We start from the raw sequence: 60,949 nt of genomic DNA, 5'->3' as shown, positions 1-60,949 counted from the left end.
ACGGATTTTCTGCAGACGAATTTGGCCGCAATAACGTTACGTAACATTTTTGCCTTACCCAAGGATATTATTATATTTATAAAATAAAACTATGAAAACGGATTATATCGCGTATATTGAATTTATAATACATCCCGACGTTTCATTTTATACTCATCGAGGCAATTTTAACAATCCCAAATCATCTACATCTCAGACCAGCTCCATGTCTTCATAATATGGCATTGTCATCCGATTTACATAATTAAGTAAGTACTTATGCAAAATTTCAGCTTAATCGGAAATCGGGACGTGGGTCAAATTTAGCTTCCAAAATTTGACCCAACACTAACATACTAACAGGGCAAATTAAACAAAAGCTTGTATTACTAACAAATGTCAGTCCAAAAATTTACAACGTGTCTGCTCCTTTTTACGAAATGTAGCTTCAGTAACCCGTTTCAACCTGGACAAAAATTATTTCATTACTATGTATAAATATATTATACGTTCGGCTGTCCTCTGCAGGACGCATTTCTCAACTAATTTCTCGGCAACTTGGGGACCGTACTTTTTTCTTATTACTAAGCTGTGGCTTGGTGTAAGAGTAATCTGGTTACGGCAGGCAAAGGCACGGGCACAGTTTATCGTGTTAACCCTTGCCCTGCAATGGCCAAAACGGCCGTATCTGCACAAGCTTCCTGCCCACTTACGGCGTTTTTGTTTAGAACGTGGTACCGTTTAAGCAGAGTGCCTGTGAAAGGGCTCTTTATATAATAAGTTTATGTGCTAGTTGGTGGACCTGCTTTGGGTAATTTTATTATATTTTCATGAACTCCTGGTTATATTTGGAAAGAATAAAATTTAAATCTTGATATGTTTATTAATATTTATTTACCCGAAAAAGGAGTTGTGACTCCAAAGAAGGAAAAATTATGTGTTATTTTTTTAATCATGATTGCACTTCAGAAAACTTTTCGAGAGACATTCAGAGGGGGCGTAAAGCCAAAAACTTAGAAGGAACCAAAAGATATGGCCGTTACGCGGGTGTTCACCTTTTATCTCAATTATTATGCAAACATACTTCTACTTATGTAAAATTTTGTTCGTCTGATCCCACTACTAATTGCTACCTATATAACTAGCTATTTTATCAAAAAAACCGGCCAAGTGCGAGTCGGACTCGCGCACGAAGGGTTCCGTACCATTACGGAAAAAAACAGCAAAAAAATCACGTTTGTTGTATGGGAGCCCCATTTAAATATTTATATTATTCTGTTTTTAGTATTTGTTGTTAAAGCGGCAACAGAAATACATCATCTGTGAAAATTTCAGCTGTCTAGCTATCACGGTTCATGAGATACAGCCTGGTGACAGACGGACAGACGGACGGACAGACGGACGGACAGACGGACAGCGGAGTCTTAGTAATAGGGTCCCGTTTTTACCCTTTGGGTACGGAACCCTAAAAACAACTGTGCTCTTGGTAATACTTCTTTGTCTTATATAATTTCAACCGTAATAACTCGATGGTGTATTAACGCCACAATTCACATTGTTTCCTAAATTAAATTTATCCGTATTAAGAGGCCGTAGTCGATTTTGGAGCAAAAATGTAAAATTGATAGATTTAGTCGTTGAAATTATACACGTTTTGTTACGTAATATCTAAATAACAAGTATTGATTTCTATTAGCACGTCTTCTCATCTTGCCTTTTAATAATGAGGTCGCGAGCGTGCGTCACCGGTAATGCATGAAGAGAAGGGGCAGTTTTTAAAAATTCATCAAAAAATCATGGTGGTAAATTATACAAATTGATGTATAAGTATAGTTTCAACAAATGTTGTAGATTGTTTAAGTATCAAAATTACGTTGAAATTAAGTCGATTTTCAGAAAAATTGTCACTTGTTTTGAAGTAATTTCTGGAGAAAATTGATTTCGTCTAACTTTCATTTAAACTACTTCAAAGTCATAATAATAAAAATGTAGTCTGATAAACGTCAAGTACAGGATATGTGAAATACAAAATTACCATGTTTAGCAGTCCAAACTTTACGAAATTTACAAATAAGAGCGACAAAATCAGTGCTTTACGCGCATTTACCTAAACGTCCATCAGAAAAGCAAACATTACTAATTTAGTGAGTCTGTTTTCTAAAAACTGATCTGATAAAAGGTAAGATAAGAAGACGTGCTAATAGAAACCAGTACTTGTTATTTCAATTAGGTAACAAAAGGTGTAAAATTTCACGGACTAAATCTATCAATTTTACATTTTTGCGACTAAAATCGACACCGGCCTCTTAAATGAGCCTTCCGCCTTCTAAATGGGTTTACTTTGTTAAAAGATATTTCTAGGTTAAGATGAATGGGGACGATCGCTTCTCCCTGCAAACGTAGTCCCCATTTTCCTCCCTGGATACTAACATTATAGAAAAAAAATTATGCAATTTGATCTATATTAACCATTTTTATCATTTTTCTTGGATATCACGGGTCTATAAATCCCGGTCTTTTGATAGGCTTGCGTGGGGATATAGATCCAACACGTAGAGGCCCCTTGGAGAGCTTTAATGTCATGTAGAACGCCTGCTGGAACCCGTTCACAGGCGCAACAATAGACACCCATGAACCGGTCGCAGCAGGCATTGGGACTATTGCAGAAAAAGTGAACAGTATACTGGTCTATGGATTGAAGTTTGGGTGGACAATGAGACTGGGCTATTGTAAAGAACTCCGGACACCTGCCATAACAATGTTAATACACGTTATCGAGGCAGGTGGTGACTCGCCGCTGACTAGATGGGCCCCTGAAACTGCCGTCGTGAAGACGACCAGGAGCAACACCGGTGTGAGCGGCTCAGGGGTGTCGAGAGGTGTGCGCCGCTTTCTACCCAGTGGCTGTTAGCAGCCACTGTGCCAACTCGCGTCTTATGCATCTTTCACTTCCACCCCTGGAGCATATAGCTCTTACGACTCCCCTCTGGACGGCCAATGAAGGCAAGCCAGAGCTGAGAGTCCTGCGGGTCCCCTTGGGGTCCACTCCGACCGACGAAGACACGCCGGAGACGGAGACCCTGACCGACTCTCTGGAGCACTTGGGTCCGTAGGGTCGTCACTCCCCAACAGCTCGCCACAAGCTGCCCTGCGGGCATTTTTCTCATTATTATGAGAGTTAGGACGAAAAACAAATTCCATACTAATTTTTAAATGCTCCTAACTTTAAAATAATTAAAAATTCGAAAAAAATCAAACGAAGGGGTATAGGTGTGGTTATGATTATTTATTTATTTACTTATCTACTTATATCGACCGGGATATTGACCGTGATTACCTTTTGTGTTATTTTTGAGCTCCCGATATATCGACGCAGTTACATCTTGTTCACGGATAACAAGGGTAAGATATTCACGGTCAATATCCCAGTCGATATAAGTATATTTTTAATAATGTTGATATCCAGAGAGGGAAATTGGGAATACGTTTATAAAGAAAGGAGACTTCGCGCGGCCGTCCACTTTGATCTTAAGAGGATACATCCCGGCCGCACGAAATCGCCTTTTCATACAAACGTAGTGCTAATATTCCTCTCTGCTAACAATCCATTATTAAAAATATTGACACAGTTTGTTGTATTGGCCCTATGTTTGATTTTTTCGAATGTTTAATTATTATAGAGTTAAGCGCATTTTGTGTATGACAACTGTTTTTCGCTCCTAATTTTTACACAAATAAAAAAATTTAAAAAAGTCAAACATACGGGCATAGCTATCGTTAATATACATCAAAATATGTTAAAACATTTTCCATAATGTTAATATTCAGAGAGGAAAATGGGCACTACGTTTGTATGGAGAAGCGGCCGAAGTGTAATATGCTCTTAAGAGTGAGCTTCGTAAATGAAAGCTGCCATAACAGAAGGTTTTCAGTCTTCAGTGCCATTTTAACCAAGAATAGGTATCTCTGCAACATTGTTTAATTATACTGCGTTAAGATACATTAAATTTATACAGGCTGGCAAACGATCATAGGGTTCAATGCAAAAAATGAATTTATGTCTAAAATTTAAGATATTCGGGCCAATTCGAACAATGTTCTAGATATCAACTAGATATCCACTAGATATTAAACAGAAACGATAACGAGATATTTAAGAAAGTCATGTCAAATTTGACATTTCCGCTATTCCTCTGTTCAATACTCCTCGATTTAGATCCCGTGCTCCTAAGACTTTCGCCCTTCAGGTCTACAGAAATAATACCTCTTTTTACAATCCAATCGTCAGAATGTGTCGCCAGTATAATGAATTGGTATTTAAACACAAAGATATTGACATTTTCGACTCACGGCAGGCAGTATTTGGGAGGCAGGTTCTTGGGGTTCTCGGCCATCATCACACTTCTCAATAATAGTACGCAATTTGACATGTAATTATTAAGTATTTACGAAATGTTGTAATTTGTAATTTAGTATAATTTTGAGTAGTTTTAGGATACTTTTTTATAGTTTTAGGATAGTTTTTGCTCCTTATATTTCTTTCTTGCTGTGCATGCTTGCTTTGGATGGCATTCTTATGCAATACCTACCACTCATGTACTTTGTAACTATGTTTAGTGTGCCTTTTAAATAAAAAAAAATAAAAATAAAAATAAATTTCGAATGTCCTCTTAAACGATCTTGAGGGACCAATTTGTAAACCTCAAATGCCGCTCTTATGTAAAAAGCCCAGTACCTACACCATTTTCACGATAGACCTAAACAAATAGGCAAAAAGCTAGGCATTTTCATAACAGAAATAGCCCTATAAGTCAGACGCTAGTAAAATAATAACCCCATTTTTAGCGTTCAGTAACGGTCTGACGCAAATGGTCTCGCCGGAAGATCAGCACTGACTTTAGTTAGTATATGCTGAGGCGGGACCATTTCGTGGTAAACTATATACTTTGTTTTTGGTATGAAATGTAGTTTGCCATTAATAAATTTAAATTAAATTAAATTAAATTTCTTTATTTGACAGACAACATATGGTCCATAAATTTGTTAGTTATAGCTTATACCTTATGTTAGTAACACAACAACAGTAACCTAATAAAATATTTATATAATAAATTATAAACAAAAACGACTTGGTCCGCTGACCCATTGCCCATAACAAAGGACAATCTAGCTAATTAGCTATCATGTTTAGAATGCTGTTGCTACTCCCGCGCACTCTGTCAAGCAGTGAGGCCGTTTTCTTTCGCCACCGACACGGCATCGAAACCGTCTGTGCGCGCCTCGGCGAACATGGACGATACGCTGCAGAAACGCGGCAGTCTCAACAGCATTCTAAAAGCATTATTGTATTGAATGCGCAAGGCATTGTAAGCTCGCTGAGTATATCTAACCCACAGACTTGACGTGTACAGTGATGTACAGTAAGCTTTGAAGAGTGTGGTTTTGACTTCATCTGTACACCGAGCAAATCTGCGGGCTAGCATGTTCGTTCTAACTGACAATGCCCTGCGCTCCCTCTCCATATCTAAATCGTCCTTCAGGTCATCGGTCAGCAAATGTATTTGAATTGTGTCACTATAAATGAAATTATTCTTATTCTTAACGTAGTCAACTAGGAACCCATAATAGTTTCGCCATATACCTACTATATGTCTGTCTGTCGTAGCTCGCTGATGAAATTTTAGCCGAAATTTGGTACGGATTTCGATCAACGGGTTTCAAATTAGTTTTTATATTACCATAAAAACTAAAATAAATGGTACCACTTAAAGCGTCCACATACGTCATTTAGGTCTTTCAAAAAGAATAGGAGTATGTACCTACCTATACCGGTGCGATTTTTTTTTAATACTAAAAAATATTTTTGAACCGTGGCTCTAATATATGGGTTTAAATAAAGACTTTAAATAGCAACAAACTTGTAAAAATTTCTGTTTTTTTATTCCGTAGACTAAAATGACATTTCATATGGTACTAAGAAATGTCATGTCTTACACATGAAACGTCATTTCAGTCTACGGAATAAAAAAACAGAATTATAAGTGCTGTGAAAATAGTAAACCTACCTTTTGCTTCTTGATCTTGACCGAGCGAAAGCGAAAGTCTCCGTTTTAGCTAGGGTCAAGATTATTTTGTATGTCCGGATGTTCTTTCTACAGCTAGGCCGAATTTCTCAACCATTTCTCTTGAAATTTCGGTTCAATAATTATTGAGCGCCATGAGATTGGGGAGGTCTACAGCTCACAGAGCCACTATATATATTTAAAAAAAACCGACCAAGTGCAAGTCGGACTCGCGCACCGAGGGTTCCGTACTTTTTAGTATTTGTGGATATAGCGGCAACGGAAATACATCATCCGTGAAAATTTCAACTGTCTGACTATCACGGTTCATTAGATACAGCCTGGTGACAGACACACAGACGGACAGACGGACAGCGGAGTCTTAGTAATAGGGTCCCGTTTTTACCCTAAGGGTACGGAATCCTAAAAAAAAAACCCTTTTAAGTGCCTATTGTGATAGACGGATAACTACAGACCCTACGCCTTACATTGAGCATAGCCCGACATGCTCTCGGCCGGTTTATTATCCACAAAATCTGTGGCAGATCGGAATCGGTGACTATTTTATTCCACCTTTAACCTTTACTGTTATGGGGCCTATTAAGGATATCGTTTGGGACATAAACCTATATAGGAGAAGGTTGTTAAACTTAATGGCTTTGTACCTTTTGATGGCTTTACCTGTACATAGGTATACTTATGCCTGATACTATACTATAACTATACTAATCTATCTATCTAATACTATAGAATAAAATACATACATAGGTATCAAATACATGCATCATATGTATGGGTCTCTATTGTTTGACATAGTTATTAAAAGTCATAATGATTGTCATATTATCATTAGTCATAATTTGGTTTTTCTCAGAAACGCGTAACTTTTCAGGATTGCCATAAAACAAACCTAACCTAACCTATCTATAGAATAACCCGAGGAAAATCCTGAAAAGTTAACGGTTTCAGAATTATGACTAATAATAATATGACAATCATTACATTATGACTTTCAATAATTGTGTCAAACAAAGGGACCCCCATATGTATCCTTGGTACAATGGGTCAAGGGCCTTTTAGATTTAGAAGTATGACTGTATATACTGCTATTATACGATATATTGGTGTTTCAACCACCATTACTCGGCTGTTATACGATTACAGGCTGAGTAAGCCAATTCTTATACGACTGTTTTGCTAGTTGGGATAGTAAACCTTAAGGCAAATCATTGAGGGCAGTATATGTCATGAAATAAGACTAGTCTTTACTGTACCTATAGTATCTTTTCTGTCCTCAAAAGTAAAAAAATTTGGTGATACAAATACCCATATTACTTTTAATTTTAATACTCCCAAAAACTTCGTCCGGACTTATTTTGGACTAGCTAAATCACAACCAGAAATGAGGCTCTAAGTCAATGATATTATATAACTATCGATTGGTTATAGTCATACATAGGGAGCACAAAAAATACTTCCATATTTATTTCAATACCTACGAAGAAATCTGTTATTTTTGATTAAATTTCGCATTCCATTCATCTTCGTCATACTCGTCGTTAACCTTTGGTACCTATGCTTAGGAGCAGGGGCCCATTTGTGGAACGATGTTAGTCTAATATGCGATAACATTTTTATCCGGAACTAAAGTCCCGGAAACGTACGAAGTAAATAATATTGTTATAAATACGGTAAAAAACAATGCATTCCTCGTTTTTGTTCAATACAAGCAATAGGTGTAAAATAAAATAACCAATTTGTTTCTGCAACTTTCCATATATATTTCTTAAATCTAAATACACACATAATATAATAATAATAATAATAATAATAACCCCGCAGGGCAGCTTGTGGCGAGCTGTTGGGGAGTAACGACCCCACGGACCCGAGTGCTCCCGAGAGTCGGTCAGGGTCTCCGTCTCCGGCGTGTCTTCGTCGGTCGGAGTGGACCCCAAGGGGACCCGCAGGACTCTCAGCTCTGGCTTGCCTTCATTGGCTGTCCAGAGAGGAGTCGCTAGAGCTATATGCTCCAGGGGTGGAAGTGAAAGATGCATAAGACGCGAGTGGGCACAGTGGCTGTTAACAGCCACTGGGTAGAAAGCGGCGCACACCTCTCGACACCCCTGAGCCGCTCACACCGGTGTTGCTCCTGGTCGTCTTCACGACGGCAGTTTCAGGGGCCCATCTAGTCAGCGGCGAGTCACCGCCTGCCTCGATAACGTGTATAGACATTGTTATGGCAGGTGTCCGGACCTCTCAGCAATAGCCCAATCTTTTGACCAGCCAAACTTCAAGACCATAACCGGCACTCTTTTCCACTGTGTTTATAATAGCCCCTACGCCTGTTGGGACCGATTTACGGGTATCTATTTGTACCCGTGAATGGGTTCTAGCAGGTGTATTACATAACAGCAAACTTCTCCAAAGGGCCTCTACGTGTTGGATCTGTATCCCCACGCACGCCTATCAAATGACCGGGATGTACATACCCGTGACTTTATATGAGATACAAATAATAATAATAATAAAGCTTTATTTAATTCCACACAAGAATATACTGGTAGTAAGAAACTATACATTTAAAATATTAAGAAATAAAATAATAAAAACAAAAATTAAACAGGAATTAAATCACAAATGTGTGGACCCCTTCTGGGTAAAAGCCTCCCCCAAAGTGTTCCATGTGTCTCTGTCTGTGGCTGTATCGAGCCACTTTTGCCCTGCTGTCGCTACTATCTCGTCCGCCCACCTGGCGCGCGGACGGGCTCTGGCTCGCGTGCCCCGTGGTCCAGACCATTTTATTGCTCTGATGGTCCATCTGTCGTCGTTGTATCTGGCCACGTGACCTGCCCACGTCCACTTTCGTTTTAGTGAGAAAGTTAGAGCGTCCGTAATATTAGTTTTTTTACGGATAATCGTATTTTTCACTCTGTCCCTTAATTTTATTCCCAGGCAGCTTCTCTCCATCTTTCTTTGAGTTGTTTGAATTTTTTTTCTTGTTTTGAGATCAAGCGTCCATGTTTGGCATCCGTATGTGAGGCATGGTAGTATGTCTGAGTCCATAATAATTTTCTTATATGTCATCGGGAGTTGTGATTTAAATATTTCCTTATGAGCCCAGTATTTCCTCCAGCTGATTGCTATTCGCCGCTCTACTTCTTCAGCATTTCTTTCCTTGTTGAATGATATCATTTTACCTAGGTAGATGTATTTTTCGACGAACTCGAGGGGGACGTTGTTTATCAAAATTGGGGTAGTGTGGTGGTTTGTCATCAGTTTCGTTTTGTCGAAGTTCATTTCCAAACCAACTTTAATACTGGCTAGATGCAACTCATTTATCATTTTATTTAATTGTAGCGCGTTTTCAGCGAACAGTATGATGTCATCGGCAAACCTTAGATGACTTAAGGATTTACCGCTGATGTTTATGCCTTGCTTCTCCCAGGGTAAGTTTTCCATAATGTGCTGTAAGACAGCTATGAATAATTTTGGTGAGATCGGGTCTCCCTGTCTCACGCCTCTTTTTATATCGAATTTTGTTCCTGTTCTATCTAATTTCACTCTACTCGAACTGTTTGCATATATGTTTTTTAAAATATTAATGTATTTTTCGTTTATGTTTTGTGATTCCAGGGCCTGCCAAATGCTGGTATGCGATATAGAGTCAAAGGCTTTTTTGTAGTCGATGAATGCTACATAGAGCGGTCTGCGAAATTCTAGGTATTTTTCTATCACCTTATCGACAACTTGTATGTGATCCATCGTACTGAAGCCACTTCGAAACCCAGCTTGCTCGATCGGCTGGTGTGCGTCAATGACTGGTGATATTCTATCTAACAGGCTCGATGCAAACAGTTTGTATAGGCAGGGCATGAGGCTTATTGGACGATAGTTGCCGATGTCCAACGGGTCACCTTTTTTATACAGTAATATTATTTCCGACTCTGTCCATGATTTCGGAACAGACTCTTCGCACAATATTTTGTTCCATAATATCTTGATAGGCGTTAGTAACAGTGTCTTTGCATATTTGATACACTCATTGGTAACCCCGTCCGGTCCCGGACTTTTTTCTGGTTTAAGTCTCTTTATTTGCGATAAGATTTCGGGCTCTGTGAACTCTTGAATTGGTAAGGTATGTTCGTGATGGTAAATAATACGTGTTTGCTGAGATGAATCTGCTTGACTGTACAGTTTTGTGTAAAAATCTGTAGCTGTATTTATAATTTCTAGTCGAGACTTACATTTAGGGCTGGAGCCTGATTGCAGTGACGGAATCCATTTTTTTGAAGTATTCAATTCTTTATATGCCTTTTTTGCCGATCTTGATTTATCTAGATGTCTTCGTATGGTGTTCATTCTGTACTCGCTGTAGCATTTTTTAATTTCTTTATTTGTCGTTTTATAGAGATTCTTCAACCTTTCTTTTTCAATCTTATTTAGCTTGGGTTTGTTTTGTAAATTGGTTCTTTCCTTCATGAGATCCAAGACTTCCTGTGACAAAACCTTTCTTTTTTCTTTTATTTTCGTATTTTTTAAACTCAGAGATATAGAATGCATTATCTTTTTGCAGTATTCATCAGTTGTGTGACTTTCAGGTGTCGCAGTGAGGTCTGGCACGTAATTGTTCAGGTTTTCGAGGTATTTCTCCCGTTCGTTTGACGACTTCAGCATTGACGGTTTATTAGAAAAATTGCTCCTGCTTTTTTTCGTTGTTTTCAGGTTAATTGTAGCTCTTAGCATTCTATGGTCGGATCCAAAGGGGACTGAGGAGAGTACTTTGTAGTTTGAGAATAAGTTGGGTGTTGTGGTCAGGATGTAGTCAATCTCGTTCTTAGTATTTTTGTCAGGAGACATCCATGTCCATCTATTATTATTTTTTAATTTGAACATTGTGTTTATAATTTTTAGGTTATACTCAAATGCATATTGAATGAGCCGTTCGCCGCGAATGCTCCTGTGCCCGTAGCCGTGTTGGCCCGTTACTGGATGTTCATGTTTCTTAGGAGTTCCGATCTGTGCGTTGAAATCTCCCATGGAGATCAAGTGTTTCGTTGAGGTTGGGACCGAGTCGTGAGCTTTTGCCAAGTCTTCATAAAAAATATCTATGTCTTCTTGTGAAGAACTTTCCGTTGGCGCGTAGGCCTGAATTATTGCAAACGGTATATTTTCTATTTCAATTTCAAGTATGCAGACTCTCTCTGATACTCCGGTAAATGTTTTTATATTATTTTTATATTTTTTCTTTACTAAAAAACCCACGCCATATAGACCTTTGGTTTGGCCTATGTGGTAGAATATGTAATCCTCGTCCTCGATGATATTCTCTCCCAGGCGGCGGACTTCGCTCAGTCCTACTATGTCGTGGTTCAGGTTTTCTAGAGCTGCTTTTAGTTCAGTTAGTTTTTCAGCTGATGATAATGATCTAACGTTGAAAGTACATATATTTAGGGTATTTTTCTTTGGGGGGTTTTGGTCGTAACCTTCCGCGGTGACCAGCCGTGTTGGAAGTTTGGTAGAGAGGGGCCGTATTTCTAGTTGCTATAAATCATTGTTGTTGTTAGAGTTAGATGGCGTGGGGGTGCGCGACCAATATGATGTCAGAGTGCTGTTGGCGCCGGTTTTGTTCTTTTTGTTTATCTGTGTGACCTTTTCGTTGCCGGCTGGCGCGTTCGAGGTCTCTGGGGAAGATGATAGGTTACGTTTATTATTTTTGTGTTGTCCGAAATTTCCACCCGCGTGCTCGTTTTTCTTATTGTTCAGGATCACGATTCTATCGTATTTTATCACTGCGTTTTTTCCGTCGTCTCTTAATTTTTTAATCTCTTCCGATAAAAGTTTGCGTTTTTCCATAATTTCAGGGGAAAAGTCCTCCTTGATATAAATCGAAGTGTTTTCAAGGGTTTTTTTGTTTTTCAATAATTGTATTTTTTTACCAAGCGTGGTAAGGGTTAGAGCAATTGGCCGGACCTTATTATCTTCTTTCTTACCCCGCCTAGATACCGCCTCAATCTCTGATCTCGTTAAGTGTATTTTCATAGTCTCGTTGACTATACTTAGAATATTATTTTCGAGTCTTTCGTAATTTGATTCAGTTTCGGCAACACCAAAAAGCAAAATGTTTTTCTTCCTTAATTCTTTTTCGAGAAAATGCATTTTTTTATCCTGCTTTTCCATTTTTTCCTCTAATTGTGTTTGTTTTTCTTCTAAACCTTCAAATTTCTCGTCTAATTTCTTCAGAATCGTATTTGTGATCCTATTTTCCATATCTTTGTTGTCGGTTTTCATCTGGGACATATCCTCTTGAATTTTCTCAAACATTTTTTTGATTTCCTCCATCTTTAGGTGTTAGCGCCCTCTGTGGTTGTACTGGTGAACTATTTAATGTTGTGCTGGATATTGGCATGAACTATCGATCAAGTGCGGGTGTAGCCTAAGTAGTTTTTGACAAATATCATAGATGGCAGCACTCGGTTTTTGATAATAGTGCCCTCTAGCGAGATTGTTATGTACTTATTAAAGGCCGGTACGAACTGATCAAATAAATTTAATTATTTGGTTACAAAAAAACACCTGCTAACGCTTTAAGTCTATAAGTTCACTTCGTTTATGTTCGAATTCACTGTTATTGGTTCACTCACAAGATTCATTCGTTGCTTAAACACGGTACTCGACTGAAGCTCTCTATTATATCACGATTGTATAAAATACTATTGTTCTCTGTAATATGTCTCGCGACGTACAATGATTGTTTTATACAATTAATGTAAATTTTATTTATCATCTTTTCAATAAAGCTTATAACATTAAAAAATAATAATAATGATTATGTATATTTCTTAAATCTAAGTATATGTCGTCAGAATCAGGATCATATTCGCAACTAATATTTAATTGACAATATGTGTGTATTTAGATTTAAGAAATATATATGGAAAGTTGCAGAAACAAATTGGTTATTTTATTTTACGCCTATTGCTTGTATTGAACAAAAACAAGGAATGCATTGTTTTTTACCGTATTTATAACAATATTATTTACTTCGTACGTTTCCGGGACTTTAGTTCCGGAAAAAAATGTTATCGCAAGGCAGTCTCCACTTTATGACTTTGTTCTACCAAGTTTAGGTATTTATACTCTGCCTATTCCGATCACTGGTTATGACAACCCATACGATTTGACGGTTCGTGGACTAATAATTAGTCTAATACCGTTCGTGAAATGGGCCCCAGATCTGCTCAATATATATTCAACTTAAACATGAAGTAGTCTAGATTGCTATTTAAATAGCAATTTTTTGACAGGAGCATACGAAAGGTTAAACATGAGCTTGTCTCTTTCCCCTTCGGCGAGCGAGTACTTAGTACGTGCACATTTTTCTCGCTTCCCAGATGCGACTAAAGGCAACAATTTGTCACAAGGTAAGCGATATGTCATAACATATCTTTTTCATGTGGCTTCATTCCAGTGGGACTATTTGGCCAGTATCAAGGTCTTAGGAGCTTTAAATACTAAAATTGTATGGTTGGTACGAGACAGTGTCATCATCATCATCATCATGTCAGCCGATAGACGTCCACTGCTGGACATAGGCCTCCCCCAAGCCTCACCACTCCGACCGATCCTGTGCCGCTCGCAACCACCGAATTCCCGCGACCTTCACCAGGTCGTCGTTCCATCTCGTTGGAGGCCTACCGGCGGCGAGACAGTGTACGATGATTTTATTAGCTCTTGTAAAGCGATAGCTGAACTTTACAAGAAGCACGTGGACTACCGGCCGTTGACTCCAAAACGGTGGTTAAATGCGCTTCAAGATTAATTTTCCATTCACTGCACACTACCGCATTAGTTTACTGTATAATAAGCTATCAATATTACACTTTAAACAATATTAATGAGCAAAAAACAAAGAAATAAATCACGAGGCTCGAGGCTAACTCAATCTAGGCTAATCAAGATGGCGCTCGAAACCAGAAACCCCCATAACATATCTTGAGTTATAATCAATCATTGCTCTAAGTACCTTAATTTTCTGGTACTTAGTTTTTTTTTTGTTTTCTGTCTACCTTGTCTGTGTCTGTACCCAAGCAAAATAAAGTCTTATATTTGATTTTAGATTTTTTTTCCTCCACAGCCACAGAACAATCGATCAAAACAACGGAAACCTGCGTTAGACAGTGATAAGGGTACTTTCATTATACCCAGCCTGCAACTTTATTTATCCTTTAAAATTGTTAAATATCAAACGGCACCGTCAACGCCATCCAGCTGAGAATAAGCCAAAGGCCATCTATCCGAGAATAATTTTTTCTTGATTTCCGAGGCACTTTTTTTCCTTTTTTTTCTTCGTTTTTTCATTCATCTTATACGGAGTTATATAGGTCTTTGTTAAGGATCAAGATCGTTTAAACGTCTTGCAGACGGTCAGGCGATATCAAAAACGTGATGACCAATAGCATGGCACATAAAAATGTGTCAGTCCATTGTCTTTGTGACGGTCGGCATTTGCAAACTAAGATAAGGAATCCAAAATGCATCCTAATTGGTTATCTTTATGGGGAGGCGAGGCTTAGCCTAAACAATAACAACTAATAAACTGTCCTTACTACCTCATTACCTGATTTTACCCTTTTCATTATTAACATAAAGAATCCTAAATGCATCGTAATTGGTTATGGGAGGCGGAGCGAAGTTTAGCTCGCTCGTAGGATCGAGGTAAAAAATTTCTAAAGTGGTTCACCGGCAATGTCCCAGATTGTTACCTAAGAGTGCGAGCGAAGTGCACAATAACTAACTGACATCATTCAGATATCATTCTTATATCAGTGTAGGAGTGACCAAATTTGTTACCGGATCGCGTGGGCAGCTATGAATCTACTCTACTAGCCCGGCTTACGGCCCGATTCGATCCGAACAATGCTTCAATCAATCTTTGGGTATTATGGCTCCATCGTGGCTCCATCGATATTGTTGATGATTCCGCCAACGTCAAGATTTAGGCACGTGCTTTACGAAGACAATTGGCCAGTGGAATATCCACGACGCAGTAGTTGAGAATCAAATGTAGATCCGTATCTAGGTATACTATAGGTATACTTATATATTATTAAAAATATAACTACTACTAATACAGGCTATTGTTTTTAAAACAATGCTTCTAAAAAGTCAGTTCAGTTCAGTTCTTGGTTCTTGTGCCATCTGTCAATTGGGACAATTTTGCCAGCATCGAGGTTATGGGAGCAGAATTTCAGTATCAGAACTTGATCCAGTCCGTGTAGATGCTTGATTGGTTGAAGAATCTAAACTACTATAGGAATAAAAATAGAAAAAACCGGCCAAGTGCGAGTCGGACTCGCGCACCCAGGGTTCCGTACTTTTTAGTATTTGTTGTTATAGCGGCAACAGAAATACATCATCTGTGAAAATTTCAACTGTCTAGCTATCACGGTTCATGAGATACAGCCTGGTGACAGACGGACAGACGGACAGCGGAGTCTTAGTAATAGGGTTCCATTTTTACCCCTTGGGTACGGAAACCTAAAAAGGGACGACCAGAAAAACCAATAGGAACTATAGAAAGTAATGAGCCAACTGCCAGGATCAGGGTTTTTTTAAAGGAACATTGCAGGAAAGTTTGGGTAAGTAAACAAACAGGTAAAAACTTTTGTTCTAAAAAGTCACAGCGATACGATAGCGATCTGTCAGTGTCAAAAGTGACGTCTTTGGTTGAAGAAAGTTGTCAGGACGCCAAATGTCAACACTACCCAAGTACCCATCTGCAACGGGTGCAGTAGGTTCAGCTAGCAGTTTTATAAATCGTAGCGCTTGTTTAGAATCACAATACGGTCGCTAATAATTTAATTATACAGAAATACAGACTTTATTGGTAAATATAAACAGTACATTTTACACGTCATAAACACTATTGAGTACTTAATTATAACTTTATCATTAGATATAAGTATATAACAAACAAGTAACATTATTAGTAGGTAGGTAGGTACTATATATAACCTGTTTTCGAACGGTGCTGGGTCAATTATATACTTACCGGCGCACTCGTAAAGTCAGCAATACGATAGTATGCCTGATCTATAAGAAATTATTTAAGTCACATCTAACAATCTTACACTTCTCACAATTAGCAATCTTGAAGCCTTTCTATAGTAACTTCATCAATTCAAACCCGATTTCTTGACTCGCTCGATAGAAAAAAATCACGAACATAGATCTAAAAGGCACCATAAAAATTAGTAACTTTTTTGCACAAAAGCTAAAAATGCGAAAATTGCTTCTAAAAATGCGTAATATTATTTTTAATCAAACTCAACAATTCCTTTTTTTGTTATAACTAACAAAAAAATAAAATTCAAAACCATGATATCTGCGAACCCGGGCCCGCACGCTCAGTGACAGTGTGAGAAGACCCTGAACCCACGGGGCCTTAAGAGTGAAGAGGTCAAGACAGAGCAGTTACTTTCGCGATTACTATTATAGTAGGTATCCGATATAGAACTTTCACATTTGTAATATTAGTAGGATTAAGTAGCAAACTCGCAAGATCAACAGCTTACCACATAATCAACTGTAAGTACCAACATAGGTACGCCTGATTAAAGTTAGCAGTAGATCAATAACGCAACTTTGATGGAATCCACACCGCTAGATGAGCAAAGTTGCCAACTTTGGTGACCTTTAGCTGTCGTACGGGAAATATTAATCAATCAATCAATATATTTTATTTCAGACCATGTCCATAGGGTTAGTGTACATTCCCTTAAGCCTGTTAGTTTTTAAACCTATACTAACTTATAAACTAAGCCTCTGGATCCCATATGTACATTGTCCCAATGTTTCCAGAAGGCTAAAGCAGGCGACTCTAACACTAGGCGCACTGTATCCATCTATTACGGAGTTATATCTATCTTTGATTAGATGTAGCATTTGGGGAGAAATAGGAACAAGATACACAAATTCAATCCCAATTAAATTGTAACAATAAAAATATAAGTAAATACCCAAAATAAAATCGCAAAAGTTTAGTTTTGCGCCATCTGTGAACAGATTTCGGTACTTTTTCACTGCCCACGTTGCTGGATGTGGAATAGGTACATATGGGCCCAAAACTGCAAGTTCTCACTTGTTTGCATAGATGTCGCTTTTATTAGTTATGTTATAGAGTTAGCAAATAAAAATGTACATACAAATTTTGTATTGCTGTAGGTGTAGGACTGTAGGTACGTATTTTGTAAATCTGTGCCTTATCGCATTTGTACCACAAGTACAAACTACAGCTGTGTTGCGTTGCTACAGAGCAACGCAGAATAAAAGTTCATAAATATCTACGCATGTCTACCCATGGATCTTGGAAGGTGCATGATATTTTTTGATACCTATGAACAATAAAGGTCAGGTTTGGAAAAATAAGAAGGTAATTTTAGTACCTGATATTTATTTATTTTTATAACAAGCCTCTTACAATAGTCACAGCTAAATAATGTTCATAATTGTATTACATGTTTAATCAAAGGCATTTCTCAACCATTTCTGTCTTATAATAACAAGTCAACTACCCACATCTGCTAGTCAATCTCAAAATTGAATACTAAGCTTCAACTTACACTTTGATTATTTACAGTAATACACATTGGAGTTAATTATGTATATGTGACGTTTTCAACCAAAAGGTACCACATTGTCACTTGTCGATAAGGTTGATTTCGAATTGAAGCTATATGGAAATAGCGCCTTATTGACAACCGACAATTACCCTTTTGGTTGAAAATGGCACATATAATAGCAATACAAAAAAATCACCTAAAATGAAATATGGCTTAAAGTATGCAAGTCACATATTTTAGAGTTGAGCCTATAAAATAACAATTTCCGAAGTTTTAATCTGAATGATCTGCCAATGGGCTAAACTTTTACTTTATAGATCAATCATACAACAATACATTCCTGGCACTTGACAATATAATGTGAACTGTGCCACAAGTTCAAAAAACAACAATATTATGTAACATTTAATCACTAAAATGTACAAGAATACAAGCTAATATCACAGCGAATTAAGGTACTATTGATGTTCTATCTTATCCTCGCTAAACTGAGACGATATCCAAGTCAACGCCCATTTTAAATTCGTCAGCATATATTTCAAAGCTTTCGTCCAATGTTCTTCCGAGTTAAACTGTATTTTGATAGAATAAGCATGAGGCGGGGATGCTGTGTCCTCAATCTTTCCCTTGTCTATTCTGTACGGAAGACAAAAGCCCGTATTTCCCTTTTCAACTTGTTCCTTAAATTGCTGCAGGCAATCCAAAAAAGCAACCATTGCGGCATCAAATTTTGTGTCCCATAGAAACCGGAAGCCGCCAGAACCGTATAACGGTAAAACCTTTTGATCTTCTAATACTTCTATATAGGAATGATTCCCAAATGGCACAAGACGGTATCGTTGAAAGCAGAAATTTATTTTCTTCGCTAAGGATGAGAGTAGTAACACAGTTTGGCCCCAAGCTGCATTAATTTCTGACCAGTCAACTGGAGCAGTAGGTAATCGTCCAAGTCTAAAGTTATTTATAATGCCAAATTGCCCTGAATCCGAAATGTGGAATGTTGCTTTAAAAATATTCGTCTTTTTAAGCTTCTCCAGCTGAGTTTGAGTATACGCTAACTGACATTCGTAAAACTTCATCTGATCTTCGGTAATCATCAAATCTTTGCGATATCTCGTATATTCCCTCCAATAGACATCCTGCTCTTTTTCCAATCTCTCTTTCTCCTTCTCTTGAATCTCAATTTCATCTTTCATAGCCTTTTCTTCTTTTTGCAAAGACGATAGTTCTTTTAAAAGCCTGTCTTGTTCCTGCTTCATGTCTTCAAGTTCTTTCTCAAGTCCTTCCAAGTTTAAATCTTCCTTATCATTCTCTAGCTTTTTTAAATAGTCGTTATAGTCTTTCCATTCCGCTTCAGTTGATCTCAACTGGTTGTCCATAAGTTCTAGAAGCGTGTCTGTACATTCATCACACAAAGGATGGTCCACATCAGAGTTGTTCGATAAACAGTCAAATAGAGTCGCTTTTACGTGCAACTGGTGGCCCACTGAGGTAGTTTCCCAACCATCTGATATCACCATAAACCCATTCGCTCCATTCCCTGACTCGGACATACGAAATGGGGGCACGTAATGTTCCAAGCTCGATGATTGCATATCCAAATCAGCCTCATTATTGCGACGAATCTGCAGCGTCAAATCTGCAATAGTATGCTCCCCCAAGTTGTTCAAAGACTCATCTAACTTTAAAGGCTGAAGACATCGCTGGCAGGAAAAATTCACGAAAGATTTCGAATCGCTCATCTTTGACTTACTTCCACAATTGCGTCATTTAATCAAAATGTCCACTGATGATAAATTAAACTATTAATTATTGTAATAATTTCTTAAATCGTTTTGTTAGTGATAGTTCTTTATATTATAACTAGAATTGATTTTCCAAACAAAGAAAATTAGCACAGCAAATCTGCAATTTATTATGACATTTCTAGGTAATGACGCAAGAGTGACAGTCTGACAGTTGACACATATGACATATGTAGGCTTGTTTGAGACAACGATAATACTGCTGTGTGTACTATCTCGCAAACAAGTAAAATATCCATATTGCTTACCGGGCCTAATTTTTTTTAGGGTTCCGTACCCAAAGGGTAAAACAAAGAGTAAAGTAAGTATAGTGTAAAAAACGAGACCCTATTACTAAGACTCCACTGTCCGTCTGTCTGTCTGTCACCAGGCTGTAGCCTGTATCTCATGAACCGTGATAGCTACACAGTTGAAATTTTCACAGATGATGTATTTATGTTTGCCGCTATAACAACAAATACTAAAAAGTACGGAACCCTCGGTGGGCGAGTCCGAATCTTCTTTCTAAGAATGGAGTTAAATAGAGACTTTCACTGTGTGAGTATATAATAATAAAGATTGCAGGTAATAAAACGAGTAGAATAAGAATCCTTATGTATGATATCAGTAGTTATATAATATAGGTATGTAATATCATTGAGAAAAGAAATAAAAAGTTTTACTGTAAAATACAATATGATTCTAATACAATAAGTAGAAGTTGGCGAGTAATTTTGAGTTTTGAGTGCCATTAAAATGTAAGTTTTGTATTTCATAAATCAAACAAATGATAATTCTTTAAGAACTTTATTTCACTTGTAGACTAGAATACATGTAATCATTTGAAACATATACAGCACCTTAAAGTTCACACAAATTATTAGCTTACACGTAAGTGGCCTATTTCCACATTTTCCGTGGCTAATAAATTAAATCAAATATGGCAATAAAAAAAACGAAAAAAAATGTAGGTACAGTTGGTGTCCTAACATAAGTGTCCACTTTTTTAAGCAGCTAGTATGGCAAAATGGGTACTCAAGTTGGGGCTCTTAACTGAAACACACCATCGCACCGCACCAAGCTCATTGTGCGATGGTGTGTTACTGTTTTTACGTCCGACAAGAAATTATTTATATTAAAAAGTGGCAATCCTGTATTAGTGTCGTCTCGTTATTTGAAAGGGAAAACACTACAGTATTGTCACTTTTTAATTTCTACAATTTCTTGTCGGACTATACTGTATGTACTAATGTGAAAGCAATCTTCCACGCGTATTTTTTTGACTTTCTGCCGTTGATATCAACAGCTTGCCGTCTTAAAAATAAGGATGATAGGCCATCAACTAAAAACGTGTCGCGCACGGATAAAACGGTCTATCATACAAAATCATTATCATTACCTACTGTATTAGACCAGTCAGAATTTGTCTGAGATAAATAAAAAATAAAAATTGGTAAGAAATAAATAAATAAAGTGAAGACCACGAAAGTCAGACCATAGAGATTCTTCCGCGAAATTTCAATTTTCGCGGTAGACCCTCAAGTATTGCCAATCTCTTATGGCAGAATTGTTGCAAAAGTGACCGCATTCAGCTTTAAATAATAGTTCCTAATCTCTCCTGTGGCGCTAGTTAGGCTCTGGGACATGAGTATAACATGAACCAACAAATAACCCGACCAAATTACGTAGGTTGTTTTTGGTAGTATTTCGGTGTATGGTGGCGCCGCCTAATTACTGTTTTTTGATGGACACTTTTCATACATAGAGATTTGGCTCATTTATATAGTCTCCATGCCCTCAAGCTAACCCTGTTTGACACGCTCAGAGGTCTATGACATCGACATAACTAAAAGCCATAACAGACAGGCGCACCGCACCGCGACCTTGGTGCGGTCAGATTATTTCTTTCTCGCTCTCACTTATAGCTGCGTCCTTAACGGACGTACGGCGGACCACCTTCCATACGATCGGACAGACCGGACCAAAGTCGCGGTTCGGTACGCCGTCTGTTACAGATTTAATGTTGCAGTTTCTACATTTACTTCACATTCTCAAACAATTCCAATTTAAATGTTCTAGTCACATAATAAGTATAATATAATATAATTGTAGCAGTAAATAGTATGTCAGAAAATATGAAAACTTACAAGCTAACACTGGAAGGTACTAAATGAGGTAAAACATGAGAAATAGTAGGATATAACTCTCTAATAATTAAATCAGTTCTATTACTTAAATGAGTTAACAAAATAAAATCTTTTTACTTAAAACTAGTTTAAAATATTTACAACAATGCATTGTTTTTGCATTTTTACAAAGATTAGATACAAAGATGTGGAAAACATGGCAATTTTCGTTTTAGCCCCCTCCTGCACACTCGTGAGCGAATCGCGGCGCGAAGGCGCAAACTTGAGTGTGAAGTCTAGTTCGCTGATCAGTGAAATCGACTCCACACTCGCGTTCGCGGCTTCCCTCGTAGTCTGGAGCGGGCTATAGATTGAGGCTACGTTTGAAGGCTTCTACAAACATTGCAACTAATTACATGCGATTTTAGATAGGTATACCCTGGCAAGCCAAATTGGCCGCCTTTTTCTACTGACAAAGCTGGCTTGCCAGAGTATAAATAAGTGGGTAATCGCCGGCTAAGTAGGAGCAAAGAAATCAATCAATGGATCAAATGCCGCAAGTATGCAATTATTGCAAATCGTATGCGATTATCGGTGACGTTTGTAGTTCGTAGAGGACATTAGTCTTTCAGTAATCAATTTATATATTTTAAATTTGAATCAGTATGTACACACGTACTGAACGATCAAACCCGCTGTCGGGAAAATGGATTTTTGAAATTAGAACTATTCGTCACGCACCAGGCCCGATCTGGTACTAGCATCTCTCTTAAACGGAAGGACAGGGTGTTTTAAATACCATACGATTGTCCACTTATGCCCCATTGCTAAGATAATGGGTAGGTTCTTGTAGCTGATGGTAGTAGGAGTTGGGGAGCAGGGCAGGGGCCAGGCCGCCTTGAGGGCCGGCGTACTGTGCTGGTACTAGCATCTCTCTGAAATAAAACAATAATTTGATATAATGGCAAATCATAAGACTTCTACAAATATTTATTCTGGTTTTGTTTGGTCATGACCACTGGTTCTAGAGTTAGACCAGGGGTGCGAAACTCCTCGCTTCGGGAAAACTCGGCTCCGTTCGGCTCAGCATTGCTCCGAGCAATTATTAAAATCGGACGCCTGCCTAATAAATCGGTAATAAAATGCAATTGCATTTCCGGCAGCCCTCCCTCTCTCGCCCTTCACAAGATGGGCCCACACAAAAAGCGACTAGTATTATTGTTACATTTTTTTTTACAATGGTACCAATAATAATTAAACGTATATCGCTTAAAATTTTACTGTTTGGCTACTTAATTAGCGTATCGAACCTCTAAAGGGTACATGACCCCAAAACGTTGAAATAAATAAAAGCGCTCAACGAAACGGCACGTCTCGAACATAAAATTCCGGTAGGTAACATAAATTATACACAATACCCGAAAAAAAAACATTCGAGATTCAAAAGTGACCAATGAGGGCCAAGGTGTTTTTACCAGCCAGTCTGGTTTTAATTCTACTTTTAAGGTTCCGTAAAGTCTGACCAGGAAAGGAATAATAATGATCACGCGCCATGTTGCGGAATTTCACTGGAACTAATATTTTCATACTATAGCTATACTTAAATATCACCCTATACATGAAAATATCAGCACCCGGGTCGGTTGCACCAACTGTTTGTGATCGAGTTCGCTAAATTTTATTGTATGGAAAGTTTCATAGTAAACCGCCGCGGCGCGCCGGTTGACGTTGATCAGTCTGTTAAGTGCGGATGGTGCAACTGGCACTTACTCTGACAAGACAACTTTACGGCATTACGATCTCCTTGCTTAGTCGGTAGCGGTAGTAGGATCCTGCCTTACGAAGCTGTAGGTCGCGGGTTCGAATCTCAGTAAGAGCATTTATTTGTTCGTTTACCACGAATATTTGTTTCTGTATTATGGACTAGTATGGATGTTATTTATGTATCTAAGTAGGTATTTATCTACATTAGTATGTACAGTCAGCAAAGCTATTAGCTTGGCATCCCTGCATACACATTTATCAAATTTAAAACTTATTAATAATACGTGTTAAAATACCTCCCACATATAACTAACTATATTATTTATTAAGTAACTGTTATTTTCTAAAAAGCTTGTGACTAAGCTTATACAGAATGGAAAAAATTAATGGGCCCTGGAGGGAAAGTGCCTTAAAACCTTAAGTTAGCTCATTTTACTTAAGGGAAACATTATTTTATTTTTAAAAAGAAACAAAACTGGATTGTTTTTTTTTTCTTTTTTTCTTAAATTTCGCTTATCTAAAAATATTCTTGAATACTAAATATTCGATTTTATGGATATTTTGTACGATAGACGAGTGTAAGACCTAATGTTTCTTGGGGAAATGTTATCACTAACATTAATTGCAATGTGTAAATTAGAATTAATAGAATAGAAAAACTGTACTATTGTGTGCCCTTACAGGGTGTCATGAACTGGCTATATAAAATGTAACACCTTATTATGTACATGACAATGCAATATTGAATAAATAAATGACTAAACTGTATCGACTAGTAGAATAAAATAAGGTGTTTATTTTTTTATTTTTTTGTCGGTTTGATTCTTGGGCGAGACAAGCGAATTACAAAAATCTTTATTAATTATAGGTCTTTAACACTACAACGCTACAATTAATACTTTAATTTACAACCGCTGAGACATTGCTAAAGAACGTTTTTCAAATATCTATATATATAAACGTAAAAGTCCTGACTGACTGACTGACTCACTTAAATCAACGCCCAGCCCAAACCGTTGGACCTAGAGAGCTGATTTTTTCACAATAGGTAGTTTTTATAACGTTAGTATCCACTAAGAAGGGGTTTTTCAAAATTTATCCCCTAAGGGGATGAAATGAGGGTCCAACGTTTGTATGGGGTTCAAGTTTTATTTTAAGCTATGAATTCGAACCTTGGGTATAAGATATATTATTAAAAAACAAGAAAAGTACTTTCAGCGTTAATTCATCCACTATGGTGGTGAAAAAGGGGTTGAAAGTTTGTATGGAGATCAAAAATTTTATCAAATGAAATATATAACCACCAACATACAAATCCACGCGTACGAAGTCGCGGGCAACAGCTATTTTTTTATATTTCTCAAAATAAATGCTACCGGTCTTTTCAAAAGCACATGTGGTCAACCAAACCCAAAGTGTCTCCTTGATAAATGAGTCGCTGTTTGAAACAATGGGCATTATGGACATTAACTAGAAAAAAGATCGCTGGGGGCGGGAAAGTAATTTGTTAGTTGAATTCCGTGTAGTTTAAACCATGTTTATTTTAAACATGTGTTGGTTAATGAGGATCACATTAGCGTACACTAGATATTTCTTGTATTTGAGCATTATCGATTTTATTTGACTCAACTGTCCAAAAACAAGGTTCTTTAAAATAGTTAGTTCAGTTTTAATACAAACTGTATTGGGGTTCAGTTTCCGTTATTAGTTTACAGCAAATTTTGTAAGGGTAAGGTTCTTAATTGTCGGTATACCTATTAAGGACTGAATTTAAAAAAAAAACTGTTGTAAAGGTAGACCTACAGTTGATTCAGAATCAGTAAGATCAGAATTTACGCTTGAAATAAATCGCTACTACCATAGAGATGCAATGCAATGATAATTCGTCCTTTCACAAACTGAAAATGTACCTTTTGCTTGACAAACTCACATACCATCGGACTAAACGATGTTTCAGAGACCACCTGGCCTCCTAAATAATTCTTCTAGGTACCTAGTAGGTACCTACCTAAGTTTAAGTACTCAAGTCCATAAAAATAGTAGACTAAACATTAACAATATAGCTCGACTTCAAGCCCAGCGCCATCATACAAAAACAAACATTAGGTAGGTACAGCCAAGTGTAATAATATGGGTACAATATAACTTACTCAAAAATATGTCTCATATTTTTAATTCGCTGACATAAGAGCTAAAACCAACCCTAAATTACGCACTGTCCAACTATATTTACCACTACATTTTTGCAAATATTTTTTTATTTTATTTATTTATTTATATATTCTAATTTACAACTTAATTACTAAACATTTATATTCTCGCCAAACTGTTACGTTTGATGGCGAGATGCGCTCAGTTTTTATACACTTAACCTATTAAACTAGTAAATATATCATATATTACATCTTATCTTATCTTATTCTATGGAACATATTTTTGAGTATGATGTGTGCACCCATATTTTTACACTTGACATAGTACATAGCTACTCGTAGGGTAAACTCGCATTATTTGGTGACACGCCTAATTCGGTAATACAAGTTTTGAAGCATGACACCGAGAAAAGCTAGTGAATTAGGGTATTTTAAATAGGCCTCACGGCAATAAGCCGCCGAAGCCGTGAAGCCGTGAGGTCCCATTTAAAAGGCCCTGATTCACTTGCTTTCCTGGGTGTCATGCTTTAAAACTTGTATCACCGAATTAGGCGTGTCAGAGTTTACCCTACAAATTTATTCGTCAAAAACTTCGCCTTATCGATATTTCAAATTAAAATAATCAAAACAAAATACTGCACGCCCAAACAATCAACGAGACAATGAAACATGCACTTTAACCCAAGGGAATAAATTTCAAATTATCTTGTAGCAAACCCAACGAAGTATTTCATAAACATAGACGTCTTTTGAAAACAATAAGAGCCTAATATAAGACCGGAACTCATTCAATTTTTAACTTAAAGCACTATAGTGATAAGATTGAATTTAGAATGATATTGGGTTAAACCTGTAGCATCTTTGTTTTTTTTTAAATGTTGAAGTGACCTCTATGTGGACCGACAAAGGATAACAAGGGAGCTTTCAAAGGAAGTCATAAATTAGACTTTATTTGTTTTTAAATTCTGCTTCAGGCAAATAATAGTTGGGGGCCGTATAGTACCTAGTAGTAGATACTAACTTATTTTATTCCAAAGTATTAGCAATACAAAAAAAAAGTTACTGTTATTAACAGAAAGAGTTTGGGTAGATAACTGGGCGTTTTATAAAACCTGATTCCTTCCAATCTGGACATTCTTGGGCTCATTCTACTCAGAATCGACAGCATTCTCCATTCTGCCATTAAAAAAAGATGTCCTAACATATCAATTTCATTACGTTACGTTTTTGTGCGATTTTTTTCACTTGTTTTTGCGTGACGTAGTGGAATGTACAATTTTCATACAAATTTTTGGGACATTTTTTTTATCATGAGGATTGAATATGCTAGTGATTCTGAGTTGAAAGAACACAAAAACACCAGGATCTGTGAGAATCAGGTTTTCAATATTTATTTTAGAAAACGCCCAACTACCTTTTAAGCCTACCTTTTTTTTTGCTTTTATTATTATTTGATTATTATTTTGTGTCGTCTTGTATTTGTATTGTGGGCTAAAAATACACGATATTTTATTTTATTTTATTTTTATTTTTTTAAGGACGGAAATAGGTTTTCATTTTGGAAATTTGCCTTTTGGGGGAAAAGAACAAATAGGAAAGGAGCGGAGTCGCGGCACAGATAAAATAAACTCGTTTAAAACAGCGACGAAACATAATTTAGAGACTCGCGGCACAATGGGGTTAGCAACTGTCAAAGGTTTGCATAGATGGCGCCATCTTAGCTTGCCCCTTTTTCTATGAGATTAGGCGAAGGGCTGGCATCGAGGGCATCAAATTCCATTAAAAATTTTTTTTGATTATTCTAGGGATTGACCGGGCAAGCTATGATGGCGCCATCTGCTAAATACTTCAACGGCCAACCCCAATCCCGTAAAGTCAATTTTGAGCAAGACTTCTATATATCTAGTTACTCTAGTTTATTGGGGCAATAAGAATATAATAGGATAGAGCGGTACTGTCATAAAAAAAATTGTAGCCACAGTAAATTCACTGCCATCTATCGACACACGATTAAAACTAAAAGTAAAAATATCAAAAAATGTATTTATGTATGGATAAATGATTTTTTTAACTGCATTAATTATTTTCATATGATTTTGACCCATGTTCTTTCACTGATATGCGTTAAAATTGTTAAATGACAAACGAAACCGTCAGCGCCATCTATACGAGAGTAGGTCAAAGGTAGTGGCGCCATCTGATCGAGAATCAAATTTTCTTGATTCGAGGCACGTTTTTTCCTTAGACTGTATTCATCTATTACGGAGTTATATCTATCTTTGGTTGGGGTAAAAGTAGGAAAATACTCACGGTCTGTTAATCTGCTGAGGTGTCCGGTCTCGCTGCCGACGGTTTTTGAACCAGTTAGAGACTTGAGTGAGAGTCAGCCCGGTTTTACGCGCCAAAGCTCTCTTCTCGTCTGGCGTTGGGTACCTGCAAAGAGGATATAATAGGATAGAGCGAACTAAAAATAAAAATATCAAAAAATGTATTTATAGTATATGAAGGGTACACGGAAAGAACATGTCTAAATGTTTTTTTTATTTGCAATATTTGCATTAATTATTTTTATATTATTTTGACCTGTGTTCTCTCACTGATATGCATTAAAATTGATAAATAACAAACGAAACCGTCAACGCCATCTATACGAGAGTAGGCCAAAGGTAGTGGCGCCATCTGATCGAGAATCAAATTTTCTTAATTTTTCGTGGCACGTTTCAACTCAGAATCACTAGTATATTCAATCCTGATGATAAAAAAATTACCCAAAAATTGATTTGAAAATTGTACATTTCACTACGTCAGGCGTACAAAAAAAATTCACACTAAAACGTGACGTTTGCGGGAATGGACATTTTGGGACATCTTTTTTTAATGGCAGGATGTAGAATGCTGTCGATTCTGAGTAGAATGAGCCCAAGAATGTCCAGATTTAAAAGAATCAGGTTTTCAATATTTATTTTAGAAAACGCCCATTTATCATAGAAGTTGTAAATAAAATGCCACTTCCTCATCAGTGTTTGAAGAATAAAGAAGTGTTTGAGTGTTTAAGCATAGAGTAACTTATACTAGAGCGGTACTGTCATAGTAAATTTTGTAACCCCAGTAAATTCACTGCCATCTGTCGACACACTTTAAAACTAAAAATAAATATTTATAAAAATACGATAAAATGTATTTAAATATGGATAAATGATTGTTTTTATTTGCATTAATTATTTTTATGATTTTGACCCATGTTCTTTCACTGATATGCGTTAGAATTATAAATAACAAACGAAACCGTCAACGCCCTCTATACGAGTGTAGGCCAAAACTAGTGGCGCCCTCTGATCGAGAATCAAATTTTCGTGATTTTCGAGGCACGTTTTTTCCTTAGACTGTATCCATCTATTACGGAGTTATATCTATCTTTGGTTTAAGATAAGAGCTGATGTGGTAAAGAGGAAATTATATTTCAAAGTTGATTTCCCGTAAATATTTAGTAAAAATAATTATATTTGTACCATAACTAATAACTATGTAGTTATAATTACCTATTTCGGTAGTAGCATTCTTTCAAGGCGTTCCTGCTTTTCTCTTTAAAGCAGTAAACGGTTTCCTCGCCATCCCAGATGGTCTTTGGTAGCGGATATTTCTTCCTGAGCCTATATTTATCCACAGCACCTGTACGTAAATGACATAAAAATATAATAATATGATATATTCATATATATAATATCACATAAAAATGCTTTAAATAAAACCTAAGATACTAATTACCAAACCTTTAGCAGGAAATATTTTTCCCCTCACTAGCTCGGAAAGTTGTCTTTTATCCTTCAAAACAAGCGGGGGAAAACGCGTTTTATCCACTAGTGGGGAAAGTAATTTGACCTTGGATGGAGCGTGTTTAAGTAGCTTGACAGATAACAAAACGTAAAACGCTCATGGTAATGGTTCGTTCGATATTAATTATCATTAAATAAATGGTTTGAGAATCTAATAAAAATACCAAATTTAGCTTTATTTAATGATTTTAAGTCATAAACCTTAAAATTCCATAAGAAACGTTTGTTTTTTATAATGATGTTAAATATTATTCTGAACGCACAAGTTGAGTCGATGCAATTTCAAAACGCATCGTTGACATTTCATACGTCAGAAATGTCAACATTGTCAACAAATTTTTTACTTGAAAACTTCTCGCGTAAAAATACAGAACTTCCAGAGTTTTCTGTTATAATATCGTAAAAAAATTAGTGATTCCAGTGATGAAGATGATCTAACGCCTGTGGATGTTGCACTTTCCTCGCTATAGTGAGGTGAAAAGTTTTGTGTTACACACGGGTGCAAATGTATTTTACTTCTCGTGTGTTGAAACACTCGCGGGTAAAATACAACTTTGCACCCTTGTATAACAAATAACTATTTTTATATAGGACATTTTTACACAAACTGACTAACCCCACGGTAAGCTCAAGAAGGCATGTGTTGTGGGTACTCAGACAACGATATATAACATATAAATACTTAAATGCATAGAAAACAACCATGACTCAGCAACAAATATCTGTGTCATCACACAAATAAATGCCCTTACCGGGATACGAACCCAGGACCATCGGTTTCACAGGCAGGGTCACTAGTCCTAGTCCCTCTAAGCCAGACCGATCGCCAAAAACACAAAATCTGTTTATTTTTTGGAAATTCATAGAAAGTTTTTATTTCGCACCTTTTTCTACTGACAAAGTTGTTTGACCTATATCTACAATATTCTCTATGGTCTTACCTAATTTCCTTCCTCGAACTTTCTCCGCCTCCTTGTAGTGAGCCTTGAACCATAGAGTCTGTAGAGCGTTGTGGTGTTTTGGCGGGAAGGCGTGCGCCTCCAATATGGCGTATAGCTCTTGAAATGCTCCTCTATGGTACGCTACTAAAGCGCGGGCTCTGAAAGTTTATTTTAGTTTAGAACCGCGTTATTTTAGTCTTATTGAATAACTGTTCATTTAATCCAATAAAAAAAATTAGTAATAATCACAATTCTTTTCTAAATCCCAGGACAACAAACTTTATAATCGCAAGAAGTCGATTTTGTTATTTTATGTAGTAATTTGTAGAGGTAATATCATTAGAGGCGGCCTCTCGAGGAAAATGTTTCCGCACCTCAATGAAGTGCATGCACTTCATTGCTACTGGCTAGCTGCGCTTATTCTTTAGCTTAGACAGACGTCCAACGCAAAAAATGGCGGACACCTCGCGGACACAATTTGTTCTCGACAGCTTGTCTATACATATATGTCAGTGATAATTTGTGGGAATTACATTTTAATATTACCAAAGTAATGTAAAATATAGCTAGCACCTGTAATGACAGCTAAACTTTAGTGTCAATGACTAAAAGTTTGTTTTAACGCCGTCAACAAAACAGGTTTGTTATTTCTACCAAAGTATTTTTTTCCGATATTTACAATATTTACATGTAGTTTAAAATACCATCAAATTACTGAATTTTATTTACTGCGAGGTGAAAGTGAAGGCCATACTGACTAATCCCGAAATGGGGAAAACATTCTTGCTCTTCCATAGAGAATATTGATATTCTATACGCAGAAGGGGGAAAAATCGAATATTGTGAGTGTTGTGTGTCGACCCGGTGACATCCCTAGTGCGCAAAACGTTCAAGTTAATAAACAAGACCAAGTGCGGGTAGTTCGAAAAACTCGCGCGCCTAGAAGATGTTGATGTCAACTTTAGCCAGTCTTCTCCGAGACCACGGGGACAACGCCGTCCTCGAAACGTAGGAGGTAAATTTAAAACTTATTTTACGCGATTAAGTCCCGTCGTTGTTGAATAATAATTTCAGAGTTGGTTGGTTAAAAGTTGTTCAGTATGACCGGCCTAGTTACCTCGCATTAATATGCCGGCCATAATTGGCTAAGGGTTGTAACATCCAGTAGGTATGGTTCAGGTGACCGAACTTTTAAAATCCTATTTAAGTAGCTTCATTGAATGTAGATACCGAATAACTATAGTTTGTCAAAGGACTGTGTCATTTCAAACATAGACAGAGAGAATCATACTATCTTTGTCTTACACTAGTACTAGCACCCAAAAGAAAAGTACTAGTATAGTTTTTTTTGTTCTTATTTACTGCCAATTGGGTTTGACCAACTGTATTACATTTCCAGTAACATAAAAAGCTATATCCAGACTTTAAATGATTTTTTTTATGACGACACACCATATTCATCATATTTCCATGAAAAGACTTTCCCATTATCATGAAAACTGACCCGCACATCCTCCTATTCACACATTACAAGGAAAACATACCTGAGTACTGTTTCGCTTCCACGAAGCAGCTCACTCGGCGGCAAACTCCACAGAAACTCCGACAATTTCTCTATATCACCCTTCTGCTGTAACGCCTCACACACACACTGGACTTGCTCGAAATTGAAGTTTAAACACCGTCTAGTATTCTCGTTTTCAGCGAAATACGACTGCGTTACTCTTTCCCGTTCTACCGGCACTTCGAAAGTCTGTTCCGTCATACGCAGCAGCGTCAGACTCGATTCGTTTTGAGCATAATTCATTTCTTCGTTGAAATTGGAACGCATGCGATCGTCGAATGTTTCTTCTTCGTTGTTTTTGAAGCGTTCGACCAGTTCCTTGAATTCGCGGACGTAGGGTAGTTTCGATTCGTAGCAGTCGCGGAACTTTTTGTTGCGTTGTGGGGTTAGGTAGTTGTCGAAGGCCATTTTGTTGGTATCTAAAAGAAATTTGTCTCGTTAGGCTAAATTGTTATCTAGGTTTTCAAGCTAAGATGAAGATGATCTAATGTTCAGCTAATAATCGCCAAGGTCCAAGGGCTTAACGTGGGCATTAATATCCAGCAGAGGGTTCAGTTCAACAGCGCGTAGCTCGGTTTCGACGGACTGTCGTTATGACTGCATAGAACGCTCGAGCCTCGGTTTCCGTCCGGTGGTCTTTATCTAAGAGCCACCCCACACTAGCGTCTTTTTAGCGTCGGCGCTATGGAAAAATGGCGTCGCTGCGCAGTTTTTTTTTTTTGAAATTGAAATCATTTATTGCATATCACATAGCAGGTACAGGTGTTCTTAAATATAAGCTGTTCATGTGACGCCCTGTTAGGGCACGGCAACAGTTCCACATACGGGAAACATACTTATTTAATCTAAAGTTATACATTATTATTTACATATGTGCCAAACAATTAATTAATTATTTTACATTTAAATAAAATCTGCCATGCACAATATCAAATACAATTACAATCAATCTACGATCACAAGTATCACAAAAGAGATATTATACATCTTCAAAAAATTCTCTGATATTATAGTAACATTTATCTAACAGAAATGTTTTTAGTTTCTTGCTAAACAGGCTTAATTTACTCTCGTTTTTTATGTTATTTGGGAGGTGATTATATATTTTTATTGACATATAGTGTGGGCTAGATGTGAACAGTTTCAGTTTAGAAAAGGGAAGTTTCAGTTTATTTAAATTTCGGTCGTTTCTTTTGGGTAGTGTTTCAGGAGAATATAGTTCGCTATGTTTTTTTACAAATTTGCTGGTCTCTAGAATATATATAGAGGTAAGAGTGAGTATTTTATACTTTACAAAAAATGGCTTACAGGTTTCCATTTCGTCAATGTTGGCCATTATTCTGATGCATCTTTTTTGAAGAATAAATATTTTATCTATGTCGGTACTATTACCCCATAATACGATTCCGTAGGATAATCTGGAGTGAGCAGTTGCACCAACGTCATAGAGTTGACTAGACGCTGATGCTCGAGAGCTAGTGTAACCCTAACGGCCCGGCCACGACATCGCGCGGCGGCGGCAGCGGCGAGCGGCGGCCATAGGATGGAGCGAGACACAGCGATCGGACCTTTCGTTTCCACCTATGGCCGCCGCTCGCCGCTGCCGCGATGTCGTCGGGCCGTAAAAGCTATGTTTGCATCAGCGTTGCTTCGCCTCTACGAATAGTATGTAAGAGTGCTGGGACCTGTAATATCTGACCTTTCTGGTTATCGAAGGGGAACAGCGAAGTCTCTGATTCATCTGTGTCGCTGGCGGGGCTGAGGCAGCTCCCGCAGTCCATGGCCGTGGATTTCATCCCCGAACGAAATTACTGTTAGAAAAAAAAAGTGATTTATAGAAACCTAAAACCTAGCTGAATATGCTTTTAAAATATTTATCCTGATTAGATAATTTGACTTGAGGGTTAATTGGTAGTCTTTTGCTGCGATCTTAGGCAATTCAGAACGCATTAGGGTTCCGTACCCAAAGGGTAAAAACGGGACCCTATTACTAAGACTCCGCTGTCCGTCTGTCTGTCAGCAGGCTGTATCTCATGAATCGTGGTAGCTAGACAGTTGAAATTTTCACAGATGATGTATTTCTGTTGCCGCTGTAACAACAAATACTAAAAAGTACGGAACCCTCGGTGGGCGAGTCCGACTCGCACTTGGCCGGTTTTTTTTAGTGTAGGTACCTAGTCTGCTAAATGTAACTTTATCGAAGTCATTTGCAACAAAACCTAGCCTGTCACCATTATCAGGTTCTGAAGAATTGATAACTGCGCATCAAGAACCTAAAATAAAGTCATCTATGAATCGTCAAGCGTTTAAGTAACAAAGTGGGTCCAAAAAATAAAAAAATAATGAAAAATGTATTCTGCAAGGAAGCCTCAAGGACTTTTTTACAAGACAATACAACATTTACAGTGACATCATATAGTCCGGGTGCTTGTTTGTCGCAACAGTACAAAATAACCGGCTGTATTGAAAGTAAAACAAATTCAAATTCAAAACAAAAGTTTATTAATGTCTTAAACTTTTAGTCGAATGATACTTTCGCATAAGTATATACTTGCCATAATAGTCATTTCGCATAATATTCATTTGGCAGAATTTTCTAAGTGGGTTAGGTTAGGGTTTTCTGCCAAATAATATTATGCAAAAAGAAATAATGCGAAAGGTAATTCTGCCAAACGACATTTCTGCCAAGTAACATTATGCAATACAAAAATATGTCAAAAAACTTTCTGCAACACAATAGGGAACCCTCCTAGTATTTAGGTGAATTATTTTCAATCACGCAAGTTGGTTTTGAATTTACAGTAGTTCTTTTTAATTTTTATTGTCACTATTATAGCCTTTAAGGTACAGTCAACAATACTATTCGCTTAGCACCTTTGCATACAAACTTCTATGCAGGGGGCTTTGCTCTGCAGCTAATTGTACAAATTAGGAATGAAACTTTCCGTAAAACAAGCATACCTAACGGCTCGCTGGAGGATAAGCCGTTGCCATAACCTATGGCCGTTTGACAAATGATTTCAATCCAAATAAAAAAAAACGAAATTAAATTTCACTTCAAGCTAATGTCTATTAAAAACTGTGCAAACTTTACTCAGGCGGTTGGTGTATGTAGTGTTAGTGTTAGTTTTTATTTAAATACTAGCAGGTAGATGTTTGCTTACATAGTATTGGACAAAATACCTATAGTATAAATTTTCGTTTTCGCTTAATAGTTTTAGTTTAGTTTATTGTTCTACCCCTCGTGCTAATACTGAGACCCGAGTAAGCGTGAGTGAAACACAATTTTTTCACCACACCACATTGATTTCGAATATTAAAGAGTTTTTCCAAACGGATGTAAGTTAAAAATCCTTAGCACACATCCAAAAACTGTAGCCAACCATATCACAAACCGTGTGAATAAACCGGAAAACCTAATTCATTAAAAAAACTGACCGAATTCTGTGTAAAAACACGCGCGCTCCAAGTCAAAATATGAACTGAAAATATTCGGTAGCCACGTAAAATACCAGCTTGTTGCCAAAACATCATAGGATGTCTATACTTTCTTATTCATAACTGAATGGTAAGTAATTCGAAGAGGATATTCAATTTAAATAAACAAATGGTTTTACACGGGTTTCTTTCATACACGGCACGCTAGACTGCTTGAGTACCCAGGTAGCAAAATGACGTCAAATGACGTCAGCGACGTCGTAATGACGTAATAATGCCGTTATTATGACGTCGCTGACGTCATTTTACGTCATTTTGCTACCTGGGTAGATATTGGAGACATGGAAGAGCAATGAAATGGGTTACTTTGAGTGGGAAAATACAAGGATATAGACCAGTGCCCTGTTTATCAAAAGCATGTAGCTTGTAATACAAGCGGAACTCCCTTTTTGACAGCTTTTGTTAGAGAGGGACTTCCACTTGTATTACAAGCTACAAGCTTTTGATAAACAGGGCTCTGGGGCCCGTTTATCAAAAGCTTGTAGCTTAATACAAGTGGAAGTCCCTTTCTAACAAAAGCTGTCAAAAAGGGACTTCCACTCGTATTACAAGCTACAAGCTTTTGATAAACAGGGCTCTGGGGCCCGTTTATCAAAAGCTTGTAGCTTAATACAAGTGGAAGTCCCTTTCTAACAAAAGCTGTCAAAAAGGGACTTCCACTCGTATTACAAGCTACAAGCTTTTGATAAACGGGCCCCTGTTTTGGGTGTAGCAATAATGAACACTAAACAGGTACACGATAGTGTGTATATTGTTTATTTTAACGCAAACTGATGAATAAGTTTTTTGTTAAAATAATAATTTTTTGATGATACAAGCTTTTATCGCTGACTGTATTTTTCTTTCAACAGACTACTAATACTTATGGAAACAATTGTAACAAACCCAACACAATTAGGTTGCATTGTTTTATTACAGTTCCTATGGCCACCTCCTGTGTATATCATCGGATCAGCTCGATGGTACCATAATATTGCATTATCAGATTATCACACAACTTACATACTTATATGATGCGAAATTTCAGCTCAATCGAATGGGTGGTATAATTTAGCTTGCAAGATTTGACCTAAACAAATATATTACAAACATTGCAGGTTGTTAATATTGTCTTCGGTTACCGCGATAGTTACTCATGAAATAAAACTTTGAAAACGGATTATATCGCGTATAATGAATTTATAATACATCCTGACGTTTCGAAATCTTTACAGCGTTCGTGGTCAACGGGTGACTAAGGAAAAACTACAAAGTGCAAAAATACCCACATACAAAAAATAATGGAGCATCATAAACTATAACATCAACAACTATATGTGACGTTTTCAATTAAAAGGTACCACATTGTCGGTTGTCGATAAGCTTGATTTCAAATTCAAGCTATATGGAAATAGCGCCTTATTGACAACCGACAATAAGTACCCTTTTGATTGAGAATGGCACATATATCATCACCTAGTACCCATAGTCCATTGAGCCTAGATCGATTTGTATACGATTGTCCCCAAATAGTTATTTATGTTTAATTATATCCTCAGTATTGAGGGACCGACTGAAGAGATATCGGTAAATCGGGTCGCCAATAATTGGTTAATTATGATTAAATATAATTGACCACCCTTACAGAGCTTGAGAAAAAAAATGAATAAGCTCCAGGGTTTCCTGTCGGATAGGTTTGATTTAGGTACTATCTGTGATACTGATAACGATAACCCAGAACTAGGGCATAAATATCGGAATTCTGATATCCTGAAATACCGAAGTATCGGACCGATATTTACGATATTACTTATATCGGAATTGGAAAGGACCAATATCGAAATATCGGAGTTCCGATTTCGGGCCTTTTACTTACGTTTTATAAATAAAAAAGTAATACGACGAAAACTGCGATTGTTGCGAATATTTAGTTCAATAGACCTGTCTAAACAGAACTGTCTGACTGTCTGTTTTACAGAACATGCATAGGTTGATTATGTTAATAAATTGTATAGGTATTTACATGTAGTAAGTAACAAAACATTAAAAACAAACCACTATTTACTATTTATTGACTATGTACTTAACTGGTTTTACCTTTTTTTGCGGCGATATTAAATACCGGTATTAATTCTAGAATTCCGGTATTGTAGGTCAATGTCGGATTTCAATACCGGTATTGATAATCAATTAATATTGAATAGCCTAGATTAGTGACAAAATAATACATTGTGTGCAATTAGAGCAGATAGAAATAAAGAATCATAAACGTGTAAAAACCGTTGTGCGGTAGTGACCAATAAAACCAAATTAAAATTAATTGTGATAATAACGATACAAATTAAGCAGTAACGGTATTATTATTTTGTGTTTTTCTTTTAACTATAAGCGTACCTATATCACTTATGATAAAATTAAATTAAAGCTCCAAGTAGAAATATAAATACATTAGTACTAGATATCTCCATGACGTATTCAAATATGTCCCTAAAATTATTATCTTAGTTTAAAATTACAAAAAAAATATAACTTTTTAATTATTTATGAAAAAACCTATTAAATAAACACCAAATCTAAATAAAAATAATCTCACCTCAAATACTATATTATCTTGCACAAAATCACAAACACTTTTCAACACAAAAATAACTGTCACACACCCTCACACGGCGAGCACTAAGGGTCATATGACAAGGTGTAGGCTTTCAAAGTGCACGAGCGAGACGGCAACAGCGGGGCGGGGCCTTGCTGGCTGAATACTAGTTGAAAAATAAACTTTTTTTTTAATTGACCTCTATGGTCCCGCCTCGCGCCTTTTTGGAGAGAACTTGACCAGTTTGACCATTCAAAATGTCGGTTTTAGTAAATTCATATTTTTTCATAATAGAACAATGTTTTATTGTTTACAATAATTTGATTTGTGTTTAATATGTTTTCACCTTGATATCTACAATCCTTATAACTTTAAGTTTCTGTTTGACCCAATGGTTGACTGGTAGAGTGGTTGATTGGTAGAGAATGCATTATTAAGTCCTTTATTTGTACAATATCGTGTAATAAAGTTTAAATACCTATATGAATATTGAATTATTTCATAAATTTTTATGCAGTCAACTATTATTGAGGATTAAAAAATTTGCCTTGAACTTCAATTACAAATAATTAAAAGAAAATTACATAATTAAAAGAAAGGAGTCCAATAGAAAACCATAACAAAAGAGCAGGGTTTTTATGATTCTAATTAACATATGTAATAACACTAATAACTGCCGTGTTACACACAATGTTTTCATCACACTTGGAGAAAATAAATACAGTTTAAATCAGTATAAATGTCGGCTACAATAAAAAATAGCTACTTTGAAAAGATCCACTTCGTCATATAAGAATGTTTCAAATATGACCAAGGACGCTGATTTTTTTTTTACATCAATATGAATTATTCAAAATGTTTTAGTACGTTTATACTAAATATTATATTTATAGCTTAATTACCTATAATATATATTATGTATATTATTAGCTTAATTTATATCACCTTTTTTCCTCTCTTGGGAGTAAAATCAGATTACTCAGTGTGTGAAATTACCTACACCATTTTCAGCAAGTGTCAATTATTTTAATAGTTGTAATAAATGATTTAAATAGTTTTTTTAGGGTTCCGTACCTCAAAAGGAAAAAAACGGAACCCTTATAGGACCACTCGTGCGTCTGTCTGTCTGTCCGTTTGTCACAGTCACAGCCTATTTTCTCCGAAACTACTGGACCAATTAAGTTGAAATTTGGTACACATATGTAAGTTTAGTAACGTAATCAATGAGAAAGTTAAAAAATAAAGTTTTTCAAACTATATCGTGTTACATATCAAATGAAAGAGCTCATTGTGAGAAACTCAAATATTTTTTTTATAATTTTAGAATAAACAGTTTAGAAGTTATTCAAGAAAATATACAAAAATGACCATTCCCCCCAAAAAAATACACAATTACTAATAACAATTACAAATGTGTAGTCAAGCGTGAGTCGGACTTAATTACTTAGTTTTTGATCCGACCCCTACGGGTTTTTTAAAGACATTTCATAAAAAATACATTGTTTAAATTGTGTAATGTACGGAACCCTTGGAACGCGAGTCCGACTCACACTTGGCCGGTATTTTTTTATAAAAGGGGAAAAGTTGTTGTTTAACTCCTCGTGCTAATATTGATACCAGAGCTAGCGAAAGACTCCAAAATTAAATCACGAGTGTAGCGAGTGTTTCGACTGTGGAATCTTAAGCGTTGCGAGGGTTTGCCTTGAGGCAAGAAGGTTAAACTAACTTTGCTACTGTGTGAAACACAATTTTTTTTACCACACCATCGCGAGGAAAATACTAACTGTAAAACATTACAAATCAAATCTAAATCTCCTAAATATTTCTATTAAATATTATATCAGAATATAATCACTTAATAGTCATTTCCACCAGCCAACCTGAGGAAACAACTCAAAATTCGTATCTAATTGCTTTGTGGATAGAATGCAACTTTCTCATCATTTTTCGGCGAATAAAAGAGCCTTTACGAGGGTGTGGTGAAAAAATAGTTGCAAAAGGGTTAAGGACAGAATCGTGCAAATGACCCAACGGCAACGAAAAACAAAAATTAACGCCTGAATTTCTAGCCGTTTTTCGAAAACGGTATGATTTCCAGGCTAAGAAACTACCGCCATTATCGAAAATGCGTTATCTGCCTCTATCACTCCGCTTATTCGAGTGATAGAGAGCAATTTCGATTTTCGCGGTAGACCCTCTGTTCTCTAGAACAGTTTGTTTGCATCATTCCGGTGTCAAGTTTACGTAACTGCTACGTGGAAGCGCCTGTGAACGACTAAAGCAATGTGTTATACGAAACTACATCAACTTCAGGAATTTTAGGTGGAGAATATACCTGGTATGGTCTGATGTAGTAATAAGGGCCCTCATAATGGACATGACACTAATAATGAGACGTATACTACTAATCCTATAAAATAAGTATAGCCATTAACATTTTCACGAAGAAATGTTCTCAAATTTCTTAATTGTCAAAATTTTGTCATCATCGTTATATCAAAATCACACACACACGCACACACACACACACACACACAGCAGTACACGTCGCGCTCTTGACTAGTAAAGGCGGTGCTCCATGAAGAAGATCCTCGAAAATTGAATCGAGACCTGTCGAGCGTTTATTCGACTTTTTTTATGTAATAGGAAGCAAACGAGCAGACGAGCTGCCTTAATTATTAATATTAGTTTTATATGTAATTCAATTGTATATGGACATGGTCTGAATTAAAGAATATTCATTCATTCATTCATTAATAATACGCGAGTAACCCGTTTAATATAATTGTAATATGTTCGAGTCTCACAGTAATTTTATAATTAAAATTACTAAGTCATTATTTTTTCCGAAAAAAATGCTCTTCTTACTACAAAAATACATAAATCAGTATAGGTATACCTGTATAAGCCGAAGAGTTCTCTCGACTTTTTAAGAATCCCATCATCAGACCTTGTTCTGTAACTGATCACAATGGAACCAACTGCGGAGTTATACCCTTTGAAACGAATAAGAAATCTATAAAAGTCTCGCGAGACTCGAACATATTAAAATTATTTTAAAACGGGTCACTAACGGTAACGGGGTATTATTAAGTCGAATAGCTCGACATGTTTCGATCCAATTCGTCTGTCCGTCTGTCTGAACCGTGATAGCTAGACAGTTGAAATTTTCACAGATGATGTATTTCTGTTGCCGCTATAACAAAAAATACTAAAAAGTACGGAACCCTCGGTGCGCGAGTCCGACTCGCACTTGACCGGTTTTATTAACAAATAATAATGGAGAACCAAATTACGCTTTTTATTTTATTTCGATAACTCTTCTGTCGAATAAAATGAAATTTATTTGTGTGAAAAAATAGAAACCTTTATGCCTTCTCCGTTACCTTATTCGCTTTAGAAGTTTAGACCTCCCTTCCCTATACCATAGAGTAACTTATACTAGAGCGGTACTGTCATAGTAAATTTTGTAACCCCAGTAAATTCACTGCCATCTGTCGACACACTTTAAAACTAAAAATAAATATTTATAAAAATACGATAAAATGTATTTAAATATGGATAAATGATTTTTTTATTTGCATTAATTATTTTTACGATTTTGACCCATGTTCTGTCACTTATATGCGTTAAAATTGTTAAATAACAAACGAAACCGTCAACGCCATCTATACGACTGTAGGCCAAAACTAGTAGCGCCCTCTGAACGAGAATCAAATTTTCTTGATTTTCGAGGCACGTTTTTTCCTTAGACTGTATCCATCTATTACGGAGTTGTATCTATCTTTGCCTATACTCTTTCAAAATCTTAAAATTAGTTAAAAAGCAGATAGGTACCACGATTTACAAAACCCTGGAAAAACTGAGGTCAAAATACTACGAGTTGAGCACCCTATTCGTTTTACATAAGTTAGGCATAAGAAGGTATATTGTTGCTAAGCATATTTTTCTATTTCGCAATCTCACACGTAAAGTTACGTTTACGGCGTTATTTTCTTCATGAATGAATTTGTTTATTGTCGACATTGAGGTTAAAGGAGTGAATGAACTGCACTTGTTTGCTTTTAATTTTAACCTAGATTTATAGTTATGGAATAATACTACCTAGTCTAAAAGAGAACGAATTATGACGTGAGTTAGAAATAGGTAGGTAGAGCAGAGCAGCGATAATAATTATTTTGGTAATTTGTAATTAATGTACGTAATTCCATGAAAAGACCAAAACCGATTAGGTAACATTGCCCACCTGTTTTGTACAGTTTTTTTTATCGTGTTTTTTTTCGAAATAGCGAGCAAAGTGGCTAGTTTGGAGGAGGATACCTACTACATTTGTGTCCAAAATATTAAGAAATGGAGATTTCTTAATATTATAAGGAGTTATATAACTGCTTGTTGAGGGCCAGTCCTGTCCTGGCAAAATCCTTCTCCACTCTTTAATTTGAACCAACTCATAAAAAGTTTTCAGTTTTATTTTCCAGCCTATCTGTGTCCTACTGCTGGGCAAAGGCTTCTTTCTTTAATTTCCACGACTCCCGATTTGGTGTTTCCTCCGGCCAGTTGTTCAGGAAGCTGTCCAGGTCAACCCGCCATCTCCGTTTGGGCCTGCCCCGTCCATTTCCCTCTACCGGCATCTAATTTTGGTGGCTAAGCCACAAGGCGGACACGCTATACATCATGTACACGCGTCATGCGTCATAGTGTAAGTTGCTTAAAAATAGTGCTGAGAGTACGCCAGAAGTCCGCCAGATTTCTGTCGAGGGGCGAGGTAATTCGAGTCGCGGCGGGGCGGTGCGTGGCCGTTCTGAATGATAATACTATTACTTATTCTGTGGCTAAGCTAGCCCATCTCTCCGGATGCATGCGGTAGACGTGACCGGCCCAGTCCCAAAAAAGAAAAGAAAAGAAAACTGCTACTTATATTTTAAGATTTTATGGTAGGTATTATTTCGGTACTAGCTTCTGCCCGACATCGTCTGCGTAGAGTGATGATGATGATGATTGTCAAAAACTGTCCTATATTCTTCCCCGGTCCTCAAACTGTTTTCATACCAAATTTTATTTAAATCGATTCAGCTGCTTAAGCGTGAAGAGGTACAGTTATAGTTATTTTAGCATATAGGTTAGATTAGATTAGATAATTATGCTCATAATATGAAATTACATTATAAATTATGCTAGACTAATCTACATAAATTTATATTATGATCGTCATGACTAGGTATTTACATAATATTATTTAATAAATTAATAGAAACAAATCAAAAAATGTCTTACAAATAATCAATGTTATGTAACAAATTGTATGCATTCATGTCAAAAACAAAATACGGGATTATTAACTAAGTATGAGTATCTCCTATTGATCGTCATTTTCTAAATAATAACTAGTTATATACACATTTTGTTAAGAATCAATAAATGAGAACATGTCAAGTTTTTTTTTTTTTTTTTTTTATAATTTCATATTTACAATTTCAAGTGTCGATGTCATATACTCATTTACTGAATAAAGTGGATTATCCAATAAAAGGGCTCAGTTGACGTTCAAATATTTCATTATATTATGGTGTATAATATTATTAATATTAGTACAGTTGTCACATAGTGGAATTAAATAGGTACCGACGTCGTTTATTGATACGTATAGGCATGGAGACTATAATACGTAGATACAGGTACATTTATATAGTAGGTAGGAAACTTATTGTTTTTTGTAAACAAGTCGGTTTTCCGTTTCATGTGCTTTGTATAAGGTAGGTATCCGCGTTCAAATATCAAAGAACTTGCGACGGTCATATGACACTGTAGTTTTGCTCCGTAATACTTATATTTTGATGAAAATGCAATCGGTTTAGGTGAGTAGGTAGGTAATGTAGGTATACATAGTTAATACTGATTTGTTTTGTTTCAAAAACACTGTATTTACTATTTAGGCAGGTACAATTTTACCGTACCTATAAGGTAAATGTGGTGAGACTGTCTACAAACTTTTTCGTCGCCTCTAACTTTTGTACAGTCACCTGCAATAATATGTTACTCTTAGAATAATTGATTTTTAAATTATGAATATTATGATTTTGAATGATAAATATTAGATAACATTAATTTTGAATTTATTTGGTTTGGATTTTGTGTGATATTTTACAGTTAGTATTTCTCAGTTTAATACCCTCGTGCCTTGAAACCCTCGCAACGCTCAAGATTCCACCTTTCAAACCTTTCAATTTACGAATCTTTCGCTTGCTCGGGTATCAATTTAGCACGAGAGGTTAAACAACAACTTTGCCCCCTAGTGAAAAAAATAACTATTAAATCATATTAAATACAGGCAACACCCTTATTAAGGGGTCATCCATTAATTACATCACACATTTAGGGGGGGAGGGGGACAAGAAAATGTGATATGTTGTAACAAGGGGGAGGGGGGCGTCACAAACTTTGTGACGTCACTTAACTTATTTAAATTATTTGATTCGCTGTAAAGTTAAATAACAAGTTTTTGGAACGATAATAGTTTTTATTCGTTTAATTTTCTTTCCTAATCAGTTTTAGGTTATAAAATTACTAATATTTCTTTTGTCAAAAATATTTTGATAAAATATTAATAATACCTATATTGGATTTGCCGATTTCGTTAAAAAAAATGTGACGTCGCACCAGGGGGGAGTTTGCCAAATGTGACCAAGTGTGACAAGGAGCGGCGGAGGGGTCAAAAAACCAATAAATTCGTGTGACGTAATTAATGGATGAACCCTTAGAATTATCAAAATAATCTACACAAGTACAGTCTAGGGACTCCTGGTACTGGATTTGTATTGCGAGCTGTACAGATGCAATACATTATAAACGCCATATTAATTTATTTGGTCACTGTCGCTTGCCAAGTTAGTGCAGAGTTAGCTTGGTCTATCTGTACTATATACAAAATAGTTTAACATTTAAACAACTGAACTCTTACTATTACTTCCGATAGCCGAAATTAAGGATGACTCACGATAGACCGGGCCGTGTCCGGGCCGGAGCTTCCGGTGCTTACTTTTCTATGACATGACAGGTGATCACGTGATGCTTTCCATAGAAAACGAAGCGCCGGAAGCTCCGGCCCGGTCACGGCCCGGTCTAACGTGAGTCATCCTTTACTGGTAGTATGTCTAAAGCGGCCTTTATGAAGCGATGGCGCCTGCCCAAATCCGCTGGTGCCACCCGCGGCGTCGCTCCTTTTTGATAAGCCCCGTGCCGCGGTGTTATATCAACAACTATTTTATAAGGGAACCACTTGATACTATTGATACCTAATCATAGTAATCTAGTAAGTGATCGTTTAGATCGATATGAGAAAGATTATTTTTAAGAATTAATAAATTCTCTGTAAAGGGGCCCACTGACTATCAGTCCGCCGGACGATATCGGCCTGTCAGTTGTTCGGAACTGTCAAATTTTTGTTCTAACTGACAGGCCGATATCGTCCGGCGGACTGATAGTCAGTAGGCCTCTTAAGATATCGCTTTTTGAGGCGGTCGCCTGTTGTTATACTTGTTACCTAGTAATATTTTTAACACCCGTCGCAAAAAAAGAGGGGTGTTATAAGTTTAACGTGTCTGTCTGTGTATCTGTGTATCTGTCTGTGGTATCGTAGCTCCCAAACTGATGAAGCGATAGTTTTTTTTTGTGTCAGATAATTTTATTTCTTTCTAGTTTTTTGTTGTTAAATACATGTAAAATGTATTCTTATTGGTGCAAAAAAGAATATTTACTTAGGGATACCTTTTATTATGTACCTATTTAATTTTATACTAAGCAGAGCTAACGAAACGAGGAAGCTTCGATAGAGCTGTGGTGTTTGTTAAAACCGGCGGTAGATTTTGACATTCATAATGTGCTGTATGCCTTTAAAAGATCAAAAATTTTATTATCAATTAAATACTGTTTAAGAGGAAAGGGGACGGCCGCTTCTTCATGCAAACGTAGTCCCCATTTTCCTCTCTGGATATTGACATTTTTGAAAAATATTTTTACATAATTTGATGATAGTTTGACTTTTTTCGATTTTTTGATTATTGTAAAAATTATATATTTAATATATTGTAAAAATTAGGAACAAAAAACAGATTTCATTAAAAAATTAAATGCTCATAACTTATATTAATTAATAATTCGAAAAAAAATCACACGTAGGGATAGCTGTGGTTGATATACAACAAATTGTGTCGAAATATTTTCAATAATATTAATATCCAGAGAGGAAAATGAGGACTTTCGTCTTAACACATTCACTGCCAACGCGAGCTACGCTAGTCGCGCTGTAGCCGGTAACACGTTTTTTCCCGTTTGTAGTGAAAATTGCCTACGAACAAGGAACTCTCCTAGCGAGTCGCTGGCAGTGAATGTGTTAGATCTACCAGCAGCTGCTTACTATATCAACATTTTACAACTATTATTAAGAAAAACAAATTAAATCACTCAAACCGAAATTCCACCCCTTGTTAACCGTACACCCTCACAAAATCCCTAAATCACTCCAATCTGGCTTAATAACGAGTAATTTGAGCCGATCCACCCCCGTCTGGACTCCACCATTCAGAGCGCGGCGCTCTCACCCTCGCGGCATTTCCACCAATCAGGAGCCGGCAACAGTCAGGTGTGCTTTAATAGGTGTTAAGTTTCAAGTGGATCTTTAAAAAACTGTTTGTCTGAAGGTGTGAATGGTGCTTACCGTTGCATTGTTTAAGAAAAAAATTTAGGATCCGTAGTTAACTTTCCACCTTGAACAAAATAAAATGTGGGAGTGTCATTATAAGCGTCATATTTTCATAGGAATTGACATTGCCACACTTTGTTATTGCAAATGCCATGGAGATATGGTCTGAAGAATTGTTTGACATGATGCCAATTAACGGGTTTAGACAATAGGGAATATTTTGCAAAACTGCGTAGAGGGCGTCACTAGCACAATCACAGGGCCTGCCGCGAAACAAGAAAATCAAAAGTTCGGTTTCTGCCTCTCTATCACTTGCGTATCCGATCGTTAGAGAGGCAGATAACGAAATTTCGGTTTTCGCATTTCGCGGTAGGCCACCTGTAAATAAACCGCCTTGATGCATCAGTCTCATCGTGAAAACTTGTCAAAAAACTGTTTGTAAGTTACTCTATGGTTAAGCATGTGGACTAGTGCTGCACTCTGGCGGCCGAACGTAATATTCCTTATTATGCGCGTTTGTTTAAATTATCATCAATATGTCGCACTAAAAAGAATTATCAACGTATAGTGCGACATAAAATTCATAGTAAAAAAATTCCATTCTAAATTGTTGCTATGTTTTAGCATTTTACGTCAAAACTGTGACAGTTACCGTAAAATGGGGTGAGTAGGAGCAAAACTGACATTCAAACCTCGATAACATTTTATTTTTACATATGCAAACTGAATGGTATAATAAGTGTTCCGGACGTTTGTATTTTAGTTTTTATTTTATTTTGGGTAGTTCCATTTCATAGCTTTGACGATAAACAGGAAAACCCACCTCACCCCGTAGTCCCTCGTAATTGGGGTGAGATGGGTTTTCATACAAAGGTGATTTTGAAAGTTTGCTGGATCGATTTTCTTTTATTATGAGTATTAATAGCTCCATTTTAAATTGGAATACATTATTTTTGTAGCAGTAGCCTTAAAAACCCATCTCACCCCCCTTTCAATCCTTCTCTCCCCATTCATAACCCAACTCGCCCCGCGAATCCTACTCACCCCATTTTATGGTACGTAGGAAGTGGCGCCCTCAATAATTTTCTACAAAGTGCATGTTCTGTCACACGTATCACCCAAATCTCATTTCCTTTCCCTTTCTCAAAATCCTAAATCATCCGTGAGAACGAATATATTCAATAAAGATATAGCAAAAAGATAAAGTAGTGTGGACAGACGAATAATCCGCGAATCTTTAGAGCTTTCTGGTTAATGTTTATCTTTTAGGGGATTAGCTGATTATATCTGTTTTTGGTGTTGTTTTTGTTGTGCAGTGCAGATATTGTTTAAAATGCGTTGTTTTAGTTAAGGGGCTACCTGAGGTTTTCATCGATTTTTGACAAGGTTTGAATCGTATCTCCTACTTTTGCACTACATATAGAATTATAAGACAAGCGGCTATCGGTTCTTCAATCTTTTATCTCCATTTTTGTCTACCGGATTGTGAAAAAAATGAATACTTATTTATTTATGATTGTTTTAAACATTGTCTAAAAAAACACTTTTTTCGTATCTCGGTTGCTGTGAAAGATCTTACTTATACGAAGTCTACATATTTGGGTTCGTCTATGACGTCTCTAAAAATTTGTCTAAGGTTTTAATTTTAAACTAATTAATACAAAAGTTATGGCCAGAAAACCAGTTTTTTGGCCTAAAATTGTTCAACTTTGATGCCAAATATTTCGAAAACAATGAACTTTGAAGTAAATATGGGATACTATATTGTTAAAATCCGTTTCTGTTAATATGATAAGCTACAAAAAACATTAGAAAACTAAGGGATTCAAATCGAAGGTCATTGGGGCATGGGATCCCCTTAAAGCCTGACCAGGAATATATGATCACGCTCCATGTTGCGGAATTTCATTGGAACAAAAAATTTGATACTAAATTGAACTGTCACCACATACATGAGAATAACAGCGCCCTCTTGACAATGATCATATATTTCTGGTCGGGCTTTAAGTGAGGTTTAGACTACCTAGCAAGAACTTGCATGCAATTTACTTTACATTGCGGTATCTGATAAACATTTTGAATGCAGTTTACCTCAGTAGTCAGCTATGTAACGTAAATTGCATGAGTTCTTGCTAGTCTAAACCTCGCTTTAGGAACGTGAAAATGAATAGCTAACTGTCTAATAATACATAAGCTAATTGACGTTTGTAATGACATGACTTAATACATACCACTATAAGATTAAATATATGCATAAAATTTGTTGACATAATATTGATTATTTGTAAGACATTTTTTGATTTGTATCTATTAATTTATTAAATAATATAATGTAAATAGTCATGACGATCATACAGTGGCGTAACAAGGGGGGAGGGCAGAGGGGGCAAGTGCCCCGGGCGCTATCCAAGGGGGGGCGCCAAAATGGGCAAAAGGCAGCAGCAGGGAAACTTTTGTCAGTCGTCAGGGGGCGCAAATTTGGTGACTGCCCCGGGCGCCATATTCTCTAGCTAAATGATTTTTTTTATTTGCATTAATTATTTTTATTATTTTGACCCATGTCCTTTCACTGATATGCGTTAAAATTGTTAAATAACAAACGAAAGCGTCAACGCCCTCTATGCGAGAGTAGGCCAAAGGTAGTGGCGCCATCTGATCGAGAATCAAATTTTCGTGATTTTCGAGGAACGTTTTTTCCTTAGACTGTATCCATCTATTACGGAGTTATATCTATCTTTGGTACTTACATGCCTAATTACATGTCATATTAAGGTAGCCGGATTTTCAAATTAGTGTAATTTTTAGGGTTCCGTAAATCCGTACCCAAAGGGTAAAACGGGACGCTATTACTAAGACTCCTCTGTCCGCCTGTCTGTCTGTCTGTCCGTCTGTCTGTCTGTTTGTCACCAGGCTGTATCTCATGAACCGTGATAGCTAAACAGTTGAAATTTTCACACATGATGTTTTTCTGTTGCCGCTATAACAACAAATACTAAAAAGTACGGAACCCTCGGTGGGAGAGTCCGACTCGCACTTGTCTGGTTTTTTGCAATTAGTACCTACTCAGCTCTCCTGCCAAGATCTAGCTTTTACTGTATCAACTTTAAGGAAAAATACCTTTAATTTCTACCACTATTTAGGTATCGTGTATCGTGTTAAAATCTACGCACCATACACCCACGAAACACATGTCAACATAATAAAATATCTCAATAAACTCCAAGTTAATCTTTTACACGTCAAGGACTGCATTAGGGCGTGTTGACACGCACAAAACGCATTGTTAGCCCATTGTTACCACCGCAACGGGGGTGAAATGCGCAATATTGTATCTGTTGAATTGACAAATTGAGCGGCCATTTTGGTTGAGTGGAATGCGGTTGCAACTTTGTTTATCTGCGAAATTTGGTTAGACATGCTTATATTTTTTTAAGAAACAACATTTTCTTTCGATTATTTCATAGCAAAAATTAAATAAAAATTAAGTTTAAATGAGAAAAAATTTGAGCTCTATATTTTTTCTTGTGTTTTAAGATGGAGGCAAACCACAAGAAAAAATATAGAACTAAAAAAACTTGCAGTTTTTTTCTTTGTTCAATTTTATTGACACAAACAAGGTAAGTGAATTAGGTTGCCTATTTTTAACCAGTAGGAATAAATACTTTATTAGCAAAAATTACAGAAATATTTAAACAAATATTTAAACTTATTTTTGAAACAGCTCTTATTTTCTACTGGGTTTTCTTCTTATGGCTCAGTGTTACGTTATTACATTTAAGATGATTATGGCTCGTTGTAAACCCCATAAAACACTTTAAAGAGGTTTTGAGGTTACTATTACCAAAGATAGATATAACTCCGTGATAGATGGATACAGTCTAAGGAAAAAACGTGCCTCGAAAATCACGAAAAAAAATTTCTCGATCAGATGGCGCTACTACCTTTGGCGTACTCTCGTATAGAGGGCGTTGACGCATTCGTTTGTTATTTAACAATTTTAACGCATATCAGTGAAAGGACATGGGTCAAAATAATAAAAATAATTAATGCAAATAAAAAAAATCATTTATCCATATTTAAATACATTTTATCGTATTTTTATAAATCTTCATTTTTAGTTTTAAAGTGTGTCGATAGATGGCAGTGACTTTACTGTGGTTACAAAATTTACTATGACAGTACCGCTCTATAATATTATATCCTCTTTGCTATTACAAATCATAACCAAAACAAAGACCAGCCGAAATACAAATAAACACTTCTACTAAAGTGCTTACCGCCAAAAAGCGAGCTACACCGTTTCATCACTCACCAGCCCGAGTGTCCCTAAACTACTATTGCGCATTCATTCAAGTTCACAAAGAGCTGTTCATTTCACCCGAACCATTGTCCCTTTGTCTGATACTCGTAACTGAGGATTAACAGTCGCGCCTTTGCCCCTAATCTTAAAAAAAACTATTCCTAATTCAAACTGAGCGAATGGGTATTGATAGTACCCAAAGTATTTACAGCTAATTCTGGTGAGTTTAAATGATTTTGACCTTTGTATCGTTTGTAATAAAGAGTAGTGACAATTTTTGTAGCTGCAATAGTATTTTTGTTAAGTTTGCCAGGAACTTTAAATAAGTTGATACCGTAAACAGAACTTTAAATAATTAGTTTTAACGTGTATTTTAGATTGTTACATTCTGAAATCGATTGCAGAATGTAACAATAGAATATTTACAATGTTTGCAGAGATTAGCGCATTTGCGCTATCTTTCGGAACATTCGATAGAGATCACTGGATTCTTAGTGGATTAAGTCGTTCAAAATGATTCTATTCCGTTCGGGTCAGTAAAAGTATTCAGTATTTTGAACAAGTGACTTACGACTCTTACGAGCTAATATCCAACTACCCGTTAGGGTAATTTAATTAAAGCAATCGATATCAAAATTTAAAGTATCAGAGGAATTCAAATTTACTTCTTATTGGTCACGTGTGCGTAATGTTTAATGGAAAAATTGTGTAATGTTGTATCTACAACTGTAAACCATACGCAATAAGTAAATCATTCATTTATTCATTCATTCACTTCCCTCAAAAATGGCGATGCAGTATCACCTACTACCTAAATGTCTAATGTAATTCAAAGAACATCAATGAAAGACATCAACATAACACAATTGTAGCAACAATGCGGTATGCATCCTTTTTTCTTGCCGCAGTCACATTTTATATCATTCATATCGTATTACAGAATATAGGAAACAAATAAATATGTTCTCGTACAGTCAGCAAAACATGCGGCTTTACTCAAACAACATCCTTCATCAGCATAAAACAAAGACCACCAACTAATTTCACTAAACTCATCCCATTTTATAAGAGAATATAACTTCCATTGTAAAATAAACCTTATTTCATCGTATTAAGGTTCGGTGATTATAATTTGTTATAAAGGTCAAGTTACACTGTTCACATGGTTGGTGAAATGACGCCATGTGAAACTGCCTTATCGGGGGTGTTAAGTTACACAATGTGAATTCCGTATCTAACTGGCTTTGAAGAATCTTCATATAAGTCTCGTATTATGCATGCTTATGTGCGAGTACTTTATATTATGTAACACCTATTATGTACATGACAATACAATAAATAAATGATAAATGATAAATGATACTATGTACGCTAGAAATACACACAGACTTTAAGGGATTTTTTTAGTTTATTTATTTACTTTAAATTCATATTTTATTTATTTTATAATTTATTAAAAACACATTTACATGACATTACAGTGTAAAACTAATGCGCCATGAAAGTTAATTACAAAATTAATTAAATTTACTGGAGGGCTTCGTCACTTTTTCTTTAATATATGACATCTATTACAGTTTTTAATTAAATTAGTTAAGTATAAAATATTATATGAATTTAAAGATATTAAAGTTCGTTTTTTTAAGGAGAAAGAAATGCAGTAAAATTCTTTAAAAAAAAGTTACCTAGATTAACCGTGCCAGGTGAAATTATATCAAAAGAGACAACCCGACCACAAGGTCTCTTTATGAGAAACCAGGATACCAACAAATTATTGTCAAGTGTCGACCTATTTCCAAACAATTACTAGTCATGACACAACAACAAATCAATAATATATAGTCCATCAAACTGCTTTGTGTTTATTTTTAGTGTTCCGTGCAAAACTTTGTTTTGAAAAACGGAACACATATTAGGGTCCGTAACCAACTTTTGAACCGGACGTGCGAAAATTTCAGAAAATAAATCTGATTAAATACTTACTTTCCAAAAAATAATATTTTGAATATGATCAGTTGAGTTCTTCTCAAAAAAGAAGAAGAATATGATCAGTTTTTCTCTAATATGACGACGTAAGTGCCGTAAAGATACGCTATGTTGCTTGTATGACTTTTTGTACTGTATGAAGGTACGAAACCTTCCATTATTCAATTCAATACATTTATTTCATGTAACCAAGACACATTTTATTAGTAACACTTACAAGACTAAGGGGTTAGTAGGTAGGTACAGCTAGACTTAAATTTAAAACAAAATAACACTAACGGGAGAATGCAATCCCTCGCAGTGTGACAAGTAGGGACAGTCAACCCTGTCCGCTATCAATCGCAGAATGCTGTTGGGACTGCCGCGCACTTGCGCGCGTGACACGCACTTGGTCGGGTTTTTGAGATTGTTCCCGGGGGACCCCAGGTCTTTGTAAAGTCTCTGGACGGAGAAGACCATCTTGTAACAAATTGTCGACCTATTTCCTTAAAATCTTATTAGTCATGTCACGACAATAATAGACCATCCGGTTCACGCTCCACCGGCCGCCGACGGCGCGCGAAATGCAACTGTCCCGTCAAAACCATTGGACATGTGACACGCCTATTAATAATTGACTTAAAAAACAATTAAAATATGTTAGGAGTTAATTATACTTTAAATATTTTGTAATAGTCATTATTGTTTTGTGTAGTCACATTTGATAAAATACATACAGTAAAGTTCCGCAACTTAACACAAGATTCAATATAATAGCTGTACAGAAAAGTGGATACTTACTTACTAAACAAAAATTTAAACATTAAATAACCTACGCATTGTAAGTAGGTAGGTGTAGGTACTTACATCTACAACCCGTTATTCACTCAACGAACATGAATCTAGTTATTACTGACTGACTGATTATATAAAAAAAATACCTAACCATTTTTGTATAATATATAAGTATATAGTCTCAAATAAAGCCTTTCCTTGACAAATTAAAACAAGATTATTCAAGCCATTTCTAAATGCAAAAAAAAGGGAAATTAACCATAATAATGTAATTCGCAAAACATATTGCCAAGAAAGCAGTTAAACAATTCATGAACAGTCAAACAGTGAATTAGGGGTTTTATTAGAGATAGAGATCTTTATTTGCATCCAATGTACTGTACCATTGGTAGGTTAGGTACTTATGTATAATAAGCTAAGAATGTTAAATATTAACCGAGCGTTAGCGAAGATCTCCGTTAGCTTGGGCAAAAATACACGTGTCTCCCTTTTTCTCTACAGGTCGCATTTCTTAACAGATACTCGTGAAATTTTGTGAGCAGTTTCGGTACAAAATAGCGGAAATTGGTTTAAAGTACTTACTTACGCCTGTAGAGTCCATAGTTCATAGCTCCTAAAATATTTTTTTCGCTGTGATAATGACTACGAAGTATTTTTTATTTTTACATCTTTTAAGCTTATCTCGTGATCTACAGGCTCTACAGCTAGCTCAAAAAGCCACAAGTCTACATACTTACATAGTATTATAATCATGTAGGTAAGTTTGAGTCTGATAACTTTTAAAACACGGCGGACGTGGGTGTAGCTACATAACTTTGTCATACCAAAATAGGTAAAAACATTAACTTAAATGTACCTACTTTTCAGAGTTACAATGTATTTCTATGCAATCGATTGCTCCGTATAGGTAAGTAAGTAGGGACCTGAAAAAGTATTACCAAATGATAAATATTCAACGCAAAACACCACTAAAATTTAAAACCAATTTTTAAAAACATATCCCCAATGTTTTAATCATAATTAACTCCAAATATGTGACAGAAATGAGGTGTGAGGACAATTTCAAAATGGCCGCAAAAACTTGAGACAAATTGGCAAAAAACTAACACGCCATTTCGCATTCCTTACATGACTTGGGGATTCTTTAGGAATTTAAACAAAAAGTTACCCTTTTTGAAGAAATTACTCTTTTTGTGGTATTTCTGTGTTTTATTGACACTTGACACCGATGCCTCATTATAGCTTCTTTGTATGTTTTTAGGAATGGGGTGGTAAGTTATTAATGATGAGATTAAAAGGGATATGCACTTTTAAATTTTATACAATAGTAGATTGTGTCACAAGGGAGCAAAATGACATTTACGGCGAGGGCGTACATTGAATCCTAAACGAAGCGAAGGATATTATAATAGAATCCCGAGAGTACCGAGGGATTCTAAAGTAGAATCCTGAGCATAGTGAGGGATTCAAGTGTGTTACGCCCAAGATGGAAATAATTTTGCTACCATGTGACACATACTGCTTTTCACATCACCTATAAGGTAATTATGACGTTTAAAAATATTATTTAAGTTAAAAGAATAATGTGCAAAAAAAATGTAAAAAATAGTGTCCTAGAACAGAAAAGTGTTCCTAGCAGGGAAGAAAAGTGCCACTTTGATCCCTCCTAGCAGGGAAGAAAAAGCCCGTTTTCGAATTGGTGATGTGAAAACAATTTTTTTACCACACCAGCCCGTAAAGGCTCGCTAGATTGTTAAAAAACTGATGAGAAAGTTGCATTTTATTTTCATCCACAAGAGTGGCAAAGTAATTTGATGTCAGTTGTTTCCTTATGTTTGGCTGGTAATTGACTTTTATATTATGATTTTGAATTTTGAATGACAAATATTTTGTGTTTCACTCGGGAAAGATTATATTGAATCGCTACGCTCGTGTTTCAATTTTCGCTTGCTCGGGTATCAATACTAGCACGAGCTTTGTAACTATAATTGCATTTCTGTGGTATATATTTTGACCGCTTATTTATACTCTGAAGAGATAATTTTTGACATTGTGTTTAGTATAACTATCATTACTTTCTGACATTTTATCTCACTGTATTTGACTTTTAATTTTTTATTTTGTTATGATTTGTTTGTTTTTATTTATTTTTTAATTATTTTACTGAATTATTATTTTATACAATTTGACGATCTTTTTGTGAGTTCATGTTATTTAGATACATTGTGACATTGATAAATATCATGTAATTCCCAATAAGAAATAAATTAATCTAATCTATTATAAATTCAATATACGCGATATAATCCGTTTTCATAGTTTTATTTCATGAGTAACTATCGCGGTAACCGAAGACAATATAATACAGGGTGTTTATAATCATGGGGCTTTAAATTCAGGGTTCGATTCTACTCCCTAAACTGACCTACTTTTATTACGGGACCAACCCCGAAATCGAGAAAAAAATTGACTTTTTCATACATTTTGTCTGATCAGCCAACCTAACCAAGGTGACAATCGCTATCGCTACCAGCGAAACGCTTTGTATCTCTCAATCACTCTTCCATATTAGTGCGACAGTGACAGTTGCGTTTCGATCACTACGGAGCGTAAGCGATTGGCATGTTGGCTACGCGGCCAGATGTCGACGTTTTCTATAGAAAAGCCAAACATTTTTACGCGTTTTTGGGGTTGGGCCCATAGTAAAAGTAGCTCAGTTTAGCGAGTAGAATCGAGCCCTGAATTTAAAGCCCCATGGCCAGAGACATACTGTATATACGTCTCCGACGTTACACGCTTACCCAGTCAAAGACTTACATGTCCACACTACGCCGTCGCTAGAAATTTTGTAGTTTTTGTGGCAATAAATCTATCACGCATGCGCCCGCGCACCAATTAAAGGTTAAACGTTATTTTTGTATTGCATCCGGACGGGTTTTTAAATACTATATGTTTTTGGCTATTTTTAAGCCATTATTATGTAATAAGATAAAGCATTTTTCGTGGATCTACCGATCAGCATCCCAATAGAAATATAAATCGGTTAAGTATAGAATAGGGATACACATATTTTTAGAGGGCCTAGCCAAAATGACAATCCTTGATAGAAAACGCCAAGTCCAGACGGGATGATCAAATCGAAGAAAATAAATTGACGTCAATCTCCAATTTAATCACCAATTTTAGATTTATCCTCTAGCCGCCCAGACGTCAAAACTTGTCAAGGAAAATGCAATTTTGATTTGTCAAAACAAAGATTCAAATTAGAATGGAACAGGAGACCTTTTTATAGGTCTCTTGGCGGCTAGATGATATTTGAACGCTCTAAACTTAAAACAATGCCCCCAAACGCGAATACTAGCGTCACATATCGCTATTCTTGCATCCGCACCTCGATTTTATCGGTAATATTGGAGGAATGATTATGAAATCGGCGAGCTAAATTGGCGTTTGCGTCCGCACCACCTGATTTAATCAGACAATTTAATCAGATTGGCGAAAAATTGTTATCGTCTGAATTGTCCTTAATGGGAATAATCACGTGACATTTCGTAGTCTGTTATCCGGGTACAATTTTCTTTTTGTTTGACGATATACGATTGTCAATTGTCATATTAAGGGACCTGTTAGGGGGCTGGGAGTTTTGTATTTTAACCAAATTTTAACACACACTTGTCACTTTAGCTAGTCCGACTCGCGCTTGGCTGATCTAATGTAGGTAGAGTCAAACCAAGAAAAGTCTGCAGAGATTTTGACAGCACACGCAGTGCAGGTGTTATTTTAAACGTCAAACTTCTATGAAATTATGACGTATAAATAACACTGGCACTGCGTGTGCTATCAAAATCTCTGCAGACTTTTCTTGGTCTAACTCTATGTACCTTCAATAGTATTTTAAACGTGTTAATTGCAAGTAACCAGACCTACTATTTCAATATCTAGTAAGCTACCCTAGCTTTGTTAATATCAATTAATATACATACTAGAACTAGGTACCTAACAAAAACAATTACAAATTTCACGGCACAAGGGACAGTTCAATATAAAAGGCACATCACAAACGCACTTGTTGTCAAAAGAGCTAATTAAATTAATGATCTGCAATTTCATGGCCAATTTCACGCCAAACAGAACCCCTGCAGCGCTTCTCAAACATTGAAGGGTGAATGATATTATGCTCCTTAAGCCCTCTCCACACTCGAGCGCGAATCGCGGCGCGAAGCCGCGAACGCGAGTGTGGAGTCGATTTCGCAGAACTGGGACGCCCGCTCCACACTCGCGTTCGTGGCTTCGCGCCGCGATTCACGCACGAGAGTGGAGCAGGCTTTAATACACAAGGGTGGATGGTAATAAAATCATTGGTGCTAATCTGTCAATAGGGTAATGCACTAACCAGTCAAATCAGCTACTGTTGCCTTCTTTCGTGCCTGGTATTTTTTGTATGGGAACGAAAACGGTATTTTTTTCGTTCTTTGTTAATGTCAAACTATGAAAATGATTATGATGTGTATAATGACATTCCCTCACTTTGTTCTGTCAATTCGGTATTAAGTTAGCTTACACGAGTAAAATTATTTATTGTGAATATTTTGATCTAACACACCTACCTAATAAAATTGAAATGTTGAAAAACACCCCATATCTAATGATCAAACTAATAATTATTAGGGTTGCCAACGACAACTAACAAACAAGCAATTTGGTGAATTTTCCGCGTAATTTCCAATTGCAACCCTTATTAGAGCATATGCTTGGGCCTTAATCCTCAAAGGGATGAACCCCAGTCATATTATCCCGAGGGATGCAATGATTGTCAAACTATTGTATTAGACAATGTATATGTGTAGTTCCGCTATCACGCATAAACGGCATAAACAACTTTCCATAAACTTATATTGACCGGGATATAGACCGTGATTACCTTTTGTATTATTTGTGAGCTCCCGATATTTCGACGCAGTTACATGCATCATGTTCACGGGTGACTGAAGATAGCGGGTGGGTGTCAAAGTTGTGTAGACAGCGCTCTGTCTACCCTCATTCTCGCGCGTCGGCTGCGTTCACTTTCAACGTTACCAACGGTCGCATTCACACTTACACAATAATACAAAAGGTAATCACGGTCTATATCCCGGTCAATATAAGCCTAGTGAAACTAACCGTGAATCATTCAAAACTCTAACTTTCCATAAAGTTTGACATGCAGACAGTTTATATTTTAATTAATTAATCGATTGCTTGTTTAAATGGTTTTTAAATTGTGTATTGTTTTGTTTTTGTATAATTATAATCAATTGTTATTTTCCACTTGACGATCATAATATAAATTCGTATAGATTAGTGTAAAAATAATTTATATTGTAATTTAATATTATGAAATCAATAAATCTAAATCTATAACCTCGAACGCTATTTCACGATAGACAATCGCTTTGGCAGTGAATAATGTTAAATAAGTTAAGTTATATTTGAGTACCTATCTACCATGGATACGTACTTTACGTAGTCTCTATTTAAAAAAATATTTTACAAATTCAACTTCAAAAAATAAATATAAACATGGATGTCGCAAATCAAAAATCGAAGTCCATCAGTTTAACTACCGCGAATTCAGCGAACATCTAATACAGTGTTGGGCATTCAAGAATAAAATCATAATTTGAATAAGAATTCGTCGGAATAAAATCGAGTTGATTTTATTCCCGTCAAAATTATTCCGATAATTTTGGCCGGGACTAATTCGTATGTTACAAAATTGAATGGGAATAACTTATTCTTATTCAAATAAATATAATCATGATTTTTTATTCCAAATAATATTCCTGGAACAAAAATGTAGTCTGGGTCTAGGTAATAGGCGTTACGTATAGATAGAGGTAAATAATTGTAGTTTCTTTCTTGTCTAATTTATACCAATTTGTATGCAATATAATCTTACAAACTGACTGTCACATAGTCTTGGTACCCGTATTGCTTTTAATGTGATAACTAAATCATCAGGTACAATATTCAGCTGATCTAATCGGATGGTTGGTAGCGAAATTTTTCAAATGGCTGGTTGTACCTAAACTAAAGTAACAAATAAAAATACATGTTTCTATAGGTATGATGAGTAATGGCTCGATGTGGTGTATTCCTATTTCTCCCCGCCGGGCGCATATGTGAATAGGCGCTTCATATAAATCATTCCCATATGTCCCCGCCTCATGTATCGCGGCGGCCACGTGGGCTAGGAACAAATGGGGAATACACTCTTGATTTTATTGTTTTCGAATTAAGTTTAGTAGTTTTAGTGAGCTTGATTGATTTAGATGATCTAAATTTATTTTCTTCTCTATCGCTCTTGCATTTGAGTAACAGAGATAAAAATACGCGAATTTCGATGTTTAGGGCCCCTTGTTCAAACAGTAAATTCAAGTTACAATAGCAATAAACACGAAGCGATAAAAAACTCACTGTCCCCCGGGAACCAATTATAATTAGCCTGACAACCCGTAAATCATGGCGTCGCGTCCGGTTGCCGGGTCGGGTTGCGGGTACAGCGACAGAAGCTAGGGAAAGTGTACATAACATCATCATCTTCCTCGCATTATCCCGGCATTTTGCCACGGCTCATGGGAGCCTGGGGTCCGCTTGACAACTAATCCTAAGAATTGACGTAGGCACTAGTTTTTACGAAAGCGATTGCCATCTGACCTTCCAACCCAGAGGGGGAAACTAGGCCTTGTTAGGATTAGTCCGGTTTCCTCACGATGTTTTCCTTCACCGAAAAGCGACTGGTATAAATATCAAATGATATTTCGTACATAAGTGTACATAACAATACTAACATTAAGCACTGTTAGTGCTTGTAAATGGAGACCTAGGTTCTCCGAAACATGTCGCTGAGTGACTAAAAATACGTGAGTAAAACCGTAAAATTAGATTAACTTTGCGTTTTCTTCAATATGCTTGGAAATGAAGAAGTGAATAATAAATTATCGAAATCACTACATAGTATAAAACATAGTCGCTTCTTGCTGTCTGTCTGTCCCTATGTACGTATGCAACTACGCAACGGATTTTGATGCGGTTTTTAGGGTTCCGTACCCAAAGGGTAAAAACGGGACCCTATTACTAAGACTCTACTGTCCGTCTGTCCATATGTCCGTCTTTCCGTCTGTCCGTCTGTCCGTCTGTCTGTCACCAGGCTGTATCTCATGAACTGTGATAACTGGACAGTTTAAATTTTTACAGATGATGTATTTCTGTTGCCGCTATAACAACAAATACTAAAAAGTACGGAACCCTCGGT

At 36.4% G+C, this 60,949-nt stretch overlaps 2 protein-coding genes across 2 annotated transcripts; both read right to left on the bottom strand.

Annotated features, from left to right (window-relative positions):
• Positions 1-18,054: 18,054 nt before the first annotated feature.
• On the bottom strand, positions 18,055-19,587 carry LOC134751851 (beclin-1-like protein). The gene has a single exon (XM_063687354.1). The coding sequence runs from the start codon at positions 19,402-19,404 to the stop codon at positions 18,121-18,123; it is 1,284 nt and encodes a 427-aa protein (XP_063543424.1). The 5' UTR covers positions 19,405-19,587; the 3' UTR covers positions 18,055-18,120.
• A 650-nt stretch (positions 19,588-20,237) lies between these two features.
• On the bottom strand, positions 20,238-37,985 carry LOC134751785 (homeobox protein six1-like). Its single transcript, XM_063687275.1, has 7 exons — positions 37,898-37,985; positions 33,527-33,638; positions 31,808-32,246; positions 30,264-30,421; positions 29,029-29,158; positions 27,800-27,922; positions 20,238-22,507 (listed from the first exon to the last, which is right to left on the bottom strand). Exons 2-7 carry the CDS (start codon positions 33,621-33,623, stop codon positions 22,387-22,389), a joined length of 1,068 nt encoding a protein of 355 aa, XP_063543345.1. The 5' UTR covers positions 33,624-33,638; positions 37,898-37,985; the 3' UTR covers positions 20,238-22,386.
• Positions 37,986-60,949: the final 22,964 nt, after the last annotated feature.

The sequence above is a fragment of the Cydia strobilella genome, chromosome 23 (assembly GCF_947568885.1).
Source record: "Cydia strobilella chromosome 23, ilCydStro3.1, whole genome shotgun sequence".
Taxonomy (NCBI): domain Eukaryota; kingdom Metazoa; phylum Arthropoda; class Insecta; order Lepidoptera; family Tortricidae; genus Cydia; species Cydia strobilella.
This window is presented reverse-complemented; position numbering and strand designations above follow the sequence as displayed.

Bases quoted from the DNA above. Each gene is read 5' to 3' on its own strand.
- LOC134751851 (XM_063687354.1), bottom strand. From the start codon at position 19,404: ATGAGCGATTCGAAATCTTTCGTGAATTTTTCCTGCCAGCGATGTCTT.
- LOC134751785 (XM_063687275.1), bottom strand. From the start codon at position 33,623: ATGAAATCCACGGCCATGGACTGCGGGAGCTGCCTCAGCCCCGCCAGC. The intron at 29,159-30,263 runs GTAAGACCATAG...ATTTACGTACAG, and splicing joins AGTTCGAGGAAGGAAATTAG to GTGCTGTGGATAAATATAGG. The intron at 22,508-27,799 runs GTGAGTATTTTC...GTTTTATTTCAG, and splicing joins CCTCAGCAGATTAACAGACC to AGAGATGCTAGTACCAGCAC.